General features: G+C 38.1%; 1 protein-coding gene across 1 annotated transcript; it reads left to right on the top strand.

The window, feature by feature from the left end:
* The first annotated feature begins 19,366 nt into the window (after positions 1-19,366).
* MS4A14 (membrane spanning 4-domains A14) lies at positions 19,367-47,479 on the top strand. Its single transcript, XM_008271890.5, has 6 exons — positions 19,367-19,495; positions 20,884-21,012; positions 24,002-24,052; positions 27,568-27,717; positions 31,854-31,952; positions 45,236-47,479. The coding sequence occupies exons 1-6, from the start codon at positions 19,367-19,369 to the stop codon at positions 47,477-47,479; spliced, it is 2,802 nt and encodes a 933-aa protein (XP_008270112.3).
* The last annotated feature ends 5,546 nt before the right edge of the window (positions 47,480-53,025 follow it).

Here is a 53,025-nt window from a genome sequence, read left to right as displayed (position 1 = left end):
GGCATCTTTGGTTGAATTTATTCCAAGGTATTTGATTTTTTTGTAGCTATTGTGAATGGGCTTGATCTTAGAAGTTCTTTCTCAGTCGTGGCCTTGTCTGTGTATACAAAGGCTATTCATTTTTCTTGTTGATTTTATATCCTGTCACTTTACCAAACTCTTTTATAAGTTCCAATAGTCTTTAAGTGGAGTCTTTTGGTTCCCCTATATATACAATTATGTTGTCGGCAAATAGAGATAGTTTAACTTCCTCCATCCCAATTTTAATCCCTATGATTTCATTTTCTTGCCTAATGGCTCTGGCTAAAACTTCCAGGACTATATTGAATAGCAACGGTGAGAGTAGGCATCCTTGCCTGCTTCTGGATCTTAGTGGGAATGTTTCCAACTATTCCCCATTCAATAGGATGCTGGCAGTGGGTTTGTAACAAGTTGCCTTGATTGTGTTCAGGAATGTTCCTTCTATACTCAATTCGCTTAAAGTTTTCATCTTGAAAAGGTGTTGTATTTTGTTGAATGCTTTTTCTTCATTTATTGAGATATTCATATAGTTTTTTTCTTCAGTTTTGTTAATGTGATGTATCACACTGATTGATTTGCAAATTGATACCTGCATACCAGGGATCAATCCCACTTGGTTTGGGGAGATGATCTTTCTGATGTGTTTTTGGATTTGGTTGGCCAGAATTTTGCTGAGGATTTTTGTGTCTATGTTCATCAGGGAAATTGGTCTATAGTTCTCTTTCTCTTTTGCATCTTTCACAAGTATAGGGATTCAGGTGATGCTGACTTCACAGAACGAATTTATGAGGATTCCCTTCCTTTCAACTGTTTTGAATAACTTGAGAAAAATTGGGGTAGTTCTTTAAATGTTTGGTAAAATTTAGCAGTGAAGCCATTTGGTACTGGGCTTTTCTTTGTTGGGAGGGTCTTTATTACTGATTCAATTTCTATCTTGGTTATTGGTCTGTTTAAGTTTTCTATGTCTTCATGGCTCAATTTAGGTAGGCTGTATGTGTCTAGGAATCTATCCTTTTCATCTAGGTATCCCAGGTTGTTGGCATACAGGTTTTTGTAGTAATTTCTTATGATTCTTTTTATTTCTGTGGTATCTGTTGTTACTTTTCCTTTTTCTTATCTAATTTTTTGATTTGGGTCTTCTCTCTCCTTTTTTTTGTTTCTTGGTCAATGGTGTGTCGATTTTGTTTATATTTAAAAATACAGACCCTAGTTTTACTGATATTTTGGGTTTTTTGTTTCAATTTTGTTCATTTCTTCTCTAATTTTAGTTATTTCTTTTCTCTTACTAGTTTTGGGTTTTGTTTGCTATTGTTTTTCTATATCCTTGAGGTGCACTGATAGTTCATTTATGTGGTGCTTTCCAATTTCTTGATTTAGGCACCAATTGCTATAAAGTTTCCTTTTAACACTGCTCTTGCTGCATCCCATAAGTTTTCATATGTTGTATTGACAGCTTCATCTGTTTGTAGAAATTTCTTTATTTCTCTTTTAATTTATTCTATGACACACTGTTCATTCAGAAGTGTGTTTTTCAGTCTTCATGTGTTTTTGTATGTTCTGGAGATTCCTGAGTTGTGACTTCCAGCTTCATTACATTGCAGTCCAACAAGATGCATGGTATGATTTTGATTTTTTTGAATTTTCTGGGAGTTTCTGTCACTCCCCCTCTTCGTGGAGGAACGACACAGGACCCTGCGCTGTTCTTTTGTCTGCTTGGCCTTCCCCGGGTTTGCTGCTGGTTCTTCCCGGGTTGGCTACCGACCTTTCCACCTCCGTGGAAGGGCGGTTCCCCCTGCCACTTTCCCCACTTCCGTGGGGGAGCGGCACACTGCTGGCCGGCTCTCTCGGGGGCTGCTCAGATGTTCCTCAGGTGTTCCCCTTAGATTTTCCCGGTGCATGTTGTCTCTCTCCTCCTTTATAGTCCTCTTCCACCAATCCCAACTCTGCTACCCACACACCAAGCACGCTGCTCTCCTCCAATCAGGAGCAGGATCAGCTCCTGCAGGTTACCGGTCGAACTGGAGCCAGCTGTGTAGAAGCTGTTCACTCCTCTCCCAGCGCCATATTGTGGGAGAGCAGATGCATAGAATAAGTCCTAATTCCAGTAACTTAGTCTAGTCCGAGTTGCTCCCCACAAGTTTCTCTATGACCTAGCATGTGGTCAATCCTAGAGAAACATCCATGCACTGGTGAGAAAAATGTGTATTCTGTGGCTTTAGGGTAGAAGACTCTGTAGATATCTGTTAGGTCTATTTGGTCTATGATATCAATTAACTCTGTTGTTTCCTTGTTGATTTTCTGTCTGGTTGATCTGTCCATTGTTAAAGTGGGTATTGAAGTCTCTCATTGTATTTGAGTCTATATCTCCCTTTAAATCCTTTCGCATTTCTTTTAAATAGCCAGGTGCCTATTTATAATAATCACACCTTTCTGTTGAATTGATCCTTTAATCATTATGAAGTTTCCTTGTCTCTTTTAATATTTTTTGAGTTAAAGTCTATTTTGTCTTATATTAGGATGGCCATACCAGCTCTTTTTTGGTTTCTGTTATCATGGATTATGTTTTTCTACTCTTTCATTTTCAGTCTGCATGCATCTTTGTTGGTAAAATGTGTTTCTTACATGCAGCAGATAGATGGGTTTTCTTTTTTAATCCATTCAGACATACTGTGTCTTTTAACTGGGGAGCTGAGACCATTTACTTTCAGGGTGAGTAATGTTAAGTACTGACTTTGCCCTGCCATGTTTTCGTAGATAGTCCTGTTTCTGTATTTTGGATTTCCTTTGTACTTTTGCTAGGTCATTTTCTGCATTCATCTTCTTTTGTAGTGATGTTCCTGTTTCTGTGTGTAGCACATCCTTGAGCATCTTTCATAGGTCTAGGAAAGTAGTTAGAAATTCTTTCAATTTCTGTTTATTGTGGAAGATCCTCATTTCTCCTTCATTCATAAATGAGAGCTTTGCAGATTACTGTATCTAGGTTCACAGGTTTTTTTCTCTTCGGACTTGGAATATATCTCGCCATTCTCTTCTTACCTGTAGAGTTTCTGATGAGAAATCTGTTGGATTTCCTCTGAGTGCAATTTGGTATTTCTCTTGTGCACATTTTAAGAACTTTTTTTAATGTTTTACTGTGGAAAGTTTTACTACAATGTGATGGAGTGAAGGTATTTTCTCATCATGTCTATTGAGAGTTATGTGTACTTCCCATACTTGGATGTCTCTTTCTCCAGTTTGGGGAAATTTTCTGTTATTTATTAAGAAGGCCTTCTAATCCTTTCTCTCTTTCCATGCCTTCCAGAATTCCTAAAATCCATATGTTGGGCCATTTGATAGAATCTTTTGGAACTTCACTCATTTTTTTAGTTTTCTAATTTCTTCTTTTATTCTGACTGTAATATTTCCAGAAATTTGTCTTCTAGTTCTGATATTCTTTCTTCTTTCTCATCTATTTTGTTGTTATGACTTTCCAGTGCATTTTTTATTTATTGAATTCTTCATTTCTAGTATTTCATTCTGACTTCTAATATAACAATTTTTGAGAGCACTTTTCATTTAGACCATGAATTTGCTTCTGATTGCTTCTAAGTATTCTGATAATGAATTTTCTGAATTCTGTTTCTGGCATTTCCTCGATCTCTTCATCTTCACCATCTATTACTGAAGAGTTGTAGTGTTCCTTTGGGGGCCTTATAGTGTCTTCCTTATTCTTATTTAGGGTTTTTCCTTTGCTTTTGGCATTTGTGTATTTTTTTCTTTTTGTTCTGCTTTTATGCTTAATTTGTGTCTTTGTGTTTGTGGTGAGGTTTCCTTCTGATATGAGTTGCTCTGTGTCTGTGCATTGCAAGTGGAAGCATGCAGCCCTGCCTCTTGGAGCCCAGCTGAATTCACAATTGTGGTGGGGGCAGGTACAAGCTTTGGTGCACTGAGCCTCACCTACTGGACCTGGCTTGCTTCTTACTGATGCATAGAATAAGCTCAAGTTTCTGATATTCAGGACTTCTCTTTGTTGTACAGCTTGTGTGGTGTGGAAGCAAGTACTCTGAGATGTTGTGGACTTCATTCCTCAGTGGGGGGTGTGGTGAGGAGGCCCCCGCAATTGATGGGCATGTGTACATGAGGCAAAGGAAGTAGTCCCCTGCTTATATTAAAAAATGTAAACAATTAAAATGGTTTCTCCCAGCTGCTGTAGATCTGGCTAGGGAGCGCAGGGGATGTAGTTGGGTATGGGGGTGCCTGCCCTCTCTGTTCCTCTATACCTTCTGTTTTTCCTGCATGGAACTTCAAATGAAGTTAGCCAAGCTCCCTCTCCTGTTGCTATCTGCAACTCCATGGACCTGCGATTTCCCATTTAACCTGGTTCACTAGGGGCTGGTGCCAGCCTCTCATTCTGCTCCTCTGCCACACCTCCACTGCTTCCCTTTCTTATTTGCTCCTTCAGCGTGGACCTGCCCAGGCTCTGTTGGACTCCAGGGCTTCCCATTGTGAATTTCCTATGGCTCTATCGCTGGCATGTATCCTCTCTCCTCTTTAACTATCTATTTTGCTCTGCATGACTTGGATCGTCCTGTTGTTATACTGCCTTCTTGGGCTACTCCACTTCCACATCTTGACTGTTCCTCTTGGGGCACTCTTAGAGCCTTTCTCCAGTAACCAACTTGTTTTATAGGTTAAGATACATATTTTTCATATATTTATGAATAAATGTACCTATGTAGTTCTCTAAGTTGATTTGCCTGATTATGTTCTTCATCTATTTATTTTTCCTTTCTTTCTCTTGTTGCTTGTTACATATGTTACAAAGATTTATCTCTTACTATAATTTGGCTTTTCCTTTCCAATAATCAGCTTTTTTTGTTAAAAATGCTGAATGTTTTTATGTTTATATACTGTTCAGAGATGGCTTCTAACTAAAATGAAAACAAATAACTTCTCTCTTCTTTAATGTTTTCACATTGACATTTTATTATTCCTTCAATCTACTGTTGGTTTTTATATATTCTAGGATATAATTTAAGCAATGTGAGCCTCAGAAGTTTTCACAGTCTTCAGGGACCTAAGAAGACTCAATCCCTGGATGGGGTCCTGCAGTAGAATTATCTCATTACGTAAGGTAAAGACTAAGGAAATTCTGAATGAAGAATGGACATCAGTCAATAGTAATCAATCAATATTGGTTCATTAACTGTGTACTGTACAAACATAAGGTGTGCATAACTTGAGGATCTGAATGTAGGGCACATGAGAATTCTCTGTTGTTGTGGGGAGCAACTCGGACTAGACTAAGTTACTGGAATTAAGACTTATTCTATGCATCTGCTCTCCCACAATATGGCACTGGGAGAGGAGAAAACAGCTTCTACGCAGCTGCCTCCAGTTCAGCCAATAAACTGTAGGACTTGCTCCTGATTGGAGGAGAGCAGCATACTCGGCGTGTGGGCAGCCGAGTTAGGATTGGCAGAGGAGGACTATAAAGGAGGAGAGAGACGGCATGCACCAGGAACATCTAAGAGGAACATCTAAGGGGAACACCTGTGCAGCCCCTGAGAGAGCCGGCCGGCGGTGTGCCGCTCCCCTGCGGAAGTGGGGAAAGTGGCCAGGGGGAACTGCCCTTCCACGGAGGTGGAAGGGACAGTAGCCAACCCGGGAAGAACCAGCAGCAAACCTGGGGAGGGCCGAGCAGACGAAAGAACAGCGCAGGGTCCTGTGTCGTTCCTCCACGAAGAGGGGGAGCGACATGTTGTCTTCACAATTTTCCTGTAAACCTAAAACATTTTTTAGCATAAAAGCTTATTTGAATGTGTATGTGAACACTACACAAATCTATGTAGCCATCATGGATTGGTGTACTTCTTATGACAATTGCCCAGCAGATGGCAGCAAAATGTCCTGAGAAAGGGTGGCTCTTTCTAATCCAGCTGTAAAAGGCAGTGCAAAAGCTAGAGGCTAAGGTGTACACATAAACCAGATACAAAAGGACACAGGAGACTCTGTTCAGGTTCATCTGAGTTCTAAATACAACAGGTGATGCACACTCAGGCTAGGGGAGGAAACTGTCCTCAGAACAGGCAGTTGTTGAGATTAGAGTTTAGTCATTTATTGGAGGGGAAGCAGAGTGTTGTTCTATTATCAATCTGGCTTACATTTGCTTACATATGGATGACAAAAGGCAGATGCCAGTTTTGCTACTTGCATAAAAATTTTTACCAGCCATACTTCTTTTGACTCCCTGCAACTGAAGGAATGGTTTCCATCACCTGTGTTCTTGGTTTGCTGGAGAGATGATCGTTGTTCCTAATTTTCAAAACAGAACACCGCTCACAAAGCAGAATTTACAAAAGAAATGACCATAAGTGGGTTTCTTTTCTTTTTTAAAAAATATTTTATTTATTTATTTGAGAGAGAGAGAATTATAGACAGTGAGAGAAAGAGACAGAGAGAAAGGCCTTTCTTCCGTTGGTTCACTCCCCAAATAGCCGCAATGGCCAGAGCTGCACCTATCAGAAGCCAGGAGCAAGGAGCCTCTTCCTGGTCTCCCATATTGGTGCAGGGGCCCAAGGACCTGGGCCATCTTCTATTGCTTTCCTGGGCCATAGCAGAGAGCTTGATCAGAAGTGGAGTAGCCAGGGTTAGAACCATCGCCCATATAGGGTGCTGGCACCGCAGGTGGAGGATTAACCTAGTGTGCCATGGCGCCAGCCCTCATAAGTGGGTTTCTCAACCAGTCTATAAAAGAGGTTTATATACCTAGTGAAAAAGTGAAAAATTTCCTTAGAAACAGATTATTATTTGAAAATTTTACTGGAGAATTTCATTAGAAGAAGATGGTTGCATTCTTTGTGATTTTCTCCCCCTTCAGTACAGGAGAAGGAAACAGGAATTCCCTCCTCATCTCTAGATCCGAGAGCATGACTCCAGTGGGTTCATGTGAGAATTTGATGTAGATCCTTCACAGGCTAGAGAAAACAATGCACTTATTATCTCATAGTTCCTATGGGTCATAATTCTGGGCATGGTTTAACTGAGTTGTTTGCTTCAGAATCTCATGAGGTCCGAAACATGGTGGTGGTAGGGCTTAGGTCTCAATGGAAGATTGACTGGGGAAGAATTTGCTTACAAGATTATATTATTGTTCTGGCAAAATTCAGTTTCTTGCAGTTGTAGGGAAAATGGGCTTTGTCTTCTTGCTGGGTATTTTATGGAAGAGTTTTTCCAGGCTCATGGCCACCCACAGTTCCTTACCAGATGGAGCTCCCTGACATGACTCATTGCTTCCCCAAAGCCAGCAAGAGAGAGAATGAAACATTAGAAAGGCAGGTTTACAGTCCTCTGTAAATTAATCATATACCCATAATCACACATATTGTCACCTTGGTGGTATTCCATTTATTAAGAACAGCTATGATCAAAAAAGGGCATGATTAGCAGGAGTCAGTTACTGTGAGAGCTACCCTAGAAACTGTCAGTTCTCCTACTGGCGGGCATGTGAAAGATGTTCTGCGTGGTCTTAGAGCTTGTTTTGAAAGGAGAGAGGAAAGAGGTCATGAAGAAAGTGAGGCTAGAGATTTTCTTATGGACACGCAAGGGTACAGCATAGGAATCATGAGCAAACAGCTAAGTGCATTAGAATACTGAAGTGAACCATAGCCCCAGAATCCCAATGAGACAACTGCAAATGTATTCAATACCTACCAATGTGGATAGAACCAGCATTAGTTTAGATTTCAAACTTTAAGGAGAAGAGAACTAACTCCAGCGAGGATGCCTAGAAAGAACAACTGTGGAGGAAAAAATAAGGTGGCTGTCTTCATATTCTGCAAGTCCTACTTATTCAATTACAAGGTACATAAAATGAAAAAATAGGCTAGTTCCTGCAAGAGTGATAACATTATATCAGTTTTCATTCTCAGGGTTTCACAAGTGCTTTTACCTGTAACAACGTCAAAATGTCTTTAAACAGTGCCCCATAAATATATACAACTTTTTTATGCCTGTCAAAATATATTTTTTAAATGTCTTATGAAGGTGAGCAATTGGTGTAGCAGGTAAGCATTCAGTTGGGATGCGCACATCCCATATTGAGTGCCTGCGTTCAAGTCCAATTTCTACACCCAATTCTAGTTTCCAGCTGATGTATTCCCTGGAAGGCAGTAAATGATGGCTCAAGTACATGATCCCTGACACCTACCTGGGAGAACCAGGTTGTATTCCTAGCTCCTGATTACAGCCTGTCCCAGCCCTGGCTGTTTAGAACATTTGGGGAGTGAATCAGTGGGTGGAAGAACTCTGTTTCTACCTCCATGCCTTGCCTCGCCTCGCCTTGCCTTGCCTCTCCTCCCATCCCCTCCCCTCATCTATTCTTCCCTCCTGTTACCTCCTGTCCCCTTCTCTCTCCCTCTCTCTCCCTCCCCCCCTCCTCGAGTACAAAGAAACTTAACATCTTATGGTGCTGCAGGACAAAGTGAATCACAGGTGTGGGCAATTAACTTCAAAAACAATTATGGGAGAGGCAGATGATTCAGCCACAAAATATTACCTTTGCCAGGAGTAGAACCAATTTAATTTGCTTTTGTGAAGCCTTTGTGCATGTGGAAAATAAAATGGATTTAGAGTATGGAGAATGGGATTCAATTTCTAGCTTGCACAATGATAGCTGTGTAAGTTTTGGCAACAGAGTCTTGTGCTGTCTTATTGGTGAGGGGATTGTTATACATACTTGTTTGTGCATCTTTTGTGTTTGTATTGTTTTCCTGCTGGCCTGTTTGTCTACCTAGACCTACGGTGGTCATTTAAGCCCAGGTACATTCTTTAGCCACCCAGTACTCACAGGTTTCCCATTTGTTCACTGCCCATGTTATATTGCAGAGTTATCTTATGTGTGGCCTTGTCATGTGGTCATGCTTCCAGAACTTTCAGCGCAAAATAATTAGATCTGGCTAGTCAGGGACAGCCACTCAGCATCACAAAAACGATCTTCTGTGAAGATACATATGTAAGAGGAGCTTATCTAAGCTATGGATAATGAGCTGAGTTATAAAGAATCAAGGTAAAATTTGGAACCTAATAATGTTGGCTTTTATTCTCAACGTTGTAAGAGTTATCCCTAGAGGAATAAATAATATTAGGAATTGAAAAAGGCATTTTTGCCTATCTTTAGAGATAATTAATATGATTATGAAGCCTCTCAAATTTAGTGGACCTGATTTGATATCTAGAAACTTCAAAGAGCTTGTTAAAACTTTACAATAGGTATCAGAAACTCTTAGGGGGCAAAAAGGAAGAAGAACACAAGAAAGGAAAATGACATTTTAGTTAAGGAATTTGACAGCTGATAGTAATCTGGTGAAGAAAAGGGATAAAGCAATGCACATTTAAACTGGTTTAAGGTTCCGGTATTAAGCCTTTTTTAATAGAAAATATTAATAATACTTGATTTTTAAAAAGTTTATGTAAATTTACTTACTTCTCATAATTATGGAAATACTTGGAACAATTTTTTTGTTAACTTTAGTTTAAAATTCAGTTATCTGTCCTATCACCAAGTTTATCACAGACATAGACTCATAAACACTCCTCAATATTTTCTGTGTTTAGGGAATTTTATGATTGTATTACAAAGGAGGGGAATATGAATTAGAGACCCTAAGAATCTTCACATATCCTACAACTCAGGTAGATTATCTTTATTTGAACCATTTAAGATTTAGTATTTTTTTTTGTTTGTTCTACTTAATACTTTAGGTCGAATACTGTAATCAATACACAATTATTCTTAAGTGCTGAAGCTTAACTGAAAAGTGATCGCTGTTAAATATAAGAGTGGGAATAAGAGAGGGAAGAGATATGCAATTCAGGACATGCTCAAGCTGACTTACCTCAAACAGTAGAGTTAGAAACATACCAGGGGATTCCAATTCAATCCCATCAAGGTGGCATGTACCAATGCCATCTCACTAGTCCCAGTGATCAATTTCTGTTCACAATTGATCGTAATGATAGGACTAAGAACGAAAGGGATCACATAAACAAGAAGAGTGTTTGCAAATACTAGCTGATAGAATAAAAAAGGGAGAGAACAATCCAACATGGGAAGTGAGATACACAGCAGACCCGTAGAATGGCAGATGTCCTAAACAGCACTCTGGCCTCAGAATCAACCCTTAAGGCATGCGGATCCGGCTGAAGAGCCCATGAGAGTATTTCAGGCATGGAAAGCCAAGACACTCTGGGGGGAAAAAAAAACCTAAATGAAAGATCTCTGCGAGTGAGATCCCAGTGGAAAGAACGGGTCATCAAAGAAGGAGGTACCTTTCTCTGAAGGGAGGAGAGAACTTCCACTTTGACCATGGCCTTGTCTAAATATGATCAGAGTCGGTGAACTCAGGGGGCTTCCATAGCCTTGGCAGCTCATGACAAGAGCCTAGGGTGATTACTGATGCCATGATGTCAATTTGTTAAGTCAACAACAGGAGTCACTGTGCACTTACTCCTCATGTAGGATCTCTGTCCTTAGTGTGCTGTACATTGAGATTTTAATGCTATAACTAGTACTCAAACAGTATTTTTCACTTTGTGTTTCTGTGTGGGAGCAAACTGTTGAAATCTTTACTTAATGTATGCTAAACTGATCTTCTGTATATAAAGAGAATCGAAAATGAATCTTGATGTGAATGGAAGGGGAGAGGGAGTGGGAAAGGGGAGGGTTGTGGGTGGGAGGGACGTTATGGGGGGGAAGCCATTGTAATCTATAAGCTGTACTTTGGATATTTATATTCATTAAATAAAAGTTAAAAAAATAAAAAAAAAGATTACTGCTATGGTCTGTATACATTCCACAATGTTCATGTTTTGGAAGCTTAATCCCCAATTTAGAAGTGTTGGGAGATAGGGTTTAATAGGAGGTGATTAGGTTATGTGGGATCTGATTTCATGAATGGAATAATGTCATTGTCAAAGGACTTGCGATATTCATTCTACTATCTGACAAAATAGACTTTAACACAAAAACTGTCAAAAGACACAGAGAAAGATACTATGTATTGACTCTTATCAATGGGCAGATCAACTAGACAGAAAATCAATAAAGAAACAACAGATCTAATTAACACTATGGACCAAATGGACCTAATGTATATCTACAGAATTTTTCATGCCACAGTTGCAGAATACACATTCTTCTCATCGATGCATGGAACTTTATCCAGGATAGACCATATACTAGGCCACAAAGCAAGTCTCAGCAAATAAAAAAAAAAAAAAAAACCAGAAATCATGCCATGCATCTTCACTGACCAAAATGGAATGTAGCTGGAAATCAACAACTCAAGAATCACTAGATCATATGCAAAACACATGGAGAATGAACAATATGCTCCTGATGAATAGTAGGTAATAGAAAAAATCAAAATAGAAAACAAGAAATTTCTGGAAACAAATGAATATGACAGTACATCATATCAAAACTTATAGGATACAGCAAAAACAGTGTTTAGAGGGAAGTTTACAGCAATATGTGCCTACATGAAAAAATTGGAAAGGTACCAAATAAGTGAGCTATCAATGGATCTCAAGGACCTAAAAAGAAAACAATATACCAAACTGAAAATTATTAGGATGAAAGAAATAATTAAAATTACAGAAGAAATAAGTAAGAATGAAACAAAAGAAAATAATACAAGAATCAGTGAAAGAAGAGCTGGTTTTTGAAAAAATAAACAAAACTGATACACCATCGGACCAACTAACCAAAAAAAGAGGGAGAAACCTATACCAAAAACCAGATGAAAAAGGAAGTCTGACAAAATACATCACAGAAATAAAAAAAAATCATCAGATATTACTACAAAAAGCCATATGCCAACAACTGGGAAACCAAGAAGAAATGGATAGATCCCTGGACATGTACATTCCACCAAAATTTATTCATGAACACATAGAAAACCTAAACACACCAATAGTCAAGACATAGATTGAATCAGTAATAAAGAGCCTCACAACAAAGAAAAGCCCAGGACTGGATGGCTTCACTGCTGAATTCTACCACACATTTAAAGAAGAACAAATTCCAGTTCTTCTCAAGACATTTAAAACAATTGAAAGGGAGGGAATCCTCCCCGACTCCTACTATGGAGCCTGTATCACTTTAATTCCTAAACCAGAAACAGATACAGCAGAAATTGGAGGGGCTGGTACTGTGGCTTAAGTAGGCTAAGCCTCTGGTTGTGGTGCCAGCATCCCATATGCGTGCTGATTCATATCTCAGTTGCTCCTCCTCCATTCCAGCTCTCTGCTATGGCCTAGGAAAGCATTAGAAGGTGTCCCAAGTGCGTATGCCCCTGTACCTGTGTGGGAGACCCAGCTCTTGACCCCTGGCTTTGAATTGGCTCAGTTCTAGCCATTGTGGTCACTTGGGGGTATGAACCAATGGATGGAAAATTGTTTCTCTCTCTCTCCCTCTTTCTGTTTGTAACTCTACCTCTCAAATAAATAAATAAAATCTTCTAAAAAAGAAATTGGAAAGGCATCAAATTATCTAACAATGGATCTCAAGGACCTAGGAAAACAAGAATAAGTCAAATTCAAAATTGGAGCAATGAATTAATTAAAATTAGAGAAGAATAAACTAATTTGAAACAAACAAGAAAATTAAATGAAGAGCTGCTTTTTTGAAAAAATAAAAAAAATTGATACATCATTGGACCAACTAATCAAAAAAAGGGAGAAGACCCAATTTAATATAATCAGAAATGAAAAAGATGTTACAATGGATACCACAGAAATAAAAACAATCAACAGGAAATACTACAAAGAGCTATATGCCTAAAAATTGGAAAATCTAGAAGAAAGGGGTTAGATTTCTGTATATAATCTATAAAAATTGATTCATGAATATATAAAAAATCTAAATAGATCCATAACAAAAACAGAGATCAAATCCATAATAAAGACCCACTCAACAAAGAAAGGTCAGGACTGGATGGTTTCACTGATGAATTCTACCAAATTTTTGAAGAACTAATCTGATTCTTCTTGAACTACTGAAAACAACTGAAAGGAAGGGAGTCTTCCCAAACTCCTTCTATGAGGCCAACATCACCTTAATTGCAATACCAGAAAAAGATACAACAAAGAAGGAGAACTATAGATCAATACCCTGATGAACATAGATGCAAAAATCCATCCTCAAAATAATACTAGCTAGTTGAATCCAATAACACATTATAAAGATCATTCACCCAGACCAAGTGGGATTTATCCATGATATAAAGGGATGTTTCTACATACACAAATCAATAAATGTGACACACACATTAATAATTGAAGAATAAAACCCTTATTATCATTTCAACAGATGCAGAGAATGCATTTGATAAAACACATCTTTTTGTGATGAAAACCTTAAGCAACTTGGATATAGAAGGAACATACATCAACACAATCAAGGCAATTTATGGTAAATCACATCCAGCATCCTATTGAATGGGAAACTATTGAAAGTGTTTCTACTAAGATCTGGGACCAGACAAGGATCCCCACATTCACCATTGCTTTTCAACATGGTTCTGAAAGTTTCATCCAGATCCATTTAGCCAGAAGAAGAAATCAAAGGGATACAAATCTGAAAGGAGAAATTCAAAGTATTCTGTATGCAGACAATGTGAAACACGATAACGTGATATAGATAGGGAAACCAAAAGACTCCACTAAGTGACTAGTTAAACTGATAAGATAGTCTGGTAAAATTGCAAACTATAAAATCAACATGCAAAATTCAATAGCCTTTGCACATACACAAACAGTTATGGCTTAGAAAGAAACTGTAAGATCAGTCCCATTCACAATAGCTACAAAAATTAGAGTATTATAGAATAAATTTAAACAAGAAAGTTAAAGTTCTCTACAATGAAAATTACTAAACGCTAAAGAGAGAGGGTGGGATCATAGGCAGGATGGAGGGTAGGGTGAGCAGTATCAGTATACCCTTAAATCTGTATTTATTAATTACATGAATTTTCCCCTCATATAAATAAAAAAGTTAAAATCATTAAAAATTAGAAGATATAAAAATGGATGAATCTTCCATGTCTGTGAATAGGAAGAATTAATATAATTAACATCTTCAAAATATCCATACTACTCAAAGCAATTTACCAATTCAATGTGATCCTATTCAAAATACCAACAACATTCTTCTCAGATCTAGAAAAAATGATGCTGAAATTCATATGGAAACACAAGAGACCCTGACTAGCTAAAGCAATCTTAAACAACAACAACAACAAAAGCTGGAGACATCACAAGAACTGATTTCAATACATACTACAGGACAGTTTTAATCAAAATAGCCTGGTACTGGCACAAAAATAGACATGTATATCAATGGAACAGAATAGAAACTCCAGAAAACAATCCATGCATCTTCAACCAATTATTGTTTGACAAAGGAGCTAAAATCAATCCCTGGAGAAAGGACAGTCTCTTCAATAAATGCTACTGGTTTTATTGCATCTACGTGTGCAGAAGTAGACCCCTACCTTACACCTTTGTATTTTGATACAGAAGTCAACTCAAAATGGATCAGGAATCTAAATCTATGATATAATTCCATCAAATTACTAGAAGGAAACATCAGAAAAATCTCTGGAAGATATTGGCATAGGCAAAGACTTCTTGGAAAAAACCCAGAAGTACAGACAATCAAAGCACAAATAGACAAATGGGATTACATCCAAGCTAAGATGCTTCTACACTACAAAGGAAACACTCAACAAAGTGAAATGTTAACTGACAGAATGGGAGAAAATATTTGCAAACTATGCAGCAGATGAAAGATTAATATCTAGGATCTATAAAGTGCTCAAGAAATTCAAAAACAACAAAACAACAAAATAAACAATCCAGTTAAAAAATGGGCAAAGGATTTGAATAGGAATTTTTCTTCTTCTTCTTTTTTTTTTTTTTTTTTTTTTTGATAAGCAGAGTGGACAGTGAGAGAGAGAGACAGAGAGAAAGGTCTTCCTTTTCCATTGGTTTAACCTCCAATGGCCACTGCGGCTGGCGCACTGTGCTGATCCAAAGCCAGGAGCCAGGTGCTTCTCCTGGTCCTCCATGTGGGTGCAGGGACCAAGGACTTGGGCCATCCTCCACTGTACTCCTGGGCCATAGCAGAGAGCTGGCCTGGAAGAGGAGCAACCAGGACAGAATCTGGCGCCCCAACCAGGACTAGAACCCGTGTGCTGGCACTGCAGGCAGAGGATTAGCCTATTGAGCTGTGGTGCCGGCCATTGAATAGGAATTTTTCAAGAAGGAAATTCAAATGGCCAACAGACACATGACAAGATGTTCAGGATCACGAGGCATTATGGAAATGCAAATAAAATGAACACTATGAGAAACGGTGACTTGATCAGCCCTCACCCTGACTGTTGATGAGCAACTTAATATGTTATCCCTCTTAGTATTTTTTTTTTGTTTGTTCTACTTAATACTTTTGGTTGAATACTGTAATCAATACACAATTATTCTTAAGTGCTGAAGCTTAACTGAAAAGTGATCGCTGTTAAATATAAGAGTGGGAATAAGAGAGGGAAGAGATGTGCAATTCAGGACATGCTCAAGCTGACTTACCTCAAACAGTAGAGTTAGAAACACACCAGGGGATTCCAATTCAATCCCATCAAAGTGGCATGTACCAATGCCATCTCACTAGTCCTAGTGATCAATTTCTGTTCACAATTGATCGTAATGATAGGACTAAGAACGAAAGGGATCACATAAACAAGAATAGTGTTTGCAAATACTAGCTGATAGAATAAAAAAGGGAGAGAACAATCCAACATGGGAAATGAGATACACAGCAGACCCGTAGAATGGCAGATGTCCTAAACAGCACTCTGGCCTCAGAATCAACCCTTAAGGCATGCGGATCCGGCTGAAGAGCCCATGAGAGTATTTCAGGCATGGAAAGCCAAGACACTCTGGGGGGAAAAAAAAACCTAAATGAAAGATCTCTGCGAGTGAGATCCCAGTGGAAAGAACGGGTCATCAAAGAAGGAGGTACCTTTCTCTGAAGGGAGGAGAGAACTTCCACTTTGACCATGGCCTTGTCTAAATATGATCAGAGTCGGTGAACTCAGGGGGCTTCCATAGCCTTGGCAGCTCATGACAAGAGCCTAGGGTGATTACTGATGCCATAGACAGGAGTGTCAATTTGTTAAGTCAACAACAGAAGTCACTGTGCACTTACTCCTCATGTAGGATCTTTGTCCTTAGTGTGCTGTACATTGAGATTTTAATGCTATAACTAATACTCAGACAGTATTTTTCACTTTGTGTTTCTGTGTGGGAGCAAACTGTTGAAATCTTTACTTAATGTATGCTAAACTGATCTTCTGTATATAAAGAGAATCGAAAATGAATCTTGATGTGAATGGAAGGGGAGAGGGAGTGGGAAAGGGGAGGGTTGTGGGTGGGAGGGACGTTATGGGGGGGAAGCCATTGTAAAAAAAAAAAAAAAAAAACCTCACCTGTTATCATCCAAAAGTCAAAAATCAGTAAATTCTGGCAAGGATGTGGGTGGAATAGGTACCCTAAAACACTGTTGGTTGGAATGTTAATTGGTAGAACCATTATGGATTACAGTGTGGTATTTTCCCAGAAATCTGAAAATAGATCTACCATATGATCCAGCCATCTACTCCTGGGAATTTATACCAACAAAATGAAATCAGGACATGAAAAATTTATTTGTATCCCCATGTCTATTGCAACTGCATTCAAAAAGTAAAGATATTGAATCAACCTAGATGTGCATCAACTGATGACTGGATGAAGAAAATGAATAAATAAATAAAATAAAGCTCTGGCTTTTGCAACAAAATGGATGCAACTGGAAACAATTATGCTTAGTGAAATAAGCCAGTCCCAAGAAGACAAATATCATGTTTTCTCTTATATGTGACAGTTAATATAGGATACAAAAAATGTGTAGGAATCAATGGACATCTTGGGATATGATTGCTGATTTTAGCCCTTGCTTATTCCCCTGCGGAACTGTGATCTTTCCACCTTTTACTTATTTAATATTATGATTAGTGGTGAATAAGCCTGTGATTACAGAGTGGATTGAAAGTATGTCTTTGCAAAAATTAAATAAAAAAAGGAAGGAAGGAAGAAAGGAGATTGATGGAGGGAAAGCAGGGAGTGAAGTATGGATATGTTCTTAGAACCATACCTATGAAATATATGAAATCTGTTCTCTTTATATTATTTAAAAAGAAAAAAAGGAAGACATTATTGGTTCTATAAAAATAGTTTAACAAATAAAAAGTATAAAGACCACACAAATAACAAGCATAAAGACCATAGTTCAGGAAGGATATATTCTTGACTTAGTCTTGATAGTTTATATGTATTTAGGAATTCATCAATTTATTTGATCCTTTCCAGTTTCACTGCATGGTTTTTAAAACTCCTCCCTAAGACTTCATGTTTTGTCCATTCTTCTAAAATCTAAATATAATTTTCCTCCACATGTTGTTTTGTTTAGGTATATAAGTTAAAAATGACCTGATTGAACATTGGCAGAAAAATGATATATTGAAAAATATTTATCTTTTCCAAAGTTTGAGTACAAGAAACAAAGAGGCCTTCCATATGAAAAATTAATGAGAGAATCTATAATTATTTCTATACATCAGTGGTTCTCAACTTGTAATAATTTTGTCCCCAGGGATATTTGGCAATGTTTGTACACAATTCTTGGTTGTCACAACCTGGTATATGCTGCTAGCATCTAATGGTAGGGGCAAGAGATGCTGCTACATATTTTATGACACAGAGAACAATACCCCACAACAAAGAATTATTGTGTTCAAATGCCAGTAGTTCCAAGGTTGAAAAACCATGACTGCCGGTGCTGGCGCTGTGGCGCAGTGGGTTAAAGCCCTGGCCTGAAGCGCCAGCATCCCAAATGGGCGCTGGTTCTAGTCCCCAATGATCCACTTCTGATCCAGCACTCTGCTATGGCCTGGGAGAGCAGTGGAAGATAGCCCAAGTCCTTGGGCCCCTGCACCCACTTGGGAGACCTGAAAGAAGCTCCTGGCTCCTGGCTTTGGATCGGCGCAGTTCCAGCCATTTCAGCAATCTGGGGAGTGAACCATCAGATGGAAGACCTCTCTCTGTCTTGACCTCTCTCTGTAACTCTGTCTTTCAAATATATAAAATAAATCTTTAAAAAAAAGAAAAAAGAAAAAACCATGACTGCTGAAAACTACAAAACACTAAAAAAAAATTTATGTACATTATTTCTGGTTTTTTGAAACCACTGACCTTCATGATTTCATAGTTAAAGTCATAATAAATATAGGAACATAAAAATTAACTTGATATGTTGCTTTAATTAATACTTATATAGTTTAATCAATTTTGCTGCTCTTACTGCAATATAAAATATCCTCTGTTATTGTGAAACTATATTTGATTCTGTGTTTCTTTTACTGCTGATTTTTTTAAACTTGAAAATGCAAAAAGAGCAGATTTTAAATTTTATCATCGATATACATAAACACAAGCACACACAAGATAACTATGTGAGGTAACAGATATTTCAATTAGGTTGGTTGTGGTAATCATTTCACAATGCATACATTTATTAAAACAGTACATTGTATAATTGACATATAATTATTGTCAATTTTACTTTAATAAGGATGGTTGAAGTAAAAGATTCACAATTAACTACTGATTTTTGTGGTATAAAGACAAATAATAAACAATGTTAGACAAATCATAAACTAAAAGTGAGCAACTCTCTTTGAAGGGTAGTGGAGGCATGTTTTCATAAAACAACAGTTTGGAGACAGATTAGAAGGTGTTGCTTCTTTCCCCTGTCCCCTAAACTTTCATTCTCTGTTTCAGCACTATAGAGTTGTTAAAAGGACAAATGTTACTGCATGCCAAAATAAACACTGTCTACAGTGCCTGGAACATGGCAATTATTCCATAATTCTGAGTTCTTTTAGGTCTGATGAACATAGTTTCAGGGACTTTATTTTGTATACACGATCTATTTGTCTTGTGTTTATCATGAATTTATAATTGAATCAATAGGAGAGTTGGTCTTATAGGTAACTTTGCCTTTCACCAGGAAAACAGGCAGCTGGGTGTGCTCTAGAATTCTAAGAGTCTATGACTCATGACTGGTTCTGTGGTTCTAGGGCTGAGGGTAGTAATCGCTAAGGGCTCATTGCTAAGGACTCCATGTAACACTGGTGGGGAAATAGATCATGATTTTCACTACAACATTCACTCCCTGATTCTCTTCACAGAGTTCTGCCATTGAATCATGGAGTCACCATCCGAGGGGAAAAGAGCCATTGCCTTAAAACCATCAGACACCGTACTGACTGCATTTCCCTACAGACCTCATAGCACCCTGCTGGATCTCCTGAGGGGAGAGCCGAAAGTCTTGGGGGTAAGTTCTCTCCAGTCACAGGTGTTTCTGGAGGGGAGGAAATAAGCTATTTCTCCATGCACGCTTGAAGAAACACCACTCAGCAAGGGAACTGATTTGACTGTTTTTTCCCCTCCTTCACCATTTGTAATATATCCTTCTTGATTCATCACAAGTACTTTTAAGTCAGTTTCTTGTACAAATAATTGGATCATTTGTAGAAAAGCAAATATATAATCAATGATATCATTTCTGTAGATTTTGAAAGTTCTATTTAGAAGCAGACAATCTTTGTTTTACATCTTAGAAATGCATCTGAGGGCTTATTTAATTTTGAGAAATACAGTATTCAATTCTAATATCTCCTCTAGCTCTGAGAAAATCCCAAAAGTATTTCATCAGGAGTTAGTACTGAACTTGGAATCCATTTGGCAGAGTAGAAGCATGAAACTGGCATAAATTTTCCAAATATCTTATTAAGGAAGTGACTTCAGGGTCTGGTAGAAGCTTCCTTATACCTAAGAGCCATTAGTAATGTTAAACTTCCCCTTAGTGATATTATAGACAACAGAAGTTCTTTGAAATCCTTATCTAAAGCTACAAGGTGAACAGACATACACAATTATTTTTAATATAAATGTACCTAGGATAGAGTTTTGTAAACAATACCCACCCTTTAGTGTAACAGTAAAATCACTACTGTGTTATGGTGCCACAGAGGTGTGGCCAGGGACACATCAGAGGAAAGCCACTGCCTCTCCAGTTCCACTGTGGAATTCACCTCCTGTCAGACCCTAACAGGTGGAAAGGCCACCTGGGTTGTCCTCAGCTCCAGTTAGGTCTTTAGGTGAAGGGGAGATAGACATGATTTCACCTCAGTTTCTACCCTCTCTGTGAGAAAACTTCATAGACTTTTAGATAACATGGAGGACCATCAATTCCAAAAACAAACACAACTGGCCCTCCATATCCATTCAAAATGCACAGATTTAACCAATCATTCACTGGTGGATATTGCTGAAAAAAAAAAACTGCATTTGCACAGAACTTGCACATACTTATTTTCTTGCCATCATACCCTAAACAATACAAGCTAACAATGATCTACACAGCATTTACATTGTATTAAGTATTGCAAGTAATCTAGTGCTAATTTAAATATACAGGAGGTGCACAGGTTATACAGAAATGTTACGGCATTTTATATAAGGGAACTTGTGCATCCAAAGAAGTTCGTGTCCACAGGCATCCTGGAACTAATACCCACGATCCCTGGAGATACTGAGGGATACTTTTTAATGGGGAAAATGTGAGATGTGGGTATATTAGTCAGATTTTTGTTAGTACAATGAAATTAAGCAACTTATGGAGGAAGTACTAACATCATGTACTCCTTTATCTCTCCACAGGCTGTCCAGATCCTGCTTGCTCTGATCATCTTGGGCATTGGAATTATATTTTTACTTAGTTACCTCAGTTTCTCCTCCAAATTCCCTATCGTTTTCCTCACAGGATACCCATTCTGGGGAGCACTTATTGTGAGTACTATTTACTAGCTTTTGAGAAACTGCTATAAAACCTGCTTTGAACTGTTCTACATCCTAGGATAATAAATTCAGTTTTCCCCTCCCAAAAAATCACACATGAAGTCCCCTCTATGGCAAAACAAATAACTCTATTGGTCATTGCACATAGTAAAAACTACTTCAAGGTGTGCAGTGCTTAAAAGTTCCCTAAGCTCTGGTATGTACAGCAAGTCATTTGCTCCTCACTGCCAATATGGGGGTTTAGCTGGACAAGTATCCTACTTTCTTCTCTGCCAATAGGAAAGTGAGTCTGGGAGTAGATAATAATTTAAATATTTTTAGCTATCACTCTTAGAATCACATATTTTCATGGCTTAAGGAAATTCTGAGATTTTTATGGCTAATTCTCTTCTAAATACTAGAGACAATTTAATGATTGTCACTTATCTAAATAATAATACAGTCATAAATACAACCCTCATTTTGGGCCTATTTCCAAGCAATCCCCCACAAATTTGGTCCCCAATGTTATGTTCTAATATATAAGAAAAATTTCATTAGAGCTTCCTCCACTAGAACATGCACTTACAAAAGGCCAACTATATTGTCTGTTTTACTTGATGTTATATGCTCTGAATCCAATATCATGTTGCACAATTCTATGAATAAATTAATGAAGGATTTAATGAATGAATCAACAGATTAAATAATGAATAAATGACACCACTGTCTATTAAAAACATACTCTTCTGACAAATATAAATATTCATATCTTTTCTATAATTTGTATTTCAAAAACAACTGGTAGAATTTTCACTTTCCTAGTATTAATTACATTGAATATGATTTTCAAACTAGACATGACACACTGTAGAATATTTAACACACCAACTCTTCACTTCCCCATTTCTTTTCCCAGTGTGGGTCTGTGTAATCTATGTGTTTGAGTGATAATAAAGTTCTGGCCTGCTGCTCTCTGAAATTCCACTCTTCATTGAAAAGATATTTCTTCAGCATATACTAGTCTTTTTTTATAGTAATTGAGTCATAAATATAATATGATCAGAGTACTGGTAAACACGCCCTCTTTGAACAAAGTAGTGAATTTTTCTTCATAGCATTAGGTGGAGTTTTTCATCTAATACGGAGAATAGAGATGAAACAGTAAAACAACCCCACAAATGTGTTATTTCACTTATGCTAAGTGCTCTTAGAGAGGAAGTTCCAGGTGTGGCCTGAGGATTGCAAGGAGGACTTGCTTGATCCAGGGAGCGGGGGAGTGTTTTACACACAGAGGCTCACTTGGCTAAAATGGAAAGTATTGCATGGCAAAGACAAGGCATAAGCCAAAGGATGAATGTGAAAGAGAGAAAATGAAAAACCAATGAGTCTGTAATGGTGGCATAGAATATGACCATTAATATAAGCTTCACGCTGGATGTGCCCATTCTTGTGATCACTTTAAGATCAAAGAACTTTAATATGACAGCAAGGAGAATCCACTGATGACTTTTTAAAGACAGCAGTGACATTGGAAGACTTGCTGAAATGCCACTGTGGTTTCTGAGTGGGAATGAATTCAAGAATGGAAACAGTCAGCCTGGGAGGATCAACTGGCAGGGATCTGCAACAACAGGACAGGGAAGAACTATCTGAGTAGCAGTAGAGATAGAGAGAGGGGGACACCACTGAGAATGATTTTGGGGGTAGAACTGATAGGAATTGAAGATCTAACGTTGGGACTGAGGTGGAAGGAGGCATCTAAGGTATCATCCCAATTTCTGTATGTCAACTTGAGGTCCTTGGGCCCCAAGACCTCCATGCCTCCAGTTTCCACAGAGGAGGTTCCTATGCCCAGACAAAAGTAAAGGACTCCACATTGAATGGCAAAGTCCTCATTTTCCATGGGTGCACTAGGCTGGAATAAGTATACTAACATCAGGGGAGTATTCCCTGAGAAAACCCCCCTCCACTTGCTAAGGGCAGATAAAACATCTTTTCCCCTATTCCCAGGCCAGAGCCCAGGGATCTCTTTGAAGCCCAGCTGGGTCAAACATCTGGACACTATTTTCTGAAACTTAAAAAGGGACTTTGCTTTCCCCAGATGGCACTGGCAAAGTCATTATTTGGTGTTGAGCAAGTTCAGCACAGTATTTTTTTTAAATACCTGTTCACTCACTTGGTAAGCAGAAATACAGAGAGAGGAGAGACACAGAAAGAGATCTTCTATACTCTGATTCACTCTCCAGAGGGCCACAATGGCTAGGACTGGGCCAGGACAAAGCTAGGAGCTAGGAGCCCCCTCTGGGTCTCCCACATGGGTGCAAGGAACCAGGACTTGAGCCATCCTCCGTTGCTTTCTCAGGTGCATCAGCAGGGAGCTGGATAAGAAGTGGAGCAGTCAGGACACCAGCCCCACAGAGTATTTTCTTCTTCTTCTTCTCCTTCTTCTCTTACTCTTCCTCCCTTCCCACTCTTCTTCTTCTTCTTTTTTAAAGATTTATTTATGTGAAGGGCAGAGTTACAAAGAGGCAGAGGTAGAAAGAGATGGAGACAGAGACAGAGAGAGAAAGAGGTCTTCCATTCGCTGGTTCACTCCCCCAAATGGTTGCAAAAGTCAGAGCTGTGTCAATCCAAAGCCAGGAGCCACGAGCTTCTTATGGGTCTCCCACGCGGGTGCAGGGGACCAAGGACTTGGACCATCTTCTACTGCTCTCCCAGGTCATAGCAGAGAGCTGGATTGGAAGTGGAACATCTGGGACTCGAACTGGTATCCATGTGGGATGGTGGCACTGCAGGCTGCAACTTTACCCGCTATGCCACAGCGTCAGGCCCAGAGTATTTCTTCTTACATCAGTACATAAACTCCACCCTCCTAAGGGTCAGGCTGAGAGACTACAATGTCTGGGAGAGCCACAGACAGTTTTTGAATCCAAAGGAAATTATATTGTAAAGTAACTCAAAACGCCACGTTTAAACTTTTGTCTTGTTTTCTGTACAGTTTTTTCTTGCAGGATGCTTCACAGTAATCGATACATCAAGAAGAATTCTGGTACGTCTCTTTGTGACTTGTATGTAAACAAAAACCTTCTATTTTCTTTAGATCACATTGCATGTGAGTCCTTTAGTGAAGAATGATCTCTTAGGCAAATCTCTAATTTGCTGTTTGGATTATTCCTGTTTGTCAATTTCCTATTCTCCCATCAATTAAACTCAGAAAGTTGCTTATTGAAAACCATTCTACATTTCTCTAACTCAATGATTCTTAACTGGAGGTAATTTTGTCCTTCTTCCCTCTATCGCCATCCCAGGAACATTTAACAGTATCAGAAGATATTTTGCCTGATCACAATTGGGTGGGGGGTTCTACCGGCATCAAACGGGTAGAATTTACAGTTGTTTCTAAGAATCCTAACATGCATAGAACAGCCTCCTGCAACAAAAATCATCTGACCAAAAATGTCTAGAGGGCCAAGGTTGAGAAATCTTGCTCTATTCAAAACTAGTTCCTGGATTCCAGTAGTTTTCAATCCCCAACTCCAACTCCACTTCAACTGTCAACAGACTTTGCCTTGGATCTGGCGTAAAAGGCTTGGACATTGATACTAGATGATTCTAAGACCAAATCAATGCTTTCACTTGCTGCTGTGTCAACTTGAAGGGAACAGTACCTACTTCTAAGTGTTATCTTGAGGATTTAAGATAGTGCTTACAGAAGTGTGAGGATACTTAAATATTCATTCACCCCAATAACCACTCTGATCTTGTTTAAAGTCCTGGAGACATGGGCTGCCTCTCAAAGTCATTTTAACTGTATGGTTCTTATTATGGTCCTCTGCCAGTTTCCTTTGGAGATAGTTACATGCTATAGAGAAGTTCTGGAGAGATGAATGTCCTCATCTCTACCTATGGAAATAAATCAAGACAATGCAGATGGAGCTGTTCTCTGTATTGACTTCCTCCCAGGGCTGAGAAATACACCAAGGTTACAGCAGCTCTTTGTTTGACCTCTGACATCTGGACCAGTAGAGGCAGAGAGAATGTCATGCGTGCAAAGGCACTGAACTGGACACCAGCAGACAAAGATAACTAGGACTGCTCATAATCCCTTAATCACTGAATCCCATTGATTTGTAGAATGGAGATAAGTTTCCAGTCCACATCTTAAACCTGTGATGAGGATCAGGTGAATCTAAGGCTGAGAATGTTCTTTGTAAAGTGCAATACACATGAAGGATTGCTTATATGGATAACTTAGATTAATGGATGTCCCATGGGAACCAAAGCAGCTCCTTGAGAGAACAAAAGACTGAAGATTGAGAGGGATGTCTTACCTGCATGGCCCTGTGCATTGTATGTCAAAATTCCTGCCTGCAAAAAGATCTGGGTTTGAGGTAAACATTAAGCCATATGTAGACTTTCGGGGCCTGCCATGCAAGACTCCAATTGCTCTAGGAAGGGCTAGCTGTGTAAATATATTAATGCCTTGCTTGTCACAACAGGCATAAAACAATAAATAAAAATACAGTCAATATATGATTAATTGAGACATAAGGGTTTTCTTTTAAAAAGCAATGCTATGGAAAGCCATGACACGGTGGCATAAAACAATCTAAATGAAAGATCCTGGTGAACAAGACCCCAGCAGAAGGAACAGGCCATCAAGGAGAGAGGTGCCTTTCTCTGAAGGGAGGAAGGAACCTCCACTGTGATACGGCCTTGACTAAACGAGTTCAGAGTCGGTGAACTCAAGGGGCTTCCATAGCCTAGACAGCTCATAGCAAGAGTCTCGGGTGATTGCTGACATCATAAATAAGAGTGCCAATTGTTAATCAACAACGGGAGTCACTGGGTACATGCTCCCCTCGTAGGATCTCTGTCCTTAATGTGTTTTACTATGAAACTTAAAAACAACACTACTAGTTGAACAATACCCTATACCTTGTGCGGTTGTGTGAGTGCAGCCTGTTGAAATCCTTGCTTAGTTTATACTAAGTTGATCTTCAGTATATGAAGGTAATTGAAAATGAAACTCGATGAAGGGCGGGATGGAAGAGGGAGTGGGAGAGGGGAGGGCCACAGGAGGGAGGGAGGTTGGGGTGGGAAAGCCACAACAATACACAAATTGCACTTTGTAAATTCACATTTATTAAATAAAAAAACTATATAACAAACAAAGAAAAAGAAAAAGAAAAAAAAGAACTTAATACTTTACCCTTTTAGTATTTTTTATGTTCTACTTAAAACTATTGGATTTTTCACTTTATGTTTCTGTGTGGGAGCAAACTGTTGAAATCTTTACTTAATGTATGCTAAACTGATCTTCTGTATATAAAGAGAATCGAAAATGAATCTTGATGTGAATGGAAGGGGAGAGGGAGTGGGAAAGGGGAGGGTTGCGGATGGGAGGGACGTTATGGGGGGGAAGCCATTGTAATCCATAAGCTGTACTTTGGAAATTTATATTCATTAAATAAAAGTTAAAAAAAATGTAAAAAAAAAAGAAATGCTAAAAAAAAACGCTATTGGTTGAACTCTGTAATTAATACACAGTTACTCCTAGGTGTTTAATTAATGCTATAACTAGTACTCAAATAGTATTTTACACTTTGTGTTTCTGTGTGGGTGTAAACTGTGGAAATCTTTACTTAATATATGCTAAATTGATCTTCTGTATATAAAGATAATTGAAAATTAATCTTGATGTGATTGGAAGGGGAGAGGGAGTGGGAGAGGGGAGTGTTGTGGGTGGGAGGGAAGTTATTGGGGGGGAAGCTATTGCTATTGTAACCCATAAGCTGTACTTTGGAAATTTATGTTCATTAAATAAAATAAAATTTAAAAAAAAGCAATGCTAGTGCTGCGAATGTATCTGAAGAAAATAGTATGCTCCCCCCTTCCTTTGAAGATGCTTAGTCATACTTACCCCTCTCCAAAATAATTAATAGGCACGAATAAAGGAAATTGAGTGGGATGATCTGAACTTTTTATGATTTCTTTATTGGAACACTGAGGTCAAGACAGGACACCTTTAAGCCTCAGTCCAGATCTTGTTGGTTACTGTTTGAGTCTTCTTGGAAAATGAACTCAAACTATATTGTGCAGGATGTTATCTCTCTGTTTCATCTTTGTATCTCCAGGACCTAATGCGGTGTCCAATACATATTAGGTTATCACTAATATTTATGAAATAAATAAAATCTTTAGATGAGATGTCACTCATCTTTAAAGACAGAAATTAAGACTCCAAAAGATTAATTTGTACAAGGTCTAATTTTTAGGTCAAGATATTTTCCAATCCACCATGGTGTGTTGAGATAAGATGAACATTTTTTTTAACATTAACCATAGAGTTTCCTTGGCCAATTCTAAAACTTTTCTTTTAGAATTTTGTCTTTGTTTTAGAAGTTTGTCTTCTAACTTTGACAAATCATGATTTAAATTACAAGTCACTCCATCACTGAGAGGTATCAGGAAAGATAGAAGCACTAAGAATTTCTTAGAAGATATTTCTTTGATTTGGTTTGGTTTTTACTGATTTTATTATTTGTTAAAACTGTTTTCCAGGGACTAAGTGTCACAACCATAAATATTATCAGTTCCTTGGTTGCAGTGGCTGGGATTACTCTCACCATTATCAGCTATATAAATCAACACAGATTCTGCCAAGACCTTTCCTTTGAAGGTTTATGTGCTATAGGTAGAACACTTCTCATAGTAAGTGGTCATTATTTTGTACAATGAATCTGTATAATGTTATCTGAACTGTCTCCATTATGTAATGATTCATGAATTTATTTTTTAATAATTTGTTTTTATTAATATACAGAGAACAGATTTCATATAGCTCATGGATATAATTCTAAGAATATAATATTACTTACTCATTTCATCATCCCAGCCTTCCCTCCCTCCCTCCCTCCCTCCTTCCTTCCTTTTATACTTTTTGTGATAACATATTTTTAATTTATAGTCAAAGACTTATTGCTCCACTAAATAAAGAGTTCAACCAGTGAAAGGTAGAAAGATCACTGTTCATCATGTATATAGACAAGGGCTATAAACAATAACAGAATTCTAAGATGTCAATTTCACTCATATACATGAAATATTCTTGCACTCCATCTATTAGCTACTATACATCAGAGAAAATATGTGACATTAGTCTTTTGGGGTCTGGCTTATTTCACTAAGCATAATGGTCTTCAGTTTCATGCACTTTGTTGCAAAAGACAGGATTTCATTCATTCTATGACTAAATAGTATTCTGTCATGTATAGATACCACATTTTGTTTTTCCAGTCATCAGTTAGTGGGCATGTAAGTTGATCCCATATAAGCCACTGTGACTTGAGCTACTGTAAACATGGAGGTTCAGTTTACTCTTTCATATTTCATATGCTGATTTCATTTCCCTTGGGTGTATTCCCAGGAGTGAGATGACTGGGTCATATGGTAGATCTACTTTGGTTTCTGAGGAATCCCCATATTGTCTTCCATAATAGTAATACCAGTTTACATTCCCACTAACAGTGTAAGAGTTCCCACTCATTGATTCCCTCCCCAAATGCCTGCAATAGCTGGGGCTGGGCAGGCTGAAGCTGGGATCTGGGAACTCAATCTAGGTTCTGCACATGATTAGTAGAGAATAATTAAGCCATCAACTGGTATTTCCCAGGATCCACATTAGTAGGAGGCTGGAACAGGGAGCAGAGCCAGGATACAAAACCAGATACTCCAAAATGTGATGCAGATGTTCTCTTAAAAATTAGGTCAAATGTGAGAGCCTGATTGATTCCCTTTTATTCCAATCATTAAAGCTACATCAGCATTTGAACCGGTGGTTGAGAAGTCAATTGTGAGATGATGGTTACTATGACTCAGAAGCCACATTGTCTGGATTTTAGTCCTAGTTTTGTCATGTATAAGCTTGTGACACTGGCCCAAGATTATATCCACCCTGAGCCTCAGTTTTCCTCAAGTGGGAAGTGAAGATAATAGGAATACCTACCTGATTGGGTTATTGTGAGGATTATTTAAATTAAAACAGTACCTGGTATGGGAAATAGTAGTCAATAGTTTTAGTGATTACTATTCTAATTGATAGGATTGGTTTAAATTTTACCTTTTCATCATTAATGAGGAATAAAAAGATCTAAAAAGTCTGTTCAATTAACACTGAAAATAAAATACAGTGGGAGAAAGTGATTAAGAAATTAGGTTTCAATAAATATGGAAAATAAGTCATTTTAAATAATTACAGAAATTATATGGATAAAGATGATGATTTATCTTTACCAGGAAATATAATTGTATGCATAATTGTAAATATTTGCCCAATAAGCAATATAGGACATTATTTTTAAGCATATCAAAGATTACAATAGACCTCTCCTTCAGTTTCCTTAAGCAAGTTGTGGGGTTACATCCTGTTTATACCAGGTACATCTTGAAGGCTTGGAGGTATCTGAAATATTATGGACATTCAGGACACTTAGGATGGAAGTAGGGTGAAATCATGGGAAACAGTCTTCCTCAATAAAGAAGAAAAGGGAAAGAGCTATTAGTTACTGTTATAAGATCTTAATTTTCACACTGAAGTGGACCCAAGATATTCTGTCATGTGTTCTGAGCTAAATTCCAGAATTAGACTCATAATTACAGAGGAAACTCAGGAAACAATTTAACAGATAAAATCCCATCTGAATTGGGCTAAGTTCATGATACATCTTTATAACTCTTACCTTTTTAATAATGGATGGGAGTCTATTGCTCTCTATTATGTTGGTATATCCCAGGAAAAAATTGTATACTAAAAGGGTTAAATGTCCAGATATATGAAGGTCTACTATCTATTTCCAGCCCTCCATGGTTTAAAAATGTAAATCTGGGCACTTTACTGAACGTCTCCCTGTTAAACATAAGATTAGGACTCATACCTTATGGGATGGACATTTGGCCTACTGGTTGGGATGCTTGGTTTGGTGTCCCAGCTCCACTTTCAGTTCCAGCTTTTTGCTAATGCACACCCGGGGAGGTAGCAGGTAAGGACTCAAGCAGTTGAGTTTCTGCCACCTATATGGGAAACCTGAGTTAGGTTCTCAGCTCCTAGCTTCAGCCTAGACCAAACTCCATCATTGTGAACACTTGAAGATTGAACAAGCACATGGGAACACTGCCTCTCTGTCTGTCTCTCTCTCTCTTTTTCTTTATCTTTAAATAAAAAAAGACCCCAATCTTAAAAGGCCTACAAAACCCTGTAATATCAATCCAAATTACTTTCTAATGTTATTACAGGACTTTACTGTTCTTACTTCACACTCCAGCTACTTAGAATCCCTTAATGTGTAGAGCACCTACTACCCCAGGACAGTGAGAACAGTTTTTCCTCCTTTGAAAGATCCCTAGTCCAGTGCTTACCATTTTCCACTAATAAACTTGTCCCCCTACTTAAATCTCAGCTCAAACACCACTTCTTTAAGGAAATTCTTCCTGATCACACTTCTGCTCTCAGACCTGGTTAAATCCCCCATTATAATAGTTCAGAGCCCCAAGTATTTCTTCGTAGCACTTTAGTTACTAAATAAGTATCTAATTATTTGGTACTGTCTGTCTCCCCTATCATGTAAGTTCCACAAAGAATGGAACTAGGTCTATTTTATTCAATGGTTGATGCCAGGAAATACATATGGAAGGATTTTCATACATTTCAGTTTTATTAACAAATGGTGAAGATCAAGCTTTCAAACATGTTCCAGGGAAACTGAGACTCGGACAGACACAGTCACTTGTCTGAAGTTAAGTCTGATCTTGCACTCAGTTGCACTCAACCTTTTTTGTCTCTAGAGTATAAGTTTTTTGACACCATGCTATATCATGCTGCTTCTCACTGTAAACATTGCTGTAAAACAGAGTATACAAAATGGCAACTTCAGGCTATGTTCAGACTGCAGATATGCGCTATTTGACTCAAAAAGATGAATAAATAACAGTACAATTCACCTTAAATATAGATAGATTGACTGGATCCAACTTCCTTAAAAAAAAAACATAGGCAGCATGGCACCATATTCCTGCATGGCAACAATTGCCTGGAACTGCATAATCATTGTCTGCTATAAATTCTGTTACTTTCTACTGTCTCTCTTCCTGATTTGCTCAAGATGTCTGCCTGCCCCCATAGGCATTGGAGTTTATTGTCCCTGTCTCATCATAAAGACACAATGGGACAAGCATTAGGCCTAACAGTGAAGACTTGTCTCGTACCAGAATGCCTGGGTTAGATTCTCAGCTGCAGCCCCAAATTCCAGCTTCCTATGAATGCAGACCCTGAGAGACAGCAGGTGATGGCTCAAGTAGTTGAGTCCCTGCCATCCACATGGGAGACCTGGATTGAGTTCCCATCTCCTGGTTCCAGCCCCAACTGTTGCAGTCTTTCAGAGGAAAGTGAACCATTGGATGATATCCCTCTCCCCCTTTCTGTCTCCACATCCCTATCCCTCTCACTCCCCCTTCCCTCTCAAATAATAATTAAAAAAATAAAAACAAAGACATAAGATGAATATTTTTCCAATAGCTAATGACTAAAGGGTCATCTAAATTAAAAGTTTTTCCAAAGTTGGTCCTAGAGTTTAAGGGGTTTGGGATTTATACCTTTTTAAAATTTATGTTATACAAGTTTCATGTATTTCATATATACAAATTTGGGAACATAGTGTTACCTCCTACCCTACTCTTAACTCCCACCCATGCTCCAACCTTTCTTCCTCCTCCCTTTACCTTTCCTATTCTTAGTTTTTCTTAAGTGGTAACAGCTTTCATTTCAAATGCCATTTATTTCTCCTCCTTTTCAGGGAATGTTGTCGGTTTTACTGATCATCAGCATAGTGGAGTTCAGCGTCTCTGTGACTATCACGTGCTTTAGAAGCAAGTGCTGGACAAGATCAAATGAGGTGCGTCTAATGTTATGAGTACAGATTCCTACTGGCACACAAAAAGTTACATTCTGCTTCAGAGAGACATGTGTTTAGATGCTGAAATGAAGGTCTAAAATTTAAGAAGGTTAGGCTCAAACAAGGTTAAAATTGAAACTTACCTCATTTAAAACAACTATGCTTTACCTTCTTACTCAACTTGCTCAGCCATCTCTGTTCAAATATGGTTCCTTATTGCCTGCAAAAATATATGAAATATCAGACATAATGAGAACTCATATTACAATGACATGGGAGGCTTTTACCTAGGTCATAAAAAGGTGTGAGGCAATTCCCTCACCAGGGTGAAAGCAGAGGAAAAAAATCAATACTAAATATTATCTATACTAATCCTAATACCTTATACTTACTGAGCTTACTATGTCAGTCATTGTTAGTCAATAAGCATCAACTTATTCAAACTTAACAAAACTACAGAATACCTTATTTTAGATGTGAATGAATAAAGAAGTTGAATAAATCCTACAGCATCATATAACATCATGATTCTGACTTGGCTAGTACATCTCCGGAGCTTGCTCTCTAAGTCCCAAATATGAATCCAGACCCTGTGTTTGGTGTATTTTTTTTTTACATCAATTCTTTAGAAGTGTGATTTAAAAACGTTAAAATACACACATTTTAACTATACATTCAATGAGGTTTTTTCTTTTTTCTTTTTTCTTATTTATTTTTTTTTTTTTGACAGGCAGAGTTAGACAGTGAGAGAGAGAGAGAAAGAGAGAAAGGTCTTCCTTTCATTGGTTCACCCCCCAAATGGCTGCTACTGCTGGCGCGCTGTGCCAATCCGAAGCCAGGAGCCAGGTGCTTCCTCCTGGTCTCCCATGCAGGTGTAGGCGCCCAAGCACTTGGGCCATCCTCCACTGCACTCCTGGGCCACAGCAGAGAGCTGGACTGGAAGAGGAGCAACCAGGATAGAATCCGGCGCCCCGACTGGGACTAGAACCTGGAGTGCCAGTGCCGCAGGTGGAGGATTAGCCTAGTGAGCCACGGCGCCAGCCCATTCAATGAGTTTTAACAAATCATATACATCTGTGTAGCTACCATCACAAGTATGCTCCCATCACCCCAAAAGTCTCACTGTGGTCCCTTTGCAGTCAATGCACTCATTACTTAGATTAATTTTGACTTTCTCAAATTTATCTATGAGATCTTAAGAAGTACTCCCTGTGTCTGGCTTCTTTCACACAGAGACATATTTTTGTGATTATTCATGCTTCACATCTATCAAGAACACATCCTTGGGGGTGGGTATTTGGCACAACTGTTAAGACATTTCTTGGAATGCTTACAATCCATATATGAATACCTGGGTTTGAGTCCTGGATCCACTTATGATTCTAGCTAACTGCTAATGCATACCCTTAGAGGTAGCAGGTGATGTCTCAAATACTTGGGATTTTGCAATCCATGTGGAAGACCTGGATTCTGGGCTCCTGACTTCAGCCTGATGTTGAAGGAATTGGGAAGTGAACCATTAGATGGAATACATTGTTGGTCTGTCTGCCTCTCTAATTTTCAAGTAAATAAAGACAAATAAACAAAAAAAAATTAAAAAGAATTCATTCCTTTTATGTTTGGGTAGATCACAATTGGTTTATGCATTTACCTGTTGGTGGATATTTGGATTATTCAAAGTTATGAACTACTGTGAGTTGCTATGAACACTCTTATACATATATATAATATATATGGACATATATTTTAATTTCTCTTAGGGAGCAGCATCTAGAATTTAATTGCTAGGTCATATGGAAAATTAAGTTTGTAAGAAGATGTCTAACAGCTCTTCAGAATGGCTATATCACTTTTCATTTTCATCAGCAATATAGGAGAGGTATGATTGCTCCACATCATCATTAACACTTGAAATTTTCATCTGTATTAACAATTGAGCTAGTCCAATGGTATCACATTGTAGCTTAAATTTGCCTTTCCCTACGGAATAATAATGGTGAGACTTTGCTATTTATCACCCATTTGCATATCTTCTTTTGATATGTATATTCAAATCTTCAACTGATTTTTTTTTAAAGATTTACTTATTTATTTGAAACTCAGAGTTAGATATACAGAGCAAGACAAAGAGAGATCTTCCATCTGTTCACTCACTCTCGAGATGGCCATAATGGCTGGGGCTGGGCCAGGCCAAAGCCAGGAGCTAGGAGCTTCTTCCAGGTTTCCCAGATGAGTGGCATGGGCCCAAACTCTCAGGCAACCATTCAGTGATTTTCCCAGGCCATTAGCAGGGAGCTGGATCAGAAGTGGAGCTACTGGGACACAAACAGGTGCCAGTATGGGATTCTGACATTGCAGCCCGTGGCTTTACCTGCTACACCACAATGCTGGCCCCTGGAAGACTTTTATAGAATCGTTTATCTTAAGTTCTAAGAGCATGATTAATTCATAAAGCAATTATTTTTTTTGTATAAATGTATTGTATTACTAATATTTTCCTAATCTGTGGCTTGATTTTACATTTTCTTAAAATTTTTTTAAATTAAAATACTGGCTGGCGCTGCTGCTCACTTGGCTAATCCTCCACCTGTGGCACCGGCACCCTGGGTTGTAGTTCCGGTTGGGGCGCCAGATTCTGTCCCGGTTGCCCTTCTTCCAGCCCAGCTCTCTGCTGTGGCCCAGGAGTGCAGTGGAGGATGGCCCAAGTGCTTGGGCCCTGCACCTGCATGGGAGATCAGGAGGAAGCACCTGGCTCCTGGCTTCAGATTGGCAAGGGCGCCAGCAGTAGCAGCCATTTGGGGGGTGAACCAATGAAAGGAAGAGCTTTCTCTCTCTCTCTCTCTCTCTCCCTCTCTCTCTCTAACTCTGCCTGTCAAAAATAAAAATACTGATGAAGCTGAATTGACCTTTTTTAATGGTTAATTCTCTTTGAGTTCTAACAAAGCTTCCCTTACCCTAAGACCATAAAAATTTTCTTCCATGTTTTCTTATAGATGGTTGATAGTGTTAGCTTTTATATGTAGGTTTATGATGCATTTTGAGTTAACTTTTGTGTTCATACATGAGGTAAGGTTAGGATTAATATACACCTGTCTCCCGTGGAGATGCCCAGTTGTTCTTACACTATTTGTTGAAAATGTGATGGTTTCCTTCATCACCTTGGCATCTTTGTTGAAAATCACTTTACCATTTATATATGGGTCTCTTTTGGAGTTATTTTCTGACTGACCAATTGTCTTTGCATCCACCTGTCTTGATTTACGTAGTTTTAGAGAAAGTTCTATGTAGTAAAGCATACATAACATTATACTATTGATTTAATCATTTCTAAGTGTATAAATCAATACATTCATGGTGTCATTTAACCCTTATCACTATGTAAACCCAAAACATTTTCATCCCCACTACAAACTCTATGCCTTGGAAATTCTCCTTTTCCTTCTCCTCCCATACTTCTGAATCCTCTGTTCTACTTTCTATATTATGAATTTACTCATTCTAGAAACTTCATATCAGTGGACTAAGTAACATTTACCTTCTGTGAATGGTTTATTTGATTAAGCATAATGTTTTCAAGGTCCATCTATAAAATTCATTCATTTTATTGAATAAAATGTCAATGTGTGTATTTATACTACATTTTGTGTACCCATTCATTTTTTGATGGACACAGATTATTTTCATCTTTTGCCTACTGTGAATAACGATGTGCTGAATACTGGTATACAAAGATTTGTCCATGTTTTCAATGCTTTTGGAGATGTGTGTGTGTGTGTGTGTGTGTGTAATTTCCAAATCATTTGGTAGTTTTATGTATAACTTTTTGAAAAACTGACAAAATATTTCCCACAAGGTTTGCATGATTTTATGTTCCTACCATCAATGCACAGGGATTCCAATTTCTTCACATTCTCGCCAACATTTGTAATTTTTTTATAATAGCCATCTTAGTGGGTGTGAGTATCTCATTGCGGTTTTGATTTGCATTTTTCTAATGTCATTTGTATATATTTGTTGGGGAAATGTCAGTTATAGTCTCTTGCTCATTCTCTCATTGGATTATTTGCTTGTTATTATTGTTGAGCTATTCAGCTCTTTATATATTCCAGATATTAATCACTTATTATATATGATTTTAAAATATTTCTTCCATCCTGTAGGTTCTGTTTACATTTTTTGAAGATATATTTTGATGTATAAAATTTATACATTTTTTATGAGTCTGATTTAGCTATTTTATCTTTGGTTGTCTGTCTTTTAGGTGTCATATCTTATAAAATCATTGACAAATCCAATGCAATGAAGACTTCTCTCAGTTTTTCTTCAATGAATTTAGTAGTTTTACTTTTTTAGTCTTTATTCATTTACAGTTAAATTTTTTGGACATGGTGTAAGATAAGGATTCAACTTCCTTCTTTTGCATCTGGCTATTCAGTTTCTCCAACACTATTTTTTAAAAGATTGTCTTTTACTCATTAAATATTGTTGGCACCCCTATTGAAAATGAGTTGACAATATACATGAGGCTTTATGCTACACTTTCTATTCTATTTCATTTGTTTGTATATATCCCCTTATGACAATACCATATCATTTTAATCACTCAGGCTTTTATAGTAAGTTTCAATATTGGGAAAAATGAATGCCCAAACTTTCTTCTTTTTTTTTTCAAAATTATTTTGGGTATTCACAGCCTCTTGAAATTCCACATGAATTTGCAGATAAGTTTTTTTCCATACTTGAGGAAAATGTTGCTGAAAATTTCATAGGGACTACATTGAATCAGTATTATTTTGTTGGCTAGTATGACATATTAACAATTTTAAGTCTTCTTATGCATGAATATGGAGTGCTCATCCATTTGCTGTGGAATTATTTAGTTACTTTCAGCATTTTGTGTAGTTTTAGAATAAAACTTTTTCATCCCCTTGGTTAGACTTCTTAAGTATGTGACTATTTTAAATACTACTGAAAATCAAATTGCTTTCCTAATTTCCTTTTTCATGTACATTGCTATTTAATAGACATAATATCAATGATAGCTGTGGTTTGATCCTGTACCTTGAAACCTGCTGAATTATTTTATCAGCTCTAGCGACTTTCTTGTAGATTATCTGAGCATTTTCTATTTAGGAGGTTCATGTTGTCTGCAAATATAAATAGCTTTACCTATTCTTTTCTAATGATAATATTTTATTTCTTTTTCTTACCTAAGACCTCTAATTAGAACTTCCAGGGAAATCCTGAATAGCAGTGGTGAAAGTAGGCATTCTTTATCTGTTACTGATCATACAGGGAAAGCTCTTCTTCTTTCATCATTGAATATGACGTTAAATGTGGGTTTTTTATAAATAACATTGATGAGATGTCACAATAAGGAATTTTCCACCTATTTATAGTTTCTGAGATTTGCTATCATGAAAGGGTGTTGGATTTTGTCAAATATCTTTTTGTGCTTCCAGTGAAAGGTTCATGAACAGCTCCAGGGTTATTTTTACACTCCTTTTTATTATTTATGTATGAGTATCTTTATTGATAATATTATTTTGTTCTCACACAATTTTCCTCTGTTTTTCAATGAATTTATTTAGCTCTTATAATGCATTTAATAGAGTCTTTTCTTAACGTTTTGTCTAGTAAGTCTAAAGTCTGAAAAGCTGGTAGCATTCCCACTAAGATCCGTAACCAGACAAGGATGCCAACTTTTACAATTACTATTCAATATAGTTCTGGAAGTTTTAGCTAGAGCCATTAGGCAAGAAAAAGAAATCAAAGGGATATAAATTAGAAAAGAGGAAATCATACTATTTCTGTTTTCAGATGACATTATTCTATATATAGGGGAGCCATAAGACTCCACTCAGAGACTACTGGAACTCATAAAAGAGTTTGGTAAAGTGACCAGATATAAAATAAATACAGAAAAATCAATAGCTTTTGTATACATGGACAATGCCATGGTTGAGAAAAAAATTTTAAGATCAATCACATTCACAATAGCTACAAAAAATTAAATACCTTGGAATAAATTCGACCAAGGATGTCAAAGATCTCTATGATGAAAATTACAAAATATTAAGTAAAGAAATAGAAGACACAAAGAATGGAAAAATCTTACATGTTCATGGATTGGAAGAATAATGTCAAAATATCCATACTGTCAAAAGCAATTCACAGATTCAGTGTGATCCCAATCAAAATAGCCGTGACATCCCTCTTAGACCTAGAGGGAAATCTAAAATCTAAAATGCTAAAATCTCATGGAAAAACAAGAGAACTCAAATAGCTGAAACAATCTGATACAACAGAAACAAATCCTGAGGCATCACAATACCAGATTTCAAGACATACTACAATGCAGTTATAATCAAAACAACCTGGTACTAGCAAAAAAAAATCCAGATGTGTAAACCAATGGAAGGGAATGGAAACCCCATATATAAATCCATGCATCTACAATCAACTTATCTTTGACAACGGAGCTAAAATTAATCCCTGGAGCAAAGAAAGTATTTTCAACTAATGGTACTGGGAAAACTGGATCTCTACATGCAGAAGTATGAAACTAGACTCCTCCCTTATGCCTTACACAAAAATCCACTGAAAATGGATCAAGGACCTAAATCTATGAACCAATATCATCAAATTACTAGAGAACACTGGGAGTATTCTTTCAAAGGCAATTTACAGATTCAATGTGATACCAATCAAAATACCAAAGACATTCTGCTCAGATCTGGAAAAATGATGCTGAAAATCATATGGAGGCAAAGGAGACCTCGAATAGCTAAAGCAATCTTGTACAACAAAAACAAAGCCTGAGGCATTGCAATACCAGATTTCAAGACATACTACAGGGCAGTTAAAATCAAAACAGCCTGGTACTGGTACAGAAACAGATGGATAGACCAATGGAACAGAATAGAAACACCAGAAATCAATCCAAACATCTATAGCCAACTTATATTTGATCAAGGATCTAAAACGATTCCTGGAGCAAGGACAGTCTATTCAACAAACAGTGCAGGGAAAACTGGATTTCCACATGCAGAAGCGTGAATCAATACCCCTACCTTACATCTTACACAAAAATCCACTCAACGTGGATTAAAGACCTAAATCTATGACCTGACACCATCAAATTATTAGAGAACATTGGAGAAACCCTGCAAGATTTAGGCAAAGACTTATTGGAAAAGACCCCTGAGGCACAGGCAGTCAAAGCCAACATTAACAACAGGGATTACATCAAATAGAGAAGTTTCTGTACTGCAAAAGAAACAGTCAGGAAAGTGAAGAGGCAACCAACAGAAAGGGAAAAATAGTTGCAAATTATGCAACCGATAAAGGTTTAATAATCAGAATCTACAAAGAAATCAAGAAACTCCACAACAACAAAACAAACAACCCACTTAAGAGATGGGCCAAGAACTATATAGATATTTTTCAAAAGAGGAAATCCAAACGGCCAACAGACACATGAAAAAATGTTCAGGATCAGTAGCCATTAGGAAAATGCAAAAAAACTACAATGAGATTTCCCCTCACCCTGGTTAGAATGGCTTACATACAGTAATCAACTAACAACAGATACTGGCGAGGATGTGAGGGAAAAAGGACACTAATCCACTGTTGGTGAGAATGCAAACTGGTAAGGCCACTATGGAAGTCAGTTTGGAGATTGCTCAGAAACCTGAATATAGCCCTACCACATGACCCAGCCATCCCACTCCTTGGAATTTACCCAAAGGAAATTAAATTGGCAAATAAAAGAGCTGTCTGCACCTCAGTGTTTATTGCAGCTCAATTCATAATAGCTAAGACATGGAATCAATGTAAATGCTCATTAACAGAAGACTGGATAAAGAAATTATGGGGTATATACTCTATAGAATACTATACAGCAGTAGAAAAAAAACAATGAAATCCGGTCATTTGCAACAAAATGGAGGAATCTGGAAATATGCTAGTGAAATAAACCAGTCCCAAAGGGACAAATATTTTATGTTCTCCCTGATCTGTGAAAACTAACTGAGCACCTAAAAGGAAACCTGTTTAAGTGTAATGGACACTATGAGAAACAGTGACTTGATCAGCCCTTGTCCTGACCAGGAACAACGTGCTATTTTATTTCTTTTAGTATCTTTTTTGTTCTACTTAATACCATTGGTTGAACTCTTTAATTAATACATAATTATTCTTAGGCATTTAAAATTAACTGAAAAGTGATCCCTGTTAAATTCCCTGGGAATAAGAGAGGGAGGAGATGTACAGTTTGGCACATGCTCACTCAGACTTACCCCTAATGGTAGAGCTAGAAATGTGCCTGGGGATTCCAATTAAACCTCATCAAGGTGGCATGTACCAATGCCATCTCACTAGTCAAAGTGATCAGTTCAAGTTCATAATTGATCATAATGATAGGATTAAGAGTCAAAGGGATCACATAAACAAGACTAATGTCTGCTAAAAATAACTTATAGAATCAGAAAGGAGAGAACGATTCAACATGGGAAGTGGGATACACAGCAGACTCATAGAATGGCAGATGTCCTAAACAGCACTCTGGCCTCAGAATCAGCCCTTAAGGCATTCGGACCCGGCTGAAAAGCCCATGAGAGTTTCTCAGGCATGGAAATCCAAGATACTGTTGCAAAAACAAATGACCTAAATGAAAGATCTCTGTGAGTGAGATCCCAGCGGAAAGAATGGGCCATCAAAGAAGGAGGTAACTTTCTCTGAAGGGAGGAGAGAACTTCCAGTTTGAATATGGTCTTGTCTAAATAAGATTGGAGTTGGTGAACTCAAGAGGCTTCCATAGCCTTGGCAGCTCATGACAAGAGCCTCAGGTGATTATTGACGCCATAAACAACAGTGTCAATTTGTTAAGTCAACAACAGGAGTCACTGTGCACTTACTCCTCATGTAGGATCTCTGTCCTTAATGTGCTGTACAATGCAAATTAACTGTAAAACTACTACTCAAACAGTACTCTATACTTTGTGTGTCTTTGTGGGTGCAACCTCCTATAATCTTTACTTAGTATATGCTAAGTTGATCTTCTGTATATAAAGATAATTAAAAATGAATCTTGATGAAAAATGAGATGGGAGAAGGAGTGCGAGACAGGATGGTTGTGGGTGGGAGGAAGGTTATGTGGGGGAAAAGCTGCTACAATCCATAAATTGTACTTTGGAAATTTATATTTATTAAATAAAAATTGAAAAAAGAGAACACTGGGGAAACTCTTCAAGACATTGGCATAGGCAAATACTTCTTGGAAAAGCCCCTGGAAACACAGGCAATCAAATACAAAATTGGCAAATGGGGTTACAGGAAGCTAACAAGCTTCTGTATGACAAAAGAAACACTGAAGAAAATTAAGAATCAACTGACAGAATGGAGATAAAATATTTGCAAACTGTGAAACTGATAAAAGACTAATATCCAGAATCTATAAGGAGCTCAAGAAACTCAACAATAACAAACCAAACAATCTAGTAATGAAAAGGCAAAGGACTTGAACAGGCATTTTTCAAAGGAGGAAACTCAAATGACCAACAGACGCTTAAAAAATGCTCAGGATCACTAGCTATCAGAGAAATGCAAGTCAAAACTACAAAGAAGTTACACCTCACCCCAGTTTTAATGGCTCTCATACAGAAATCAAAAAAAAAAATACATGCTTGCAAGGATGTGAGGAAAAAGTACCTTAATCCATTGTTGGTGGGAATGTCAACTGGTATAGCCACTTTGAAAGACAGTATGGAGATGCCTCATAGAGCTTGAAATAGATCTACCGTAAGATCCAGCAATCCCACTCCTGGAACTTACATAAAGGGAATGAAATCAGTGTAAGAAAGAGTGATCTGTACCCCCATTTTCATTGCAGCTCAATTCACAATAGCTAAAATATGAAATCAACCCAGATGTCCACCTACAGATGACCACATAAAGAAATTATGGCATATATACACTACAGAATACTACTCAGTGGTTAGTAAATGAAATTCTATTTTTGCAACAAAATGGATGCAACTAGAAACCATTTTACCTAGTGAAACAAGCCAGTCTCAAAAGGACAGATACCATATGTTTTCCCTGATATCTCGTAACTAATACAGTACCAAAAATGTAATGTATATGAATGAAATTGACTTCTGAGATTCAATAATTGCTTATAGCCCTTGTTTCTACTATGAAGGAATAGTGTTTCTTTTTCTTTTTCTATACTATTTGTTGAACACTTTATGGTTCATCTTGTGTGTATCAAGTAAACTGAAAGTACATCTTCATAAAAATTAATAGTGGGAATAAGAGAGACAGGAGAAAGAAGGGTGAGATTATGGGCAGGAGGCCTAAATCTGTATATATGAAATACATGAAATTTGTATATCTTAATTTTTTTTAAAAAATGAAAGTACTCTAGATGGCTGTTCAATTGAATTAAGTGACTCAAGCTTTTAATCTACTACACCATAATGATGCACAAAGTAGCACAGGATTCAAAAATAACAACATGTTCTTTGATCTTGAGAGGAACAAAGGGAAAGCGAGCTCTATGCATTCACTAAAAAATTTCTACTTTGGGTTGGTGCTTGTGGCATAGTGGGGTAAACTTCTGCCTGCAGTGCTGGCATCCCATATGTATGCCGGTTCAAGTCCCAGCTACTCCAATTTCAATCCAGTTCTATGCTATGGCCTGAGAAAGCAGTGGAAGATGGCCCAAGTCCTTGGGCCCCTGAATAAATAAATCTTAAAAAAAATTCTACTTTGCATAAAAGCATTATTTAATATGGTTTTCACTCATAACCACCCTAGAGTGTGGTACAACTAACATGGTTATCACAAGAAAACAAAGAGAGGAATCTGCACTTTATAAATACTAGCTTCACAAAAGAACAGTTTTGTGGCACTGGTCTTGTTCCATAATAGCTCAGAACCTCAGTTATCTCATTTGTAAGGCAAGGATAATAACCTCATTGAGATACTACAACTATTACTTGGGATGACTTTAGAATATTGCCTGTTATCTGTTATCATTAAATATTAGGAAATTTAGAATTATAGTATTTGAGGGTGAATATTCAGAAAAACTAAAACTCATGCCTCCACATCCTTCTTTGAAGAAGTTAATAAATTTACAACTCAAAGGAAAGAAAATTTTGAGGATGTGTTGAAATACAGAAATCTCTCCCAAGCACCATACATCTTCTCATAAAGAAAAAGGTGCTTCAAAACGTTTGTGGAAAATGGAATTAAAAGATAAATTTAAACTGATACAAAATAATTTGAAATCATACACATTTTTGAAAGACTCATCTTCAAGAACTTTTGAAGACCCCTCATATTCATGAATTTCCAAGGTTTTTTGCACCAAAATAAACATTATCTTTTAATTCCCTTTTTCCACACACTTTATGAAGTACCAACCATAGGTATTCCTCCAATGGGGATAAAATGTAGGTGTGGAAAACAAATTAAGAGGGTGAAAAGTGACATATAATTTAAGAGGAGACGAAGATTGTTAACCTATGCAATTAACCAGCTAGGTGAGCATGATTAATTAATTTAATCACTGAGTTCCAATCACTTCATCGAATATAACTAGTGATCTATTCCTACTCAATGAATGAGCTCAAAAAGGTCATAGGTTGCTATAAATCAGTAGGTTTTACTAATGACAAATACCTAAAATTTAATGAGAGAGAATGCAAAGGACTGACTAAAGGTTGCATCAGATGCTGTCACTGAGTTGTTTAAAAACCCCAATAGATCTTCCTTGTCTGTAAAGGCAAGTGCATGTTTCCTAGCTTAGCATGTCATCTACCAATACCCAACTGCTCAGCATCTGCTATCTTACCATGCTGCACCAAAACCTAGCATTCTGTTCTGTTTCCTCTGCCTGGATTTTGACTCCTGTCTTACTTCATCTCACTTCTTTTTTCTTTTTTTATTTATTGATTTTTATTTATTTTTTTGACAGGCAGAGTGGACAGTGAGAGAGAGGGAGAGAGAGAGAGAGAAATGCCTTCCTTTTTTCCATTGGTTCACCCTCCAATGGCTGCACCGTACTGATCCGAAGCCAGGAGACAGGTGCCTCTCCTGGTCTCCCATGCGGGTGCAAGGCCCAAGGGCCATCCTCCACTGCACTCCTGGGCCACAGCAGAGAGCTGGACTGGAAGAGGGGCAACTGGGACAGAATCCGGTGCCCCGATCGGGACTAGAACCCGGTGTGCCGGCGCCACAGGTGGAGGATTAGCCTATTGAGCCGTGGCACCAGCTATCTCACTTTTTATACTTGAGGAATTACTACTTTTTCATCAAGACATAGATCAAATGTAAACTCCTCTGTGAGGCATTTCCTGAGTCACTCAGAATTAGATACTCTTCAGTTTCCATAAACCACTTATTACCTATTTCTACAATAGAATTTGCTGGATTGTATCATTATAATTATCTTCTTTTACTTTTTTTTTTTTTTTGACAAGCAGAGTTAAGACAGTGAGAGAGAGAGAGAGAGAGAGAGAGACAGAGAGAAAGGTCTTCCCTTTTCCGTTGGTTCACCCCCCAAGTGGCCGCTACGGCTGGCGTGTTGCAGCTGGCGCACTGCACAGATCTGAAGCCAGGAGCCAGGTGCTTCCTCCTGGTCTCCCATGCGGGTGCAGGGCCCAAGCACTTGGGCCATCCTCCACTGCACACCCAGGCAACAGCAGAGAGCTGGCCCTGGAAGAGGAGCAACTGGGACAGAATCCAGTGCCCTGACCTGGACTAGAATCTGGGGTGCCAGCACCTCAGGCGGAAGATTAGCTTAGTGAGCCGCTGCGCTGGCCCTATAATTATCTTCTTATATGTTCATTTACCTGTAATTGTGAACACCTTAAGAGAAAATCATTTCTGACTATTTTTGATTTTTAATACTTAGTTTTTCTATTTGTCAATAAAATATTATAGATTAAATCTGAATACATGAATGTTGACTGGGTGACTTAAAATGTCTTAGAAGCTTTATAATATTAATTACAGGGACAATATTTGAAAAATATTAATCAAATTACTTATTCAATATTTGAGATAAGGGGTAAAGACTTGCCCAAAATAATGCCAATTAATGATAGCAAAGGCTAGATTCACACTTGCTTTTTGATTCTTCAACTAGATGTTATTTCCTGTCTTATATATCTACTGTCTTAAGTCAGAGATAAAAATATTTTGGTGTTACACAAACAACATCAAATATGATTCTGTCATATTAATGTCTCTCCTACCCCTTGATTTTATAGGTTGTATTTTTCTTGCCTGAAGATGTTATGCAAAATAGTGAACAACCTGCTCCAGAGGAAAATGTTCAACTAAAATTTGAGCTTCAAGAAGCATCTACAAGTACTGATGCAACAAAAACAGAGATTTTTTTCTTTGGAAGCTATGCTTTCTATAAGTTGAAAGTCTCAAGAATTCCTTCTGGTTCCCAACCATGTAATACTGGTAGGGATAATTATGAAAGCACTTCTGCTTCTGTGCCGCATGGACAACACCAGAATATCCCTATATCTTTTAAATATTTGGAGGAAGACATTGCACAAAAACAATTGCCTCCCATATCAGAGCAAAGGATCTCAGATTATGCTACATACACTAAGCCAGATTCTAAAACTGGAAAATTCAAAAAAGTAGTTAAAGAATATACTATGGCAAAATCCCCCCAAATGCAAACTCAGCCGCTGCAGGATAAAGACTTCTCATTCCAAGATTTTCTAATTGATTCTGTACAAGACCTCCAAGCTTTACCACCTGATGATTTGCCATCCCAAGCTTTGCTACTGCAAGGCCAACAAGCACAAGCCATGTCCTATAAATCTCCATCATCCCATATTATACAGTCTTATGACTTGACATCTGATGACTTACCCTCCCAAGATATACCATCCCAAGATACAATAGCCCAATATGTGCAACCTGTATATATGTCATCCCAAGACACACCATTAGAAAGCACGTTATACCAGGATATAATGTCCCAAGAAACGCAACATTCATATACGCTATCCCAAGATACACAAACCCAAAGTACAAAATCCCAAAGCATACCATCCCATGACAGACCATCCCAAAATACAGCATCTGAAAACATGACATCTCAAGACACATCTCAAAACAAATCCCAAGATACATCATCACAATACACGCCTTCCCAAGATATACCATCTCAAACTCTACCAGCACAAGTTGCACTGTATGAAGCACTAACACCCCATACTGTGCAGATTCCTAACACACAACACCTACCTGAGCAACCCCCAGATCTTCAACCACAGGACATTCAAGCTGAAAACCTTCAGCTTTCACAAATATCATATCAGGACATTCGATCAGAAGTCCTGGAACTAACTCAAGAATGGAACTATGAAGGAGTACTCCATGGCAAGAAATCCCCAAGACGGCATTCCTCAGACTGGCAAACCAAAGGTGGGCAGTCTCCAAGGAGGCTTTCCTTAGAACTGCAGCCCAAAGACTCACAAACTACAAAACAAAAATCCAAAGACCATCAAATCAAAGGTTGGCTATCCCCGAAGAGGCATTCTATAAATAAGAAAACCCAGTACACTCAAACCTCAGAGCAACTCTCAGATCAGCAAGCTGAGGATCAGCAGGCCAAAGTAGGACGATTCTCAAAAGAACAATCCAGAGACATACAAATTGAAGATCAACTGGCCACTAAGGAGCAATCCCCGAATGAAAAAACTCAATATCAACAAACTGAAGACCAGCAGGTTCGAGAGGAAAAATCTCCACGGGAACCACCCACCAACTGGCAAGCTGATGGAGAGAAAACTCTGGCAGAGAAAGCTTCGAGGCAGCCATGTCAATACTGGGCATCCCACATTCAGCAACACCAAGACTCACAATCTCCAGAAGAGGAGACACCAGACTGGACAACTGAAAACTGGAAATCTTCTGGCAAGCAATATCAAGACTGGCAAACCAGAGACTGGAAATCGCAAGAATGGCAGTTTGAAATGCAGCATTCCCTAAACTGGGAAACCCAGGCTGGGCAAATCCAAGATCGATTAGAGGAAGAAGCCCTGAAGCAGAAAACTCTACACCCAGAAGTCCAAACTCAGCACACCACAGCAAGATACAGGTTTGGTCAGAAATTGCAAGATATGCTATGTCAAAACAGTCAGAATCAAGATAAGAACAAACAAAACTTTCTATTCAGATTTATACTCCAAGAAGATACACAAACAAGCAGCATGCAAGCAAGAGATATCAAACAAGGGGAGAGGAAATATAGAAGTCAAAAACCAGTGGACCAGCAATCAGAGGACTTGAAGCCAGACTGTCATCCTTCTTCTTCTCAAAGCTTAGCCCAAGACACACATATACCTTGTTTTTCCAATATAGGTTCAGAACAAGATGTGCAACAGAATGCTTCAGTTTGCTCAGATTCATATAAAGAAGATCTGAATTTCCTTTCCTCCTCTTGTCATTCAAAAGATCAACAGCAATCTGAAGAGTCTGACTAACGTGCAGAGTCCACTAAATGTCACAAAGCCAGCAATAATGGAACCAAATGAGAGAAAATCAAAATAGTCCCCTTTAATGTATGTTCTCTGCTGTGGTTGTTACCCAATTCACTTCGCCAGAAAATTAAGGGCATGTGGAACACTCAAAGAGTTTGTCCTTAATTAAAATAAAACGGCAACAAAACAAATGTTGACACTAGTTTAGAACTTTCTGGTGGAGTTTGGTGGGGGGATAATTCACATGTAAACTTGTTTTTATTTGTGAGGCAGAGAGAGACAGACAGATAGAGCGCCTATCTGCTGGTTCACTCTGCAAATGCCTATAGTGTCCAGGGCTGGCCAGGCCAAAGCCAGTTGCTGGAAACTCAGTCCAGGCCCCCTGCGTGAGTGGCAGAGATCCAACCACCTGAGTCACCATCTGCTGCCCGCCAGGGTCTGCATTATCAGGAAGCCAGAATCAGGAGCCAAAGTTACGCACTGTACCCAGGCATTCTGTTAAGAGACATGGGTGTCTTAATCGTTGTCTTAGCCAGTAAGCCAAACATCAACCCTCCAATATAAACTTTCTGTTATTAAAATTAGTGTTTCAATTTATGATCACCAATCCATTTTACAACTTAATATTTAATGGACCTACTTCTCTATAGTGCTCATATTTTGGCTTCCTCTTCTCCTTTGAATATTATTGGGATTCATAAAGTCAACTAGAGAGAAGTCTATGTAGGCTCTCTAAGCGCTCAAGAATCAAAAGAATCAATTTGATCATGTCCACTATTAACATATTTTGCTATTTCCAGTCATCTCATTTATTTTCCTTAAGTTTAAGTTGAGAGTATATATATATATATATGCTAAGTTTATTTAATTACTAGTAAGATATAATGTGTCAATAATTACAGATTCTGATGGATGCGGGAGAAATAAAGCACATTTTGAGACAAGAAAATAGGTCAGGAAGGGCAGAGATGCAGATGTAATAATAGAAAGTATGAAAAACTGTGTTAAGTGAAACTCTAGCTTCCTTCCAAATATTTGCATTCACTGCTTCTAATTTATCAAAGCCATCAGTTACACTTCATCTTCCAAACCTCAACACATTTTTTCAAACATCTTTCCCATCTCTTTGATACATTTGGAGTTGTCAGTCTTCCCCTATTTCTTTTTTTTATTTATTTGACAGGTAGAGACATAGAGAGAGAGAGAGAGAGACAGAGAGAAAGGTCTTCCTTCCGTTGGTTCACCCCCCAAGTGGCCGCTACGGCTGGTGCTGCACTGATCCGAAGTCAGGAGCCAGGTGCTTCCTCCTGGTCTCCCATAAGAGTGCAGGGGCCCAAGCATCTGGGCCATCCTCCACTGCCTTCCTGGGCCACAGCAGAGAGCTGAACTGGAAGAGGAGCAACTGGGACTAGAACCCGGCACCCATATGGGATGCCAGCGCTGCAGGCGGAGGATTAACCAAGTGTACTACAGCACTGGCAGTCTTCCCTTATTTTTGAAGCTTTCATCACTGCTGTTGGTTTCCACTTTTTCCTCTTCCTGGTTCAAAAAATTCTAAAATGGGCATTTCTAGGGAATCTGTCCCCTATTTCCTTCTTTTGTGAAATCACATGCATTATTGTAGTTCCCTCACCTTCTTGTGAATGATTCAGACTGTGTCATATTTGTATCTTCTGCAGAATTCAGGAAAGTCTTGCTCCAAATAGGCATCCAATAAATAATTTTTGAAGGCACCAAGGAAAGCTTGGACTCTCAGAGATGAGTGGAGAAGTTATGACAAGTAGGATGCTGACATACAGAGGTAAAGATATTGGCTATATGCCCATTGTTGCCTTTGCCTTTGTACTAAGGGTTTGTTTCCTGAGCTTCTCAAGATTGCTTGATACTCTTGAATTAGCCTTCAGTCCCTAAACTGCCACCACCTTGTATTCAGCCTACTGTAATTTCCCAATAATAATTCTCACTTCTTGTTTCAGCTAGATAATCAAATGTTTCGTGTTGCTTATTTATTGGGCTTACCTATCAATCTACAAGGTCAGCTATTCAGGAAACATTATTTTCTTAACAAATTCTCTGGTAATCCAATCCATTCAGTCATTCACATTATTTCAGTTCCACAGCTACCCAACATATACACATATACATTTACATACACATGTACAAGGAGCTTGGGGTTGTAAATAGTGTCAAAACATTAGAGAGTTCCTGTCATCAGTGACTAATCCATACCAGTAACCTCCAGGAAATTCACTGACCCGGCTCAAATAGACTCCATGTGTTTGTGAACTTGTTGCTTTTACATTACACTTGGAACATGAGGCTTTACCTCAAATCGAAGGAACAAGACACCTATGACCTAGAACTGCAAGGTGAGAATGTGAAAAAAACTGTCCTTTTTGAGATCTTTCTGTCCTTCTGAGGGAGATACTAGGGAGCAGGTCGGAAGCTTCCAGTCTCTTAAGAGTCCACAGTAATCTTTCCAATCGAAAAGAATCCCTCTTTTCTTTTTTTCAAATGCATTTCCCTCTCACTCACTCCCCTTTCTGAGACACTTACTATTCTCCCATCGGTGAGTTTGGGTCTAGCTTGACAAAATCAACTATGTTTAAGAGCCAATAAGATGTGGCCAGCAATGTGACATAGCAGAGAAAGTTATCACCTGCAATGCTGACATACCATATGGAAGCCAGATCATGTCCTGGCTGCTCCACTTCTGATCCAGATCCCTGCTGATGTGCCTGGGAGGGCAAAGCAAAACAGCCTGAGCATTTGGTCCTTTGCACCCACATCAGAGACCCAGAGCAAGCTCTTGGTTTCTGGCTGTGGCCTGACCCTGCCCAGGCTGTTGTGTGGCCATTTGAGGAGTGAATCAGTAGGTAGAAGATTCTCTCTCTCTCTCAGTAACTCTGCCTTTCAAATAAACAGATAAATATTTTAAAAAAGCAAATAAGGGAATTTGAATGTGTGAGGTACCTATTTACAAGACAGGATATAAAAGACTGTGGAGTTGCAAAGCATTCGTGATTTACTTAAAGGGAATACAATATCAAAATATTGTCATGCTCCAAATGTTTTTCCTAGAATATGTTAGTCTTATTTTTGGTAAAAATTGGGAAAATATGTCAATTCTCAGATGTTATTACCTTGTACCCTCAGATCCCAAGACTGTAGGAAGAAAAAAACTGGCTGCTTCCAAATGCGCTTTCACTTCCTAAATTAAACACCAAAAAGCTAGATGAACCTCCCCTTGCCCTTTGCATCAAGGTTTGTGAAGATGCCTTTGTTTAATTGAATGTTAGTAAAGTGATGCTTATCACTTCTAAGCTTGATTCTGAAAAACACCTGCAGAAGATGCTAAGTCCCAAGAGATTACAGCGTGGTCTATAAATCACTACATAGATTGAATTCATTGTTAAAAGTTCAATTAGATTGTTAGCTATGAGAGATGTAAATCTTTTATGGTAGTAAAGCAAGAAAAGCATGGGATTGTTTATCACAGAAGCTAGCATATTCTGAATGTTGGAGTCATTAAAGAAAAAGTCAAATCTTGATCAACACAGTAAAAATGTTATCTTTATCCCCTTGTATTAGTTATCTACTAAAGCATCACAAATTACCATGAATATAGTTGCTTAAAACATTACATCTGTTATATGTGTTTATGTAGATCAGAAATCCAGTACAGCCTTTTAAAATTGTTTAGACTTATCAGTTGGCTAAAATCAGAGGGCTGGTTGGGGCTATACTTCTGGGGCTCGGGTTCCTCTTCTGTACTCATTCACTGTTGGAAGAATTCAGTTACTTTTAGTTGTAGGACCTGAGGTCCCTGTTTTCTTGCTGACAGGGAGCTGCTCTCAGGTCCTAAATGTCATCTGCATTTCTGCTCCTGTGATCCCTACAATCTGCAACCCAGCAATGGTGTCAAGAAGTCCTTCTCAAAATTCAAATATGACTCCCTCTCCTACATTTGCTTTTAAAGGAGCCATATTATTATACTGGATCCACTCAAATAATCCAATATAGTCTCCTTATTTACTAACCTTAAAATTATCTGCAAAGTGTTTATTGCCATTGAAGACAAAATATCCACGGGTATGATACCCCATAACTATGTTCACAGTCCAGGGACTTAGAGAACGGACATTTCTTTAGGGGCATAACTCCTCTAATCACATCATCAATGAGAATAAATGGAGAAGAAATGGATAATTCAATATATTTTAATGTTCAGTCATATATCACTTAACAACATTCATTCTTAGAAATGTGACATTAGTCAATTTCTTCATTGTGTGATCATTGTGGAGTATATGTCCATAAACTGAGATAGAGTAGGTCAATCACTTGATGTGCCCTCTTGATGCAATCAGGGCACATGATAAACATGAGATAGATGAGGCTTCTGCCAGCATAACACAGTATCCTGCTTTACAGTAAACCTGCTTTTTATAAGTAGAGGTGGAATACTCTAAAACAATGATAAAAAGTATATTAAATCTATAAGATTATATTCAATACATAAGCCAGCAGCACAGTTGTTTATTAAGTATTATATAGATGTATGTGCTATACTTATATACAATTGGCAGCCGAGTAAGTTTAATTATGTCACAAACATGTAATACATTGTGCAATGAAGTTTTTCTTTTTAAAATTTGATTATTTCATTTGTAAAGCAGAGTTGAGGGGGGATAGAGGAAGAGAGGGAGAGAAAGAGAGAGAGAGAAAGAGAGAGAGAGAAAGAGAATGAATCCTCCATGTACTGGTTCACTCCCCAAATGGCTACAATGGCTGGGCTGGGCCAGTTTGAAGCAAGAACAAAGAACTTCATCTGGGTCTCCCACGTGGGTACAGGGGGCCCAAGCACATGGGCCACCTTCTACTGCTTTTCCAGGCACATTAACAGGGAACAGGATTGGAAGTGGAGCAGGGGGACTCAAATGTTGCAGGTGGCGGCTTAACCCACAGTGTCACGATGCCGCCCTTTGTACTGTATTTATGTTATACTGGCTATAATGTCACAAAGGTAATAGAAACTTTTTAGCTTCTTTATAACATTATGGGTCCACCTTTGTATATGCAGTCTTTCGTTAACTGAAACATCATTATGTGGTGTATGACTCTATCATTTTCCTTTTAATACATTAACTTTCCTTGTCACACATGTAGCCAAATTAGCTGTCTTAAGATTTCAATAATCACATCTATATATGCACATAAAGAGACAACTAGTCATACCAGATTATCTTAAATAGCAAGCAATGTAATCAAGAGTGTAGGATTTAGGTAAAAATGGAACACAGGCGAAGAATCTACTTTCTCAAGCTTGTTTTTCAGAAGATGCTCCAAGAAACCTTATACAGCAATGTTGTACTTAGAGGGGACCAGGCTACCACAAACAAGGAAAGAAACAAACAAGGTGCAAGAAACCAATTTGAGTCATAATTTTTAATACACAAATATAAAATATGTATATTGCAAATATTAAGGACTCTTCTCCCTTTTCTATAACCTGGACATTCCCCTAACCATTGCTATTCAAGCTCTGG

Source organism: Oryctolagus cuniculus, chromosome 1, assembly GCF_051225735.1.
Source record: "Oryctolagus cuniculus isolate XC-2025 breed Fujian yellow rabbit chromosome 1, ASM5122573v1, whole genome shotgun sequence".
NCBI lineage: Eukaryota > Metazoa > Chordata > Mammalia > Lagomorpha > Leporidae > Oryctolagus > Oryctolagus cuniculus.
This window is presented reverse-complemented; position numbering and strand designations above follow the sequence as displayed.

Excerpts from the sequence above, each read along its gene's own strand:
- MS4A14 (XM_008271890.5), top strand. The coding sequence starts at position 19,367 with ATGGAGTCACCATCCGAGGGGAAAAGAGCCATTGCCTTAAAACCATCA. Across the intron at positions 19,496-20,883 it reads GAGAGCCGAAAGTCTTGGGG|GCTGTCCAGATCCTGCTTGC; the intron begins GTAAGTTCTCTC and ends ATCTCTCCACAG. Across the intron at positions 21,013-24,001 it reads CATTCTGGGGAGCACTTATT|TTTTTTCTTGCAGGATGCTT; the intron begins GTGAGTACTATT and ends TTTTCTGTACAG.